The sequence below is a fragment of the Lissotriton helveticus genome, chromosome 2_1, assembly GCF_964261635.1.
Source record: "Lissotriton helveticus chromosome 2_1, aLisHel1.1, whole genome shotgun sequence".
NCBI lineage: Eukaryota > Metazoa > Chordata > Amphibia > Caudata > Salamandridae > Lissotriton > Lissotriton helveticus.
The window spans coordinates 910,397,261-910,469,349 of NC_136059.1; the positions used below are offsets into that span (position 1 = coordinate 910,397,261).

Below are 72,089 nucleotides of genomic sequence, written 5' to 3' on the forward strand. Positions count from 1 at the left end.
AGGAATGGGCGAAATTTCGACTTCCTAGGGGCCTCCACTGGGTTTAATGCGGGCACTGTGCAATGGCCTCGTGTACCAGAAGGCCCAAACAGGCCCAAACAGACGCCCATAATAGTAGCCATCTCAGAATGCTCAAACGATGAAAATTGTTTAAAAGGGTTACCAATTCACTCATTCGCTCTACAATCGGGGGCAAACCCATACACCTATGACTTACTCAATAAAAACGTTCCCTTCACAGACTACTCTTACTTTTTGACCACATCAAAAATCCACTCTGGCGAAGTTCTCTTATATTTTCAAATGCAGAGTAAGACGATCTTCAGTTTTGTGTTATGCGCATACACGTGTTTCCAAGTGTTTAGGCTAATCTAGGCAGATGTACACACCATTTTGCAGTTCACAAAGTGAGGCAAAGTGAGATACCAATTTCCACCCTGTATTGACGTATGGTTAATTGGAAATACTTAACAATGTGGGTTCACAGCATTTGAAGAATCTTCGCTCCTGTAACTCAACATGTTAAAACATACACAGCTTCGTTTTTTTTTATATTTACCTTTAATATTGCAAATCAGTTTAGATAGCAGTATATAAATAGAGGCATGCCCCCTTTCGTAACTTAATATAAGTGAAATAGAAGGCCTGAGAGAGCAGTAATAAAGAGGGGAAACCAAAGGTATAATTCTCACTTGTTCCGTTAGAGGCAACATGAACTTCACATGCAGTAGGACACGCCTACATACAGCATCTGCATATGGATGCAAGGGCACATCTCAACAGTGCGGTAAGGGAGGTTGGGATACCTGCCGAACATAGGGGATTTGGAAGATTCTTTATTGTGATAAAGGATGAAAGGATCTGACCTTACTAGAAAACTACGCAATCATCTTCAAGGTATCCCTCTGTAACAATATCTGGGTCCCAACCCTCCTGTATCACCTGTTCAGATAGGTGATGCGGAGGGTATAGACCCTTGGCAATTGCTTGCCTGCAGGACCAGACCCCACTGCCCCCAATGGGTAAGAATCATCAAATGAGAGGAGAGGGTACAGTTTGGATTAACATGATAACTCTGTGCATAGCATACCCTGACTTAGAATGCATGCCACATATATTCTTCCACGTATAATATATGTCACCGGGAGTACTAGAAAAACGAACCAGCCCTGATGAAACCCCAGGACCTAAGCAAGTCAGTAACGTAGGGCTGAAACATGTTGGTGATTTAAAGGTTCATGGGACCATAGTATCCTAAATCTGCTTAATATTTAGTTTTCATATTTCCCATCCACCCCTCTAATAATGGGAAGCTAGGGAGTGCATGAGACATTTTTATTTATTGTTCTGCCCCAAGATATTAAAATTAAGAGAGCTCCCTGGAACATTATTCAAGTCGATCCTGACTTGTAGGGGCCAGGGTGAATCCAATGATGAAGCATGTCACTATTAGAGTGAGTGAGGATTATTTATAAAAAAATTGTTATTTCCCTTTTTCTCACCTCCTTTTGAAGTGGTGTATAGGTGTGGCAGGTAACAACCCCCTTTCTAAAAAGTGTCTCTTCTTACAGAGGGATACCTTGATGCTGATTGTGCGAGTGAACACAGCCACAGATCTGCCAACAACCGTGTGAAATGCCTGATTCCCATGAACCTGGCATCATACTGCTAATTTTCTTGGGGTTTTAGTTTAGAATGGCTAATCCTCATAGAAAGGTTACAGAAATACATCTGACTACTGGTTATATGCAAACCACAATTATCATCTGAGCATGGCAGATGTGCACAATTGAGCAATGTATGACCATTAAAATAAGGATGTAGCTATCTAAACAATGTAAGTATGTCAGCAACTGTTCCACTCGGGGACAAACATTATACTATCTACTAAAGGCATGCTACAGTGGTACGTGGTACTAGAAAGAGCCTTCCTGAGTTCAGACCTATTTCCACATAAAAATGCAACTAAATAGTTCATGCAATAAATAGAGTTGAATAATTATTGTTTCCCATGTCCATTGTCCCTTCAGTTGCAGTTCTTTTATGATAATATGATTGGAAATTTGCCTCAGTTCATATTGAGTCCACACAGCAGCAGACCAGTCCTACACTCTCACATTTTTCCGTTGTGACATGAAGGTTCACTCTTTTCAAAAGTACATGTAGGAACAGCTCTGGGCGACAACTCTTCTTTTGACCTTGGAAAATTGCAGCTACTGGACTTACTTCGACTGTGTTCTGGGGTGGGTTGTATCTGCAAAGTTCCACTGACAACAGTCTTCATGAAGCAGCCACACATCAGCCGCAAGAAGGCCCGCCTCATTTCTTTGCTGGCCAGCGTGTAGATGACCGGGTTCATGGCTGAGTTAAGAACGGCGACCACGATGAACCATTTTGCAGAAAACAAAATATCACACTCTCGCACTTTACAGGCGACATCTATGAGAAGAAGTATGAACAAGGGCGACCAGCAGGCAATGAACACCCCCACTACAATCACAACGGTCCTCAGGAGAGCCATGGACCGCTCCGAATTGTTATGATTGGTGACTTTACGGCTGCTGGACTTCACTAGTATGTAAATGCGGGTGTATAGCATCACAATGGCCAACAAGATGACCATGAAAATGCTGATACAAAATGCAACATACTTCTTGGAATACAAAGGGAGGATTGTGGAGCAGTCTGGCAGGTTCCCCATACAGTTCCAGCCAAGGATGGGCAAGGCACCCAATGAAAAGGAGATAAGCCAACAGGTTCCAATCAGAAGGAATACCCTGTACTTCTTGTTTGCATCATAAGGTCTCATTTTAATCATGGTCAAGTGTCTCTCGATGGCTATAGCCAACAGGCTGAAGGTCGAAGCACCAAGGGCAACAAACATGCTGCCTTCCCTTACAAACCAGACTGTCACTGAAATGCTTAAAGTCTTTTTGCCTGACATGAGGATGTTCACTTGGTAAACTATTCCAGCTAACAAGTCACAGAGGGCCAGGTTGCCGATGAAAAAGTACATGCGGTTGTGAAATCGGTTATTTTTCCATATGGCTATCAGCACCATTAAGTTCTCTAGCACGATCAGGCTACATATGACCATAAAGGCTATGCTTGAAGCATCCATGTGGCTAGGCTCAGGCCCTCTTTGGGTCAGTTTGCCTGTGTAATTGTAGTGTATTAGGATTAGGGAATCGTGCCTTTCCCTTGGCTGGTCGGCTTGTTTCATTTGAGAAGCGGTCATTAAAGCCATTTTGCACAGGTGGGCGGGCTAATTGCAGTTTTAGTCCTTCAGCAGATGCCCAGGTGTCATTTTTCTCAAACGACTTCCCTCTAAGCTTTCCTCACCAATGTCAGCATTCTTCCATATACAAATACCAAGGACCTGTGGAAAACAGAGGGAAAAAGTCAGAAACTGAAGTGACAAGCCATGGCCATCTGATTATTTCACAATATGTGATAAACATTCTGCAGCACACATAGAAGTAACAAATCACCATTATTGATTGCTTATGTGCAGGGAGGAACACCTTCCTGCACATAAACAATCATTCCTTGCAACGCATAATACCTTGCACTATGGAGCAAGGTTGTCTGTGTTGGTGTTAGGGAGCTATTATTAGCGCCAGCGCTAGGGAAAATACAGGGGTGCACCATATTGTTGTAAAGACGGCGCATCCCTGCATTTTGGAAATGGTGGAGTCGGGCACTGCAAAATGTGCCACAGCTCCGTGCTCCATCATTTCCTCATAAATATGCCCCTTAATGGGTGACAATGAAGATAAATCCCCAAACCTGTGATCAATACATACACAATTTTCAACAATTGTGAGTGGTACAACTCAGACAGAAGCTTTGGTCCCGACTATCAAAGAAGTTGTATTCCTTTACACTTTTGAGACTTGCAACACATAACCAAATTGCCAAAAGTTCCAGGGATAGGTGTAAGTGCCTAAGGGGTTCAGACTGGTAATCACATTCAATCCAGACTTAGGGACTTATTTACAAGCCTCTTGCGCCACTGGTGCGTCTACTTTGATATGGGAATAAATGACGTACTAGTGGCAGAAGGGGCTCGTAAATAAGTCTTTTATTATTTGTTTTTCCTAACATATGTGAGTTCCAGAGATTCAACCTGTGAAATATTAGGTAAAGAGTAAATGTTACCAATATTTTTTCTTTCCTACAACATTCTGTATAAACAGTAAGACTTCCTGAACCACTAAACACCTGGGCCTGGATTTACTAACCTTTTGAGCAATGCAATGCAGCAAGGCAACTGCATTGCGTGAAATGGAGAAAGTAGAAATGTGCCATATGTACTGAGATATGGCACACTTCAGGTCAATCAATCAATCAATCAATCAATCAATCAATCAATCATAGCATTTGTAAAGCGCACTACATACCTGTGAGGGTCTCAAGGTGCTGGGGGGGGGAGCTGCTACTGTTCGAAGAGCTAGGTCTTGAGGAGTCTCCTGAAGGTTAGAAGGTCTTCGGTTTGTGGTAGGCGAATGGGCAGGGTGTTCCACGTCTTGGCGGCGAGGTGGTAGAATGATCTGCCGCCGGTGGTCACTCTTCGGATGCGGGGGACGATGGCGAGGGCGTGGTCTGCGGAGCAGAGCTGGCGGGCGGGGTGTAGAGACCGAGTTATCTGTTGAGGTACGCTGATCCGGTGTCATGGAGTACCTTGTGTGCGTGGGTGAGGAGCTTGAAGGTTATCCTCTTGTTGATGGGGAGCCAGTGCAGGTCTTTCAGGTGGGGTGTGATGTGGCTGCGGCGGGGGATGTCGAGGATCAGGCTTGCGGAGGCGTTCTGGATGCGTTGGAGTCATGTCAGGAGTTTGGCCGGGGCTCCTGCGTAGAGTGCGTTGCCATAGTCCAGTCTACTGCTGACGAGGGCCTGGGTGACCATCCTTCTAGTTTCGGTGGGGATCCACTTGAAGATCCAGTGAAGCATGCGGAGGGTGTTGAAGCAGGAGGAGGAGGAGACGGAGTTGACCTGCTTTGTCATGGAGAGTGTGAGGTCGAGGATGACTCCTAGGTTTCGTGCATGGTTGCAGGTTTAGGGGGTGCTCCTAGTGCCGTTGGCCACCAGGAGTCATCCCAGGCCGAGGGGGTGGAGCCAAAGATAAGGATCTCTGTCTTGTCCGAGTTCAGCTTCAGTCGCCTGTCCCTCATCGAGTCGGCGACAGCCTTCATTCCTTCGTGGAGGTTGGTTTTGGCGGTGTGGGGGTCCTTGGTGAGAGAGAGGATCAGCTGGGTGTCGTCGGCGTAGGAGATGATGTTTAGGTCATGCTGTTGGGCGACGTGGGTGAGTGGTGCCATGTAGATGTTGAACAGCGTTGGGCTGAGAGATGAGTGTTGGGGTACACCATAGATGATCTCAGTGGCTTCGGAGCAGAAGGGGGGAGGCAGACGCTCTGGGTTCTCCCGGAGAGGAAGGAGGTGGTCCAGTCCAGGGCCTTCTATTGGATTCCGGCGTCGTGGAGGCGTGCTCTTAGTGTGCAGTGGCAGACTGTGTTGAAAGCGGCTGACAGGTCCAGGAGGATGGGGGCTGCGTTTTCTCCATTGTCGAGCATGATCCTGATGTCCTCGGTGGCGGCGATGAGGGCAGTTTCGGTGCTGTGGTTGCTGCGGAACCGGGACTGGGATGGGTCCAGGATGTTGTTCTCTTCAAGGAAGCTGGTTAGTTGTTTGTTGACAGCCTTTTTCGATGACCTTCGCCGGGAGCAGGGAGATGGGTCAGAAGTTCTTGAGGTCGTTGGTGTCAGCCTTGGGTTTCTTTAGTAGGGCGTTGAACTCTGCGTGCTTTCAACTCCCCGAGAAGGTCCCCCTCTCGAAGGAGATGTTGATGGTTTTCTGGATGTGGGGTCCGATGGTGCTGCTGGCTTTGTTGAAGATGTGGTGTGGGCAGGGGTCTTCCGGGGATCCGGAGTGGACGGTGTTCATGATCTTGATGGTGTTGTTGTCGTTGATGTTGGTCCAGGCGAGCAGGGGGTTGGTGCGGGTGGTGGTCGTGGGAGCGGGGGTGTCAGATGTTGCCGAGGTGGTGACAGTGTTGAAGCTGTCGTGTATGTCTGCGTTCTTGCGATGGAAGAAGGTGGCCAGCGAGTCGCACAGGACTTGTGATGGTGGGATGTCGTTGGTGTTGGAGTTGGAGAGTTCCTTCACGATGCTGAAGAGCTCTTTGCTGTTGTGTGCGTTGTTGTCTAGGCGGTCTCTGAAGGCAATCCTTTTGCCGGATCTGATGAGTTGGTGGTGTTGGCGGGTGGCGTTCCTGTGGGCTGTGTAGCTTTCCAGTGTTTTTTCGCGGGCCAGTTTTTCTCCAGTTTAAGGCAGGCTCGCTTGGAGGCCTGGAGGTCTTCGGTGAACCAGCTGGCTCTCTTGGCGGTGTGGGTGTTGGCGGGCTTCTTGAGTGGGGGGAGGGTGTTGGTGCAGTCGTTGATTCATTGTCTGGGGCTGCGGGCTGCAGCTTCGGGGTATGTCGGGTCTGCGGGTGGGCTCTGGGTGAGGGCGGCGGTTAGCTGGTCCTGGGTGATCTTGCCACAGCTGTGGCGAGGCATCTGCTGTGTGCGGTGGTGTATGGTGGGTGTCCGGAAGGTGAAGTGGATGCAGCGGTGGTCGGTCCAGTGGAGTTCGGTGGTGCGGTCGAAGACGTGGGTGCTCTCAGAGAAGGAGGGGTCAAGCGTGTGGCCGGCGTACTGTGCTGGAGCTGTGACGAGTTGTCTGAGTCCGAGGATGCCGAGGTTGTCGATCAGGGTGGAGGAGTTGGTGTCGTTGTTGTTCTCGAGGTGGAAGTTCAGGTCCCCGAGGAGAATGTAGTCCGTAGAGGCGAGGGCGTGTGTGCTGACGAGGTCGGTGATGGAGTCGCTGAACTGCGGTTGGGGTCCGGGGGGGTCTGTAGATGAGGGTGCCTCTGAGGGTGGTGTTGGGGTCATTGTGGATCTGGACGTGCAGGTGTTCAGCGGTGCTGAGGGTGTCGTCAGTGTTTGTCGAGACTTTGAGAGTGTTCCTGTGGACAATGGAGATTCCTCCTCCTGTCCTGTTGGTGCGGTCCTTGCGGGTGATCTTGTAGCCTTCCGGGATGGCTATGGTGAAGTCAGGTGCCGAGGAGGGGGTCACCAGGTCTCCGTCAGGAAAGCGACGTCTCGGGCGTTGGTGTCGAGTAGGTCCCAGAGTTCGACGGTGTGTTTGCGGGTGGAGCGGGTGTTGAGCAGGATGCATCTGAGGACGTTGGGTTCTTCTGTGGGTGGGTTGCCGGGCCGGATGCTGGTGAAGTTGCAGTTCCGGCAGGAGAATGTCCTTGGGTGCGTTTCAGGATGGCCAGGCAGCAGGTGCGTGATCGTCCGGTGTTGAGTGCGTGGAGGCTGCTGGAGCCGTAGTGGAGGCGGGCATCGCGGCCTTCGCGGGGGCCAGGGGTCCTGGGGCTGGGCGTGGTCCAGGCGTGGACGGGTGCAGATGGGCTTGCCTTAGGCGCACCAGTGGCGCGCCTGCTGCGCGGCCTCCATATAAGAGGTTAAGGGAGGGAGGAGCAGCTGGGAGGTGGGAGCAGGGCGGCGAATGGGCGATAAGAGGGTGGGGCCGCAGGGGAAGGTAGCGGCGAGAAAAGAAATGGTGGGAGGGGGCACAGCGGATCACAGGACAATGGGGGTAAAAAAACTCCGAATGAAGCTACAACAATGGCACAGGGGGGGAGGTAATAACAGTGGTGGCAAAACAGCAGCGTTGGCGCAGAGGAGCAGCAGTGAGTGTTGTGGGGAGCGGCCTACCCTGAACCAGGGTTAAGGGTCACTCTTCCAGCTACAGTGCGGCCTCCATATAAGGGGTTAAGGGAGGGAGGAGCACCTGGGAGGTGGGAGCGGGGTGGCGAATGGGCGCTAAGGGGGCGGGCCGCAGGGGAAGGCAGCAGCGGGAAAAGAAATGGCGGGAGCGGGCACAGCGGATCACAGGACAATGGGGGTAAAAAAACTCAGAATGAAGCTACAACAATAGCACGGGGGAGGCAATAACACGGTGGCAAAACAGCAGTGGTGGCGCAGAGGAGCAGCAGTGTGCTTGTGCACTTCAGGCAGCCCAGCACCAATGCAGACACCCTTATCAAATGGTGCAAGGGTGCCTACATTAAGGGTAGGATTGTTTTTGTACAGGAATGCTACTCATCTAGGTGGCACTTACAAATGTGGAAGGTACATATACCAGGCCTGAATCTCAAAGCTTCTTCATTGTGTAAGTCTAAATTACATGTACAAAAAGTATTATATTCCTCATGCATCACTGGCAGATGATTTACCATGTCAGCTTTGTAAGCGTAGGTGTCACTAACGCATACAAAGAACCTGCCACGCCTGCGAATGCTTCAGTATTTTTAACTGGCACTGCCATTGCCAGGAATGTCATGGGAGAGTCAGAGAAATACAATACAAACAAGCTAAGCACCTACAGAATCAATAGGTTGTGGCTGGTCCCATACATTTGCATTGTCTTTCTACATTTATTGAGTAATTTTCAGTCTGGTAGATTCCCTGTCAGCCAAACATCTGGTTTGCCCACTCCATTTAATTTTAGTACAGCTCTGCTGGTACACATTTTTCAAGTTGGGAACTGCCTGAAAAGTTTGGTAGTCATGACCAGGAAAACACAAATGACCCCCACATGCTGGGAGAAAAGTCGCAGCAAAACTGCGCAATTTCTTTTTTGTTTTTCAAAAATAAACTCCGGCTTTACGATTTGCATTGCATCAGCCCCTTCTTGGAAAACTCTACAGCCCCCTTGAATGTATATCCACTCATTAGAGGTTAAAACTGTCTAGAGGATTTCAAAATCAATTATATTTATTTTTCATAATCAGACTTTATACCCAAGGTCCCCCTTCCTGCACATAAACAATCTTAAAATGCTGTCTTGTAACTTCTATGTGTGCTGCTTAATGCAGCACACACAGAAGTTGCAAAACGGTATTTAAAAAAAATATATTGTTTATGTGCAGGAAGGGGGACTTTCCTGTACATAAACAATCATTGGCCTTTTGCTGTTTTCATGTGTTTTAATGTGTGCACAACGCAGCACACATTAAAACATCAAAAACAAGGAGAAATTAAACAAATATCCCGCTTTGCCAGGTTAAGACCAGGTTTTCCCTGGTCTTAATTTTGGCACTGCCTCCTATTCATGTCTCCCTCGTAGATAGGACTCAGCGTCAGAATCAATGGGTGTTGCGTTGGAATGCCCACCGCAATACCCATAGCCTTCCCCTTTCACGCTAAGCATAGCATGAAAGGGGGTCAGCCACGGCCCGTGGAGGGAGTTACGGTGGGGCAGGGAGGCGGGGAGGGGGAGGGGCGGGGTGGAGGGTGCTAAAAACCGGCATATGGATAATTGCAGGTAAGTAAACAATTTAATTAATAAAACTAATTTCGTAGCGCACACTGCAGCGCATTTTGCGATGCAAGGCGCGCTACCAAATTCGTTTTATTAATTACATTGTTTACTTACCTTCAATTATCCGTATGCCGGTTTTTAGCACCCTCCACCCTGCCCCTCCCCCTCCCCACCTCCCTGCCCCGCCGTAACTCCCTCCACGGGCCGTTGCTGAAGGGGGTCTTATTTAGAAGGCAGTGTTAAGCCACGTTAAGTAGCTTAACGCTGCCTTGTAAATGAGGCGAAGCCCCTATCGCCGAAGGAACGTAAAAAAAGTGACGTTCCTGTGGCGATTGGGGCTTGTAAATATGCCCCTAGCTGTCCTGAAACAGCACCAGTGGAATACACCTTCATCTATATGTTTATATGCCTTTGATGGAATTGCAGATTTGACCCTTCCTTTCTTATAATTTATTGTCTCTGTGTCTTCCATACCAAGGTATGATGGATTGTTTATTGCTTTTAGGTCGTGTATAAAACTGTATGATTCTCATCGTCTCAACGTTTCCTGTATCGTACACATCTCTAAAGGGCTCTGACGCCCAAGGGAATGGTTCTTGCTATGCAAAACTGCATTACGTATACCATTTATTGTCAGCCGCGGCCCGTGGAGGGAGTTACGGTGGGGCAGGGAGGGAGAGGGGCGGGGTGGAGGGTGCTAAAAACCGGCATATGGATAATTGCAGGTAAGTAAACAATTTAATTAATAAAACGAATTTCGTAGCGCGCACTGCAGCGCATTTGGCGATGCAAGGCGCGCTACCAAATTCGTTTTATTAATTAAATTGTTTACTTACCTTCAATTATCCGTATGCCGGTTTTTAGCACCCTCCACCCTGCCCCTCCCCCTCCCCGCTCCCTACCCCGCCGTAACTCCCTCCACGGGCCGTGGCTGTTTATTGTGTGAAACCGTCGATAATGAGGGTAAAAAAATGTGTTATGTCAGAGTTACTCAAAAATGCGTTTCCTTTGAATGAGCCTCATATGCCATTGGAAGTAGGGGGCCTTAGGAATAGCTCTTAATTTCAAGCAGCCTTCCAGATCACATTAGGAATGCAGTAGTATCAAAAGTAAAATATAAAGTCAAAAGTGGATTGAATTAAAAAAATTCTGTACCTATATTATTGTGCACAGATTTCTGTAGAAAGCAAGATATGTAGACTGGGACTAAGAAGGGTAAATATACATCTGCCTTATGAAGGTATATATGTGGAACAAGGCACAAGCTACAACACTTAGAAATGTGTGCGAGTTTTTCCATTTTCACAGCGATAGACCAGAGAGCAAGAATATTAATGCACTCTGCATTCCCATGCAAGGCCCAGTCCAAGACAGCAGGGCATTCAAATAAAACTGAAACATACCGCTCAGCCTCTTTTCTCACAGCAAAAACACGAACGTGATTCCTCTAAAAAGGGTGATTTTAGGGAATCTATCCCGCTCTAAAATTAATGTGAATTACATTTGTACGGAACACATTCACCAAAAGCTCACCCTGAAAGAAACACAGGCAGAAAGGCCTTTTCGCCCGGCGGGGATCATGGTGAATGTTATCCTTAATGTAAAGTCACAACAGGGAAGGATAAAGGGCCAGATTCTGAGAATCTGGCCCTTTGCGAGCGCTATTTTTGCATTTGGGATTCATCATCCCAAATGCAAAAATCGCAAATCTAGAAATCGCTAAATTGCGAATAATTGCTTTTAAGGAATCTCAATTTGAGATTCCTTAAATGCAATTCATGAACCATTTTAAAATTGCGAATTCGCAATCTGGGGCCGCTATTTACCGCAAAGTCTAACTACGTGGTAAATACCGAAAACTTAGAAAAATGCACTTTAGTGCATTTTTTCAAGTTGTATGTTACACACACACATGTCCTTTGGTAATGTGTGTGCACAACACCAGTGTACATTACCATTTCAGGGGTGCTACAGGGTGTCCTTTGGACACCCTGGCACCCTTGAAATCGCTTCCTTATTTGCGATTCGCTAATTGCAAATCGCAAATAAGGAACGGCTCCCCCTTCATTCCTTTAGGCCCATAGGAATGAATGGGAAAGCCATTCCTTATTTGCTATTAGCAATTAGCGAATCGCAAATAAGGAAGCAGTAGCAATCGCAAAAAATATTGCGATTTCTACATGCATCCTGTTTTTCGAGTCTTTAATAGCGATTCCTTAAAAATCGCTATAAAGGACTCGCAAAACAGGACTTTGATGAATCTGGGGGTAGTTCCCCATTTTGAAATCATCGGCTAAAAGTTGTTACGTTTTAGTCAGTGCTTAATTTGTAAAAAAAAAAAAAAAGTGCCAGGGCCCTCGCGAGGAGTCCAGTGCAGCTTGAAGCATCCATTTCCCCTGTCAGTGCTGCCAATGACGGTACCAGCAAAACTACTACAAATGTGACGATTCAGAATATTTCAGGTCACTCAGCGCTATAACAATAACTTGGTCAAAGGTTTTTTGTCATGTTAATGTACATTGAATCATTAAACAAGTGTTGTTGTGTTCATATATGAATTTGGCAAACTAAGCCGCCATGTGGCAAACTGTTATAAGTGCGGGTGTTGACAATAAGGTGCTGGTACCGAGCACCGGAAACCAATGGCTCAAATTAAGCACTACTTTTAGCAAGGTTGATGCTACATTAAGAACACATAGGTCACTTACTTTGAGTGTTCACCCTTACTACGAGCCACAAAGAAGGCACCAGATTCCTACTGATCATTTTAAGAATGTATTTGTTGCTAGGGCGGGGTATAAATGCAAATAACAAATGTACACTTGGTACCGGAGCTTGCATTACCATGTCTCAGCATCAGTAGAGTGAAAAGCTTCCCACTGCACGATGCAGCAACATCTTAAATGAGAAATATCTTAAATTAGAAAGAGGGGGCAAGGGATTTTTAACCAGTTCTGGCATGTGTTTTTCTGTGGATAAATACTCATAACAGTGTTGGGACCTTTCACAGTACAATAGAGTTCCAAAAGCTAATGTTCACAGAATAACTACTGAAATGCAAATACGTCCCTACAAGTATGATTGTGTGTAGATCTATGGAATGATTAACCTATACATCTGTCATGCATAAAGATGACACAATGGATGGTATCTAAACAGTAACAATATTCGATCTGGGGTATAATCTTACAGGTGCTCGTATATACATCGTCCCCATAACACGAATGTGAATGGGGCATGTAAGAACTGGTCTATAACCTAATGAAAATTGTAAGAAATTACTTATGAGAAACATATATTTAGTTTATGATATGAATACAAATAAAAATGATTTTACTACAAACTAGGGAGCATATTTACACCACCCCGACATCACTCTTTAGGTCGAACTTCCAAGACCTCGTGTATATACTTTAGTATATACTTATATACTTCTTTGTGGGCTTACTGTTTTTCATTGGTTTGTTTCAGTTTCCTTTAAAAGTCTGTGCTGGCTAGTGGTCAATCTCTGCTATTTGTCCCTCCTTTTCAAACCACGGAGTAGTGCCCTAGTACCTGTACCCTTCCCCTTAACTCATTGTAGCATCTGTTTAGGGTCTACTTTTCCCTTTCTCTAAGAGCATTTGACCAGAGCCTTGGATATTTTCTGTCACTCCAGGTCCTTTCTGTAAACAGGGCTGTAAATCATGTTCATGTAGTGTTACATTTGCTGTGCATTCAAAGAGTGCGGTCTAATGTTAGAGGATGTTTTCCGAGGGTGCCTGTTTCCAGCCCAGCTAAGCAAAGAAAATCATGCCCTCACCTATTTGCATTGATTTCCAGTTACGCGCTGCCAAGGCGCAGAGAAAATCAGCTACTGTTACAATTTTAAATGAATATTGCCCCAATTTAAGATGACGGCTGCACGTTGTGCACAATTATATCATTATTGTCAGGCGTCATGACGAGGCTCTCTTGGTATAACTTTGTTGCACAAAGTGTCCAGTCACTGTGTTATGGTAGCTGAGCATTATTCGAGTTGGCTATGGGAAGAGCACACGTTTCTACGTTTACTGCAGAGCTGAGTGCAGCAGCTTGCCTGTTGTGCAGTTGAGCCGAGAACGTGCCGTTTTTGAAGTAGGGCACAAGTTGTTTACCGTAACTGTGGGTGCATCCCGTAGTTATACTGCAGCGCATGGCGTATCCACATGTGTTAGCAGGCCACAATGTGCATGTGTGCGATCTGCCCACAGTGCACTGGTTATGCACTTTTACAGTATGGCTCACAGTGTTCACTCTCACAGTAGTGCGCAGGTTTTGTGCGGTGGCATCCGAGCATGGCATTGCTTGCACATTAGTGTTTCTAGAAGAGAATGTTACCGGGGGCACATACTGAGCCACATAAAAGACAGGATATATATGTATGTTTGTGCAAGTATTTATACATGTGTGTAAAGAGATATACACAAATACGTACAAAGTCAGGTTTCAACCAGCAATGTTTAAATGTGACTTTGTATATATGTGTGTATATATCTGTACACACCTGCATACAATGTCAGAGCTACACATTGTAACCAAACAGCATTGCTGCGCAGTGAAAGGTAGTCGGGTAAGTTAATGTTTGTGGTAAGGTACTGCATCTGTTTAATTTTGCGTTGCCCTCTGACACATTCAGCAGCTGTGATGGTGGGGCCAGGGTAAACAGAATTGGGGCAGGGCCCCCATCTGCCCCATCCCCCAAGGGACACCAGTACCCAGCCAGTGTACTGCAGTGCAGAGGTTGTGTTACGGTAGTACACGATTGTGCAGTGCGACAGTACAGTATTTTCACACTGGAGATAGGCAGATGCTGTGCTTGCCCACTTCTGCCCGGTTTTTGTGAGCATCTGTGAAGTAGAGCACTTCTGAAAGTGAACTCCTGCTTGAGAAGGATAACATACAGTGCATTGTGGACAAAGCATCCATCTCGAGCAGAGCTGGATGGCCCATTACAGTGAACTCATGTGTGCTTCTCTGTGACCGTTTGAAGGAACATGCGTGCATAGACGCAAAGTTTGTGCATCGCTGATGATGAACTCGTGTGTCTACGAAGGTGAATATATGAGAGCAAAACTGTATGTCTGTAGCGGCAAACATGTGTGCATGTGATGATTATGTTCTAGGACAAGAGGGAAGAATGTGTGCACTTGTATTGATTACTTACTGTGTTTGTGAGGATGCACGTCTGTAACTATGGATCCACATGCATGTCTGTGAGGATGAACTTGTGTGGCTGTGAAGATGAACGTGCGTGTCTGAGGATGAATGTGCGTGTCTGTGAGGAAGCACTTGTGTGTCCATGTGTGTGAGTATGCACTTGTATGTATGTGATGATGAACTGATTGGCCTGTGATGAAGAATGTGCCTGTGATGACTGCATACAGCGTCTCTGCTGATTAACTCGTGTGCCAGTGATGAATAATCTACAGCGTCTGTGTTGTGTCAGTAAGGACGTGCTTACTTGTTCGCAAAGATTAACTCACCCATCTGTGAGCCAAACGTGTGTGTTTGTCAATTAAATTTTCTGTCGATGAGAAGAACCAGTGTGTAACTGAGCGAACATGTGTGATCACGAGCATCCTTTTTAGGTCGAGCCTAGCAGCAGTGCGCATGTGCTGGTCGCTCTGCAAGGCATGCTGTATTAGGGTAGGCACTAAAAGCCCCGCCCACTCTCCACCCATATTTTTAATTGCCTTGTTCCATTGTCCTTTGTAAACGCTGGCTTCCGATTTATTATGAGGCTTGTTAGTCCATCCTTGGTACCGCCTTGTCTCCTTTTGTTACCGCCCATAAGGACTGGACCTTTTACTGGGGTTGTTGCATGCTCTGCTTTATAAGTTGGTGGGCACTATTTCCCTTAATGCTCGTCCCCTTTTCCACCCATGACATCACAGCAGGCCACACACTTACTACTTTAATTATGTAAATTACAATGTGGTCCGCTTTAACAATAGCGTGCGCACTTTTTCACTTATTTAATTTATGGCATGGTCCGCTTTCAGTGTAATGCTTATTTAATTATTCATTTTACAGGCGGCTGCTTTCACATTAGCGGCCATGCTCATTTATTTTATTAATTAATTTTGCAGGCTACTTTCGCTTCAGCGGCCACGCAGAACATTTCTTAATTATTTTTACTTTGTGTGAAAGCACACCACAAGCGCTTACACTTTAACCCCTTCCCTGTTAATGACGAGCTCAGCTCATCATGAGTTGTGCCGCTCGCACGCTCATGACGAGCTGAGCTCGTCATGTAACGCGGCTTTTAAAAAAAAGCCGCGCAGCGAGAAAAAAACCGCCGCACGCATGCGGTTAATACTATCTGCGCCCCTTTGTTTAGATGCTGCTTACTATAACCTGAATACTGTGAGCAGCGTCTAAATAAATGGGCATGGACAACATTAAAGTGCTCTCGCATTTGCAAGAGTTTGAGCTATTGGCATTAAAATAACAATGCCTTTTAAATATGTGTTGGGTTTAAAACACATAAATAAAATGCATTGTCATTTACAATGCCAATCGCTTAAAAGCTCGCAAAAGCGAGAACTATTGCATTGAAAATGCTTGTTTTTCATTACTGACAGTCACGTTTTATGTCTGTGGGAACGAATCTCTCTGTATGAAAAGAGGTCTTTGAAGTGCACCATGTGTCCTCCTCTTCCCTCATTTGACTATTCCCTGCCCTGCAGTGGGTGGCGCCCTAAAGTCAGACAGATAGTGCACTTCTTGGCACATCAGTGAATGGTGGCCCTCGTATCTAACTGATTTATAGTGCACACGCCACTCGTGTAGTGAGTGTCCTGTCACAAAGTGCACACATTACCCCAAGTTACAATGCACATCACCCACTTTTGAAGTAAACTATTTTCCTGCCCTAACCTTTCAGTCCACCCCAATTTCTTATCATATTTTTCCTTTTGCGTCTTGTTACCTCTGCACATTTTAAGTTCTTTTTATTTTTCAAGATTTCTTGTCATTCCTGCCTTTCTATTCCCCATGTTCTTTTCTTTTTTTCCTTTTTTTCTTTTCCTATTTTACTGCCTCTTGTGCCTTAGTTGCACAGGGTGTCCAGACACTGCGCAATGGCAGCTAGGCACTATTTGTGTTGGCTATGGAAAGGGTACAGATTTCCAGCTTTATGGAGAGTCAAGGGCAGCAGCTTGTGTGTTGTGCAGTGAAGCTTAGAATATGCAGTTTTACAGTAGGGCACAGCTTGTCGAATATCACAATGGGCCAGTGCCTAATTAGTGTCAGGGCCTTCCTCAGAAGCCCACTGCAGATTGCACCACCCACTGCACCTGCCAATGAAAGTACCGGCACAACTACTAACCATCACACTCCCACAAGTGTAACAATTTAGACTATTCCAGGCCCCCAAAGCTATAAGAATGGCTTAGGACAGATATTAGTCATTTTGAATGTATATTGAATTAATAAACAACTGCTATGCTTATCTCTAAATTAGTCAAACAGCGTCACCAAGTGGCAGACTGTCATAAGTGTTGGAGTTGACTATTAATTGCTGGTGCCGAGCACCGGAAACCACTGGCTCAAATTAAGCATTGCAGTGGATGCATCCTGCAGTTGTACTGCAGGGCATGGTGTATGCACAGTATGGCAAGGTGTTAGCAGGCCACAATGTGCATGTGTGTGATCTGCCCATAGTGCACTGTTTATGCACTTTTACGGATTGGCTCACAGTGTACACTCTCACATAAAGGCCCATGTTGCCACCTGTTGTGAGTGACACCCCCAGCTCATGTGGTAAACAAAGACAACCTTTCTCTTTAAACTCCCCCATCTCGCATGGAGCATGTATTGCTCTTCCATGACTTTCAGGGCACCTTCTGCGCCCCATTTTTGCACCATGTTGTGTTATGCACATTGTTCTGTAGTGTAGTTCCTATATTCTCAATAGGCTCTGCACATTGGAATAAAATACACTATAGATTTGACATAGGACTGAGGTCAGTATGTCTCTAACGAGTATACTAAACTTAATTGTGAGTGCCAGCTAGCTCAGAGGTCACTAGAAACTTTCTCGAATAAACAAGTAGGGATTTGTTTTTGACAACCGCATACACATGGCAACTTTGTTTCCCCGAGAATCGAAACATATCTTCAGAGTCGTGGAAACAATAGATAACTAGTTCACTCAGTCAATTGTGCATGCTTTGTTTCTACAGAGTTGCACAGAAATAGAGAGACGGGCGTTTCAATAAAAGGCATTTATTGAACAGTCTTCTTTCTCATGCAAGAGAGGTGAACTGCTACAATCGTTAGAGAGAATGCAAAGTATAATGCGTACAGCGAGAACAGTAATATAAAATAATACTGTAATAGCACTGTCTGTTGCTATGACGTAAAAATACATACATAAATAACACAGGCTAAAATACTCAACTGGTGCTTCTAAAATACGCCTACCCCAATGTACCTAACCTAGGTCTAGTACCAGGGAAAAAGTAGGTGCTGCTTAGCATAAGTTTTAGTTCTGCCAAGAATTGCCAAAGGTTTATCTAGGTACTAATCAGCTCCATACCTTAGAATGAAAGAGGTTGGTATCTCTGTCTCGAGACTCGATTTCCCAACAGCCCGCAAGGGGAGTCAGCAACACTGGAGCTGGATTCTTGGCAGGAGGATGTCAGCTTCTTTGTCAGTGCGTCAGCTGGAGAATCAGCTTCCTTTGGCACTTGCTGTAGTGAGCTGCGTCGGGCAAGTAGGTAGTCGAACTGCACCGAACCACACCGTGCTTTGCTATAGCAATGAAGGTATATTTATACCTTGAAGGTGTTTAGGAATGCCTGTATTGACATAAAAGTCAGGCATATGAACATCATAGATGAACCCCTAAGGAATAGTTGTTCATGCATATTAATGAGTTTCTTGGAGAAATCAATATCCAGGCCAGGGAAGTCCCTTCTGCTTAAGAGTCTGGTTTTCCAAAAAATCGTTGTGACGTAGATGAACGGATGGAAGTAACCATGCCTGTATTTGGGTAGCATAAATAAGTACTGGATTTCTATGCCTATATAAGGGCAATGCGAATTTTACCTATATAAGGGCATGAATCGAGAAATTCATTTGGAATCTAAATCGATAAACAACACCCACTCCACTTTCTTATGTCCGACCTTACTAAATTCTAAACATGTTTAGAGATATCTAAAACATATCTACACATGAAGTGTGAAAACCTCTCCAAAATACATAAAAATGCATTAGAACTGGCTGTACCCATAAAAGATGCATTGGTGCTGTACACATTAAAGCAATGTTTCATTCGAAGCATATATTCACATTTGGAATGCTAAATTAATGAATCATGAAAATATACATGTATGAAATGGCTTGTGAATACAGAAGAAAAAAGTCCAAAACCATTTCACGTCAGATTACATAAAACTGTTTGTATGTGGACATGGTTAAATATTGTCTCTTGGAAGTATTCAAATAATTCTTGTTCTCTATGAATAGTTCTACTTTAAGCAGATTACTTTGTGCAAAAAAAGAAAAATACAAATTTGAAAAAAGTTAATCATAGGAAAAGTTCTTTGTTTTCAAAAAATGAAGGTCAAATTCAAAGTCTCTCAGAAAACTTTGAGACAAATTGAACAGTCAGTGTTAGCGCTTGGAGAAAACATGAAATCTTCTTAGTCTGTAAAAAAATCATCTATCAATGTAGGTGACAGTTGGATTACCTTGTTTAGAAGATTAACCACACATAGATGTAAAGCATCGTCTTCAGCATTGGTCACATTAGCAATGTTCAAATTGGATGGTACCTGTGTGCCTGAAGTTTCCTCTTGTACCTCAGCATTAGCATTTTGCGTCTGTGAGATCTCAATGAATGCCGTCATCAGAATTGGTAGCTGCTGGGGACAACACTGCGCATGGGCCGTTACCGGGTCCAGCAAAGTATCAGCATCCGTTGGCATGACTGATGGGAGTGTTAGACAGATGTCTAGCACGCATTCTTCTCCGCATAGCAGTCAGCGTAGAACAGGTAAGATGCAATCTTGCCAGATTGGTCTGAATGACAGAAACCATGTGGTATTTAATTCTCGTAAACGAGTTAATCCCAAAATTTGGACTATGGGCTCACGACACTTCATCGCCAATAGAGCTCTCTCTATGGTGCTTGGAGTGGCGCTGGTGATTTGGTTTGCCATATTGTAGCAGTAGGAGCAAAAATAATATCCCCGCAAAGAGTCCCAAAAGGAGAGGCAGTCCGCCAAACACAGAGTGCACGAAGTTTGGAAATATTCTTAGGACTGCTTGAAAAGGTGCTAACAGTCCAGAACATACATTCTTGAATAGATGTACAATACCGCTCGTATCAGACATGTTTAGGATATGACTTAACATTTCTGAGAAATGTATAGGGCAGTTTGTAGTTAAGAGGGCATGTATCTCGGAAGAAGTCCTTGCAACTTGCAGATTAAAGGTCTCTTTGGCCGAGGTCAGTGGCATAGTTTTTTGCAAGAGAATGGCTTTCATTCTGCTTAAAGTGTCAATTCGTATAGAAGAGATGTTCAGTGAAGGCCATAAAGGCGACTACCTGTCTGTCTTAGTTTTAGGAAACAATACTTGCATACAGCAAGTGACCCTGGCTGACACAGTTACTAGATATGGTATACCTGGCAACATGCGACAGCAGCTGTGATCGTTCAACATGAGGTAACTTCCACTTGAAAGTTGTCCAAAAATTGGATCAATCACTGCAGCTGGCGAACCTTGTAGGTGGCAGGATAAGTTGTTAGAGGAACCATCGCAGGTCCATGTAAGTTTATACCCAGTCAAAGGAGAGAACCACTTAGTGCGTTTTTACCACTAAGAAACACTTCCCTTCCCCCATTCTAACATCTGTGTGTGTATGGTAATTCCCAGGATGTCTTGATGTATTCTTTACCCAACCTTTCATATGTGCCTGCTGGTATGTGTTTTAGGCAATACTGAAAATGGAAAATTGTAACAGGTAAAGTGATTGTTCCATGTATAATCCATTCAGTAGCTGGCATTTCTGCGACTGTAAATGGCAATCTTTCCAGTTTTTCAATGCTCAGCACCGAATAGTCTGCTCTTCTCTGTGCCAGTTTGATCTGTTTATCAGTGAGATTGAATTCTGAAAACAGTGACGTAGTATTGATTAAACGCCAAGGCACATAGCCTGAACAAAGGTTTTGCAACGTCCAGCCTAATAGCATGATAGAACATAATTGCGACTGACCATGTTGCAACATGACCAAGTCCTGTTCCATGATGTCTATGGCAGAAGACACTATGCTGTCCAATGAATATATCTTGGACGACAGAGTTGTTAATCCATTGTCAACTACAGAGAGAGTTTTCTCTAAATAATACGATCAATTTCTCGTATTTGTTCTGCAGTCTCTGCTTGCGTAATCTTCCATGCTTCATTATAAGCAGCATTGATACCGGCATATAAAAAATATTTATGATGCGGTTTTCTTGGCCCTAGCAAGAATTCCCTATGGTCTGTGCCATCTTTAAGTAAAGATAAGTGTTGTTTTATATCCTTAAGTGTAGATCTATGTAGCCAATCAAGGCAGAGCTTCTCTACACTGTACGTTGTTACTATTCCAGGATGCTGTCTTTGACCATATCTTAGGTCTGGCCTACTGATTGTGAAACCCTGTGTTTTGTTCAGTAATCTATCTTGACAGTTGTTTGTGTCTGCTGGCCAGATCAACCATTTTTCCCAATCTGGATCTGTTCCATTGTGATGCAAAAATAGTATGTACGTCGACCTCCCCCTCTGAAGTGTTATTTCTATCAGGTGTAGGTGTAGGTATGGACGGATTGTTCAGGTCTTTTATCTTGGCTAACCCAAGGCAAGATGTCTGTTGGATAGTGTCATTCAAAAACATAATTTGCTCAGGGATGATGCAGGCTCTAAACATTGCTTCTACCCCCTGAACCTGCCAATCTTTTGTACCCCAGACAGTTTTTGTCTCAATGTTGTCTTTCCAAAAGTCGAAACCTAGTTTAGACAGTTGGGCATAAAAGGCTGCAGAATAGATCTGTTTTGTATTGGTCAACATACTTTTCATTCCTGTTTTGTTTACATTTTTATAGTAAAATGATTTAGCATTTGATACATTGAACCCTGAAAAGTATGGAAACTTATTGGCAAAAGTTTTTGAGCTACCCTTTGGTGGCGTAGGACAATGTTCCCATTAGTTATACATTAATACATTTCTAGGATTTACAGATTTGTGAAAGAAATGATGACCATAATGATTATAACAATACATTTGTTCATAGTCTGATGATCCTTCTAAACATTCATGCTTTGTGAATACTGCAGACATTTCTAAGTCTGACATTATATTATTAACAGTCTCGAAGTCCCAATCCTCAGAAAAGGTACTAGATGAAACAAAGTCACTTAATGAAATCTTGAATTGGTGTGGAATCCTCAGCAGCTTCGAAGGGCCAAAATTGTCATAATCAGTTTTGTCCCAAGTTATACCCCCAGGTATAGGAACGGCTGTGATGTTCACTGATGACAAGTCTCTTTGTTCACGATGGATGATTTGTGTGCCTTGAGTAGTAAGTTGATGTTCTTACTTTTGACATATCTTCCATTTATCAGCATTCCCAGTGTTATTACAAGAGTCAACCAAAGTAGAAGAAAAAGCACACCCAACACAATCCAAAGTTCAATCCATGGTGAAACCAGGTAAGTTTTTTCCAGGTGATGAAAAAGCTTTGTTGCTTGTTCTTTGAAAGTTCGGTTAGCTGGCGTCGTTTCCGGTTCGGTGGGATCCTCAGAAAACGTATCAAAGTTAATGAAATAGCCGGAGGCAGTTCTGTCAATTTTTGGGATTGCATCAGGATTCGTTGAAATTGCTGGAACCACTGGATCACTTGTTACTTTGTTGTAGAATGGTGTTTCTTGACGAACTGTTATTTGGGTTTCAAGAGGTACAAGTTCCATAGCTTTGTTGCTAAGTCCTTCATTTCGCACCGCAGATTCTTCAAAGGCGATGAGTCTCTCAGTTTGAACCTCTTGGATAGTAGCTACATTAGGGCGTCTGTTACATTGGCGGAGTCCACTTGGCCACATAGTGCTGTTTGATCAGGTCAATGGACACAAACCTGTTCTCCTTTTTACCAGCAAGGGGCGGCAGTAAAACTGTTCTTGATCCATGGATTGCTAGGACAGGTACTGGTTGTCTGTAAGAAGGCCAAAATTCCTTTCGTCCGTGATCTTTTCTCTGACTAGATCACCAAGCTTTGGGATCTAGATAAGCCGTGCTGGGACGGTTGGTTTTTCTTCAGTGGTGGTGGGCTTCAGGGACACCTTGCTTTGTTTTGTTCTTATTTCATTTAAGTCCTGTAAAACAGCCAAACGGTCTTTGATATCAAATGTTTTTTTGTCTACCACTGACGTCTGATAATCGAGGTCCGCAACTAACATTCTGGTCCCAGAAAGGACTTCATATGGAGTGATACCCCCTTGAGAACTTCTTGGCAAATTGTTAAGACTTCATTGGACACTTATTAGATGTTTGACCCACCCGTCACCCAAGCCTAATACCCTAGTTGTTATAGATTGCTTTATGTCCCGGTTTTTTCTCTCCACAATCAAATTTCTCTCAGGATGGAAAGGACTAGAGTACCGCAATGCAAAGCCCAAACTGGCCATGGCCTCCTTGTAAGCTTGAGAGCTAAATGCAGGACCCTGGTCAGAATGTAGCGTGCCGACTGTGTATGTGCCGATAAAGACTCGCAAATCTTTTATAACAGTTCGAGCATCAGCCGAGCACTGAGGCAACATCCAAATGAACCTTGAGCATGAATCCACTGTGACCATGATATATTTATAATTACTATCCCTCTGTAAGGGACCGCAGTGGTCCAGGTAAATGCAAGCTAATTGGTTTATCTGAAATTAACAGCGGCGTCTGGGCAAGACATTTCACAGGAGAGACTTTTATCTTTTGGCATATTTCACATTCCAAAACATAGTTTCTGGTTTGTTTCCTCATGCGCGGGCACCAGTATATTTTTTTTAATAATGACACTGTGGTGGAACCACCTGCATGTGCAGAGGCAAACCCTTCATGTGCTGCTAAAATTAGTCCTAATCTATGTTCCATGTTTGGAATTACCCTATCCCCATCCCAGGGATTCGAGCAAACAGAACATTATTCGCATCAGTTATATATGAGTATTTGAGTGGAAACCCTTTAGGTAACGTTTTTCCGCTGTCTTTGCTAGAAGCATTGGTAGCCAGCATTACTACACTGTCTATTTTCATTTTTGAATGAGTGATTGCAGCTACGGAAGCCGTTTGCACAGCTGCCTTCGCGGCTTCATCAGCCAATGAATTCCCTTCAACGTGAACACCATCACGTTGATGTCTCAGTGTATGTATCACATGAGTCTTTTGTAGTCCTTGTTGTAACTGAACTACTTGTCTCCAAAGCAGTTTATGCTTGATTGTGCCACCTTTTGCATCTTTGTAACCATTTTGAATCCAGTTTTGCAAGTATTCATTGTAAGATTGAACACAATAATACCAATCGCACACTATGAATGTGGGGAATTCGCGATCTGCGTTTGCAAGTGCCATCTTGAATGCTTGTAGTTCAGCTCACTGAGCTGTACAATCTCCTGGAGATTGAGTTTTTGTGACCATTGGTCGGAATTTGCCATTGCGCCAGCTACCTTTAATGATCGCGCACGCCGCACTATAGGCTTGTTTACCCCCGTAGCGGATTGAGCTGATCCATCAGTATAAATTATACATTTATACTGGTCAGGAGGCAGATTTTCAGTAGGTAGAGGACATTCATGTTCATATTGTAGAAATGCTTGTGTTTTTAAATATGGATCAAAAACGTATTCAACATCTGTTGCAGTAAGAGAATTAACCCATTGTATCCATCTCGGATGTAAAGCTTTAGCATTTGGAATGCTCGCTTTTGTCACTGCCTCTCAGGCAGGTACAGGAGTTACGGCCATAATGTGTTTCCCCTGTGCGAGGGCTCTTTCTTTTGCTACAGCGGGCTGAACAGCTGTCCGAATTTTTTCTGTAGAAGTGAATTTTTTTTCTGCTTGTGTGTACAAGTGTGATTTGTAAGCTATTGGTACTTTTTCACCTTCGTTAAAAGTTAAGTATGTGAATCCGCATTGTCCTGGAATGATTCGGATCACTAAGTTGCGTACGTTTACGAGTGTTTGCAAATTTTTTGTTACTAACATGTCTGTTTGGAGTGAATGCAAAATTTCTGTGTGTTTTTTTGTCCAATTTACTGTTTTAAAATCAGGTTTGATTAAATCGTAGAGAGGTTTAACCCTTTCTGCGTAGTTTAGAATGTAAGTTCTTCCGAAATGTAAGAATCCTAGAATTGACTGTAGGTTTTTGGAGGTTGGAGCAGCGCACATTTCTCTAGAAAGTTTGCTGCCAGGCTTTTGCCTTCACTTGAAAGTTCATATCCTAAAAATAGGATGTTTAAATGGGAAATTCTAGATTTTTGGAAATTGAATTTATAACCCTAAGAGGCGAATCCAAGTATAATGGTATTCACCCTAATCAAGTGCCTACCCAAGTCATCATCTGTCAGATAGATGTCATCCACATATGATAATGCTTCATCATCATAAGTCTGTTTTGTTTGTAGTAACTCTATTACCCTTGGTGAAAATACCTAGGACTATTCTTGAATCCCTGGGGGAGACGACAGAAGTGACTATGTGTCCCCATAATTGAGAAAGCGGTCAAATACCTGCTTTCAGGTGCAATATTTTGACAAAAGAAGCCGTTGGAGATATCTAATGTGGTTTCATATTTTATACGCGCAATGTTATTCATTAATGCTGTACTGTGTGCATTTTGCACTGCAAATGTTTTGCAACAAGAATTTAGATGTCTGTAATCCAATACTAGACGATATGTATTGTCTGGTTTGGAGACAGGAAACAAAGGATTGTTCATTGACGAGGTGCATGTTTCAATCACCCCTTGGTATTCAAGTTGATCTAAGATCTCCCTGACCTGTTTTTTAGCTTCTTGCTTAACTGGGTACTGCCTTTATGCAGTTGGTTGATTTTTTAGTTAGATTTTATGGTGAGGCGAGTCCTCATCCCATCCTACATGATTTTGTATAATGCAGGAGCTTGGGCGACTGCCCATTTCCTGGCATATGTATATTTTAAATGAATTGGAATATGGTTATAGAAGGCTGGCATAATGATGTCCTCGCCATGTGGGCACTCCCTGACAAATTGTGGTGGCCAGTCTTGTACAGCTAGAAGAATGTCATAACCCTTAGAAAGTCGCTCCCAAAGAGTGCTCTCACTTTTCTATGTATGTCTCCCTCCATCCGGAGTGTTATTTCATATAACCTATGTGGAGAACTAACCCTGGTATCTGCAGTTTCAACCTGAATGAATTCATTCAAGTCCACTGTCTCCAGATGATCCTTCAGGTTCTGGCGAGCTATTGTGACTTCTGATGTGCTGTCCAACATTGTCTGAGCCCATTCTCCGTTCTTGAGTTCAAGATCCTCGGCATGTCTGATTTTTAGACCTGCTACTTTCTTTTTGGTAAATTGAGGTTTCTTGTTTTTCTGAACGTGTTGATCATCTTTGGACTTGACCCGTTCTTCTTTGTTTTCTGACCGTCCTCTTCTTTCGAATTTCTGTGACGTAGTCTGAAAGGTATGAGCGGAGCGTGATAATCAGTGTCTGGATATCTATCAGGTTTTCTTAAATTATCCCTGTTCCTGAGGTTATACCTCTTTTATGAGGGCTCCTTTTGAGGAGACCTACCTCTGGATTGAGAACGCTTCTCTTTAGAAGTTTGTTTGCTATTTTCACACTTCCCACAGTGTTTTTAGTAAAGACCTTTTCAGGGCTTTCAGACAGTTGGGGTTTCACTGGTTTCCCACCCAGACTGTCTGGGCCTAATTCTTTATAGGATTTTTCAATTATTCTGGCCAGTTCTTGTGGTTGCTCAGTTACATCAAATTCCCTTAATTTTTGGCGGATCGCCACTGATGCTGCTTCGCCTTTAATATTAGATAATATTATTGCTGAGACCTGTTTGGAATCTTTCAGTAGTTTCATGCCCTAATTTAAAGCAGGCTCTGCCCCGTATTCGTTTTGAATCATCTGTTTCAGGACATCAGGTATTACCGCCCTAGATGGCACACCATGTGTTTTAGTATTGATAGCAGCGAAGACTGTACCCCAAGTGGTGCAGCCCTCCAGATGTGGTGTGATCCCCATTGGTAAACAGATCGTGATGATCCTGTGTTTTCCATGAAGGCCAGTATTAGAAAATACTGCTTCGATTTGAGTCGTTTTTTGAGCTATCCAGAATGGAATTTGTTTCCTTTTTGCAGGTAACTTATCAATGACTGAGTGTAAAGTCTGTGGTGTAATTTTTAGTTTATTCCCCTGGTGAGATGTATGTTGTGGAATCACTATTGCAGGTTGGAACTGTGAGAGTCCACTTGACATATTGAACCAACCGTCTATAGATTTTGATTAACTCTTTAAGTTAAGTTAGTAACTCCGCATCTGACATTTCTTCAATGTCGGGATGTGGTGTATAGCCGGCTAAAATTGGCCATGTTGCTCCTGGTCTACCCAGTGGACCGAGTCTGGTAATGTAATTTAAATGTTTTAGGGCGCCTTTAAACCAGAGCTCATGCTCCTGGTATGTGAGTGGAATTTCAATGTCCTCGAAAGGAATATATTCTTCTGGTGGTTGATCTTCTTTGTAGAAGTGAAACACATGTGTTACTGGATTTGCTTCAGGGAAGACTATCCAAGAATAGAATACCTCTGTCTGGTGATATTCATGAGCCTCTATCACCAAAAATTGCCCTACCACCTCTCGATGTTAAGCCATGTTTTATAAGTTTTATAGTGATGGCTTTCCTTAAATTTAGAGGAATGCATAGAGCATCCTCGTCGGTTTCTTGGAAACCTGTGAAGTTAAAAGCTGCATCGGCTGGATCAGCCACAGCACCACCGGTTTCGGTGTTGTTGCCGTTATTCAACATTGTTTAATGACAAATTGCAGAGCAAGTTTCAAGGAAACAAAGATAAGGTGCCCAATATTTTCCAACACTATATTCTTCAACGGTGAACAAACCAAAAACTAATACTTCGGATTTTCGTCCTACTCAGCTATGGTGGATATTATCCTTTTACCCACTCCAGACGTCTATTGGAGTATTTACTGGAAAAGGGGTCTCTAAGAAAAGCACAACTGTGTTTCTTTCCTATCTAGCATTAAATGGGTGCCTTACCACACATTGGGCGCCATGTAGTGTAGTTCCTATATTCCCAATAGGCTCTGCGCATTGGAATAATATACACTATAGATTTGACATAGGACTGAGGTCAGTATGTCTCTATCGAGTATACTAAACTTAATTGTGAGTGCCAGCTAGCTCAGAGGTCACTAGAAACTTTCTAGAATAAACAAGAAGGGATTAGTTTCTGACAACCACATAAACATGATAACTTTGTTTCCCCAAGAATCGAAACATATCTTCAGAGGCGTGGAAACAATAGATAACTAGTTCACTCAGTCAATCGTGCATGCATTGTTTCTACAGAGTTGCACAGAAATAGAGAGACAGGCATTTAAATAAAAGAGATTTATTAAACAGTTTTCTTTCTCATGCAAGAGAGATGAACTGCTACAATTGTTAGATAGAATGCAAAGTATAATGCGTATAGCGAGAACAGTAATATATAATAATACTGTAATAGCATTTTCTGTTGCTATGACATGTAAAAACACATACATAAATAACACAGGCTAAAATGCTCAACTGGTGCTTCTAAAATATGCCAACCCCAATGTACCTAACCTAGGTCTAGTATCAGGGAAGAAGTAGGTGCTGCTTAGCATAAGATTTAGTTCTGCCAAGAATTGCCAAAGGTTTCTCTAGGTTCTGATCAGCTCCATACCTTAGAATGAAAAAGGTTGGTATCTCTGTCTCGGGAATCGATTTCCCAATACCCCGCAAGGGGAGTCAGATACACTGGAGCTGGATTCTCGGCAGGAGGATGTCAGCTTCTTTGTCAGTGTGTCAGCTGGAGAGTCGGCTTCCTTCGGCACTTGCTGTAGCGAGCTGCGTCGGGCAAGTAGGTAGTCAAACTGCTCCGAACCACACCGTGCTTTGCTATAGCAAGTGAAGGTATATTTATATTTTGAAGGTGTTTAGGAATGCCTCTATTATGTTAAAGTCGGGCATATGAACATCAAGGATGAACCCCTAAGGAATAGTTGTTCATGCATAATAATGAGTTTCTTGGAGAAATCAATACCCAAGCTAGGGGATGTCCCTTCTGCTTAAAAGTCTGGTTTTCCAAGAAATTGTTGTGACGTAGATGAACGGCTGGAAGTAGCCATGCCTGTATTTGGGTAGCATGGGCTATGCCTAAATAAGGACTGGATTTCTATGCCGATATAAGGGCAACGCAAATTGTACCTATATAAGGGCCTGTATCTGGAAATTCATTCAGAATCTAAATTGACATACAACAGTTCCACACAGTTCACACATTGTTCATAGGGTCTTATAGTTGCTGTCCACTGCCTTACAAATTACCCTCTCCTTCCTCTTTTCTACAACACAGCTTAGAGACATTGGCAAAGCCAATAGACCTATTGGCTATGTCAATGCTTGTTTGGATGTTGAGGTAGCGATAGGGGCTTTGATTTATTTACAAGGCAGTAAGCCACTTAACTTGGTTTATGCTGCCTTGTGAAAAAGGCCCCTTTTCACACTATGAAAGGCAATGGGTGTTGCGTGGGTGTTCCACTGCAACACCCATTTATTTTGATGCTGCCCCATATTTACAAGGTTGCCGTAAATATGGGGCAGTGCCAAAATTAAGACCAGGGAAAACCTGGTCTTACCCATGCGCAAAGAGGAGAAATGTTTAATTTCTCGTTGTTTTTGCTGTTTCCATGTGTGCAGCGTTGTGCAACACACAACGAAACAGCAAAATGCCATTGATTTGTTATGTGCAGGAAGGTGATGCAGCACACATAGAAGTTACAAAATGCCATTTAAAGATTGTTTATGTGCAGGAAGAGACACTTTCCTACACATAAATAATCTTCCCCTGCAATGCAGACACACTTGCACTATAGTGCAAGGGTGCCTGCGCTGGGGCTAGGCATCTAAATGTAGTGCCAGCACAGGAGTAAACACAGGGCTGCACCATATTGTGAATATGGTGCAGTCCTGCATTTCAGAAGTGGCGGAGCTCAGCGTTAAGCTAAGAATGCTTACGCCACGCTCTGTCACTTCCATTGTAAATATGCCCCTAAGTTGGAAAAGGGTTCCCTCATTTCAATCACTGGCTAGAACTTTTTTTCTGTCATTTTGAAATGGTCCTTACTGGAAATTCATGGAAGCCCGTCTACTGTTCGTCATAAGAAAAGATTGTTTAGAATCCTTATTTGTGTCTCCCCCATAGAACGGTAGGTCAATATAAAGAGTGCGCACCACCTGCAGACACCTGCACAAATTAAGCACTGACTGACTAAAAGTGCGTTCTGTGTCTTGGTTAGCCTAATGAACATTCGACCGACTTGCATTTTTTGAATCTTACCAAAATACCACTAGATGGTGCTATATGCTCCTATGTTTTGTAGGCTTCATCTCCTCATTTAGTGTTGGAAGTTCATGTCTGATCATCCTGCTTTCCCTTCCATAACAGAGGCACATTTCAGGTGGAATGAAGCTGTAACACGGTTGTGGAAGACACGCATGAAACACCGAGCCATTCCCCATTTGTGCTGCAAGAAGGCTGTACTGGGCAAGAGGGGGTGAGCGGAGGCGGCATTTTAAGCTTGCGAAATCTTCGGGTGAAAGTTAAAACATCTGAGGTGTTCCCACAGATCTCATAATTCCAGTGGGGGTGGGAGCTGCTGGTACCTGCACCAACGGGATTGAGAGGCCACTCGTAAGGAGCGCTGGTTGCTATGTGCCTCTAGCCAGCAGCAGACTGGAAATTCTGTCACTCTTGCATTTGTCTAGTAGGCTGCAGGCTGGGGGGCAGCTTGCAGAGCAGGGCGGGCTATCTTGGCTCAACCATCGTCTTATGTTGCCGCTACAGTTGCGGCTTCCTGCAGTGTGGCACTGGTTTGAACATTTTTACCGGGCTGATTTTGGTTTCTAATCCAAACGTGTCTCCAGCACACAGGGCAAAATTCAGAAGGACCTGTGTGTGAAATGAAATTTATGGCAGCGCATAAAGAAAGTGCCTGGTATGATGCACAGAGAGAAAAAGTATTGGACATATTCGCAAAGCAATGGCGCAGCGTGGCGCTGCAGCAACTTTTTCTGTGCTGCGCTGTGCCATTTAAAAAACGCAGGGATGCATCTCCTTATTACACCTGTTTTTTCCCTGGTGCTCCAAATAGCTGCCTAGCGCCAACACAGGCAGCCTTGAGCCATAGTGCAAGGGTGCCTGCAGTGCGCGGAATCATCCTAGTAACCCAGAAATCCTTACATTATGGTGCAAGGGAGCCTACGTTGCAGGAATCATTGTTTATGAGCAGGAATGGGCACCTTCCTGTACATAAACAATCTCTAAAGGTGATTTGCTGTTTGTATGTGTGCTGCAGAATGCAGCACACATAGAAAGTACAAAAGCGAGGAAAAATAAAAGTATTTCTCTTTGTTGCGCTAATATAACTCCTGTTTTGGCATGGCGTTAGTTTTTTGTCGCTGCCTCAGATTTACACATACTTGTAGATCTGGGACATCGTCAAAAAGCAATGGGTGTTGCGGTGGACCACCCACAGCAACACCCATTGCATGCCACTTCCACACATATTTCTGCGTGAAAGGGTCCCATATTTACAAAGCAGCATTAAGCCATGCTTTGTAAATATGGTTCAGGGTATTGTGCCACCTGAACATCGAAAAAAGTGACGTTACGGTGGCGCAATCCCCTCGTAAATATGCTCTGTGTGTTTTCCTACTTGCACAATGAGTCTATTAAATTCTTTTTTGTGTGTAATACAAATAGAATGTATAAATAAATGCATAAACAAACACATACATAAACTATATAACTAAATAACTACTATAACTCTGATTAATGTGGGATAGCAGGCCACTCAATTTTACTCTATCCTAATCACCTGAGGTGGCGATACGTTTGGAACTCTGTAATTGTTACTAGAATCATAAAATGACTATTTGTACAGGACACATCACAAACCGAATTGTCCTAATGCACGCAAATACGTTTGTGTTAAGTAATTTTTATTATATAGTTGAACAGCAGTCATTTTTACAGACAATCAGGGCCATAGCTTTCCAATTCCAAAACCAATCGTCACTACTAAGTACGCTTGTAGAATGAATTCCTAGCCTCGGTGCTATAGGTTTGAGATGAGACCCACATACATCCCACTGTGGCTGTAACAGAAATACCCCTGTTTCTAAAAAATAGACTGACCCTGCACCCGAGAAAAAACTATATTGTTAATTGTATAACCAGTGTAGTACACTTTGTATTGATTCATAAGAAGAATTGCCACAAACAGAATTTAACTTCCCAAAACAGAAAATATATTAAGCAGTCTTGATTGTAGTTGAATCTAATTCTTTATTGTAATTCTTCAAATCTCCTTGTTCTTGACTTTAAAAACAACAACCAATTGCTTTGCCACCAATGCGTTTCATCCCCCTTGGGACTTTTTCAGGGCTTATTATAGTCTTGTTCCTTGAGTTGTTGGTAGGTATGGCTTCAAGCCAACCTTAGCAGCAACCATGATAGAAAAGGTATTACACGAGACAATCCCCCTCGTTCCTGAGGATTCCTATATTCTGGGCGGATTTGTTCCAATTTGATAATGTCGCTTGAATAGGCCGATGCTCAATGCTTATAATTTTTCATCTTTCATCACAGTAGATGGATTATGCCTTCTAATAGATTCGGTCAATGTGAGCCGATGTTCAAATTTCTCTCTCCAGTAAATTTCTCAATTTCGTAGTAAAGTTGTCAAAGATTTTTTCCCATTAGTCATATAGACGGTTGTTGGTTGACGTGAAACACTCAGCTCTTTGAGCGCACCTTGGGATGCTCGGTCTTTCCACCCAGGGAGTTTAATTGAGTGCTTCCTCACAAATGCATTAGGCCGGGGAGTCAGCATCAGTGAGATGACAGCAAGGGAGCGATGGCGGGCAATCCGTAGATTACAGGCTAAAATCTCACTGTCCTGGAACAGGAAGTACTTCATAATAATGCATTTGTGAGGAAGACCTCCATTAAACTATGTGATGAACTGTTTCATGGGGCACCCAGGACCCCAGGGGTCCACAACTGGTGTTCTGAGGCCACAGTACTACTGGACCCCAAACTGGATTACCACATCCTGTTCCACAGCAATTGATTCTCCCAGGGTGGAAAGACCGAGCAGCCCAAGGTGCGCTCAAAGAGCTGAGTGCTATTGTATTTATACTGGGGCTGTACAATGTTGCAATCCTTTGAGAAAGTTGCAAAGCCTCATGGATAGCAACTTTGTGCATGTCTTGAAAAGATTCTATATCCATGAAGTACACAGCTAATTATGGGGTGGATTCAGAGTTTGGTGGATGCTTGGCAACTGCCAACAAGTGGCAGATGTATCCCCTACATAGGGTGGACGAGACATCTGTCTCACTTTGGAGGATGTGCTGACTCCGCCAAAGCCTAAGTCAGGTTTTGGCGGATTCAGCACATATTATTTTATAACAGTTGCAAAGATGGTGGGGTTAGGCGGGGGGGGGTATTCTTGACAGCTGGATCATCTGCCCTTCTAAGGCTTCTAATCCAGGCCTGTCTCCAGCCCTTAGAAGGACAGCTGGAAAGCCCACCCCCGCCTCGAGTCAGGTAGTGGTTGCCACTTTTATGTTATCTTTTCTCTGCAGCATCATTCCCTGTCACTTGTCTCTACTTCAGAAACACCCAAGGCAGGACTTCTTGGAGAGGCTGAAAATGATAGCGCGACTGAGTGGCTGCCATTGCATTTCTCTGCTGCACCCTACGTCACAGCTGGGAAACACAAATCCCTACAGCCTGGGACCCCGATTGTGTGGGGCGAGACATCCACCCACAGGGGTAGGAGATGTTTGACTATACCTTCCAAAGGCAAATTCAGAGAACGTTGTACTTCTTCGCTAACAATGAAATTCCTCCAATTTTCTGGCAGAATAAAAAATATCTCTCTTACATATTGTACACCATGCTCCTTGCCAAAACCATTGGTGAGCTACTAAGCTGCTTGGGTAGTGGAAGTCATGTAGGGCCAACTAGGGTAGTAAAAGTCATGTAGGATCAAGTGACTGTCTTTTGAACTCAGAAAGCAGGATTCTCCCTCCTCTTCAGCACTTGACCAAACTATGCCATTCTGAGGAAACCACTTTATCTACTTATTGCTAACACCATAAGTATATGGTATATGTGTAATGCCCCACAGCAAGCGGCTGGATACCCTTGCAGGTGACAAGGAGCGCTAAACAAATACCTCTTGATTGATTGATGTCAATCCTTGTGATAATTGAACTCGAGCATTCTGGTCTTATTTCCAAGTAACATTTTACTGTCCCCTCGTCATCATATAACTCTTTCTAGAGTCCAGTTCTTCCCCCTTCCCCCTGCATCCCCCAGACACATGCCATAGTGACATAGGCACAGTTCCTTACATTTCAGAGTTGGCTGACACAGTAATGTTCTCGTTAAACTCTATCAGCATACAAAGCGGCCAAATAAAAATGTTTCACTTTAAAAGCGAAATATCCTAATTTTTTTACATTTCTTTTAAAGATGCGGCAAAAAAATTAAGTGAATAGAAACTTGAAATTAGATGACCAAAATAAATCTATGTCTAATAGAAATGAATTGATATTTGACAAAAAAGCTATTTGTGATTTACAAATCAAATTTTTAAAAATTGCTCCAGATTCTTAGTGTGGTGAATTGGTTGGTTAGTCGTGAAATGTATTGTATTCACAATTCATTTTGTCGAGAAGTGACATTCCAGCCTTCTGTTACAATATTTGTCTGATCCATTAAACAATCGCCCAGTGTTCTATGGAACTTCATAACTTCTCGCTGGGCAAACAGAATGTGTTTATTTTGCCCTCTCTAATCTTTGGCATTTTAAACAAAAGCACATGTTTTTCCAAGCAGGCCGGCCACCCTGGGATGTCTGTGTTCAGCTGAATGGAAAGCGGAGGGCAATATCGTCAAGATCTTTTTTGTCATACAGACTAGCACATCAAGTTCTGCACAATGTTGGTGCCAAACATGTGGTGGAAATGTTCAGCACAGAGGGTACCAATTAATAATTGATTGATGGTTGTTAGAAATATTTAGTATATCATTTCTATCTGAATGCATAGATCTGGAAATATATGCAACTTAAATCGTTATCAAACTACATGAGTGACACAAAAGTGTAACAAACACCAAATCCCACAGGGACATTATTTCCAGGAAAAGCAGCCTGTAATGGCTGGCTCCGTCCTACAGGAAACTATTACCATTTTGAAAATTGCCTCAAGGTCAATTGCTCTTGTGAATGTGGAGCAAATAGAGAAGTTATATATCTAGGGACATGTATGTTGTTACACAGTATAGTGCTGTTATATAATATGCATTAATAACTTGTATTTGTCATTTTAAATTAGATCTTGGGCCCTCATTTTGACTGGGGATGTATTTTTTTCAATAATACCATTTGAGAAAATACTGACACAGGGGCTTTTGCTTTTCCCAGGGCACCATTCTGAAGGAAATATTGTGTTTCTCCCCGTGCAGATGTTGCCTGGCTTTACTGGTAGAATCTGAGTGGGGAAACATGCTGGGTCTTAATTGTCAAGTTATGACCTATATTTGGGTGAAAAACTGTAGTTCCATCTGAATCTGGATTAGTAGCTGGATGAGAATTAATATTTAGATTTTTTTATGTAATGTTTTTTAAACAATGCCTGCTATTTTTTCACAGACATCCTCATATATAAATATTCAACCGTTTGCAATTTAAAAGAAATTCAAGACTTTGTTTCCTGTGACACCATGCAGAAGCTCTTGAAACTTGTCACTTTCTTCCTTCTCCCTCCTGGCTGAGGTATGTGCCGTCCTAACTATGAAGAATGGAGCGTGGGCCAATTCTCACTACATCTGTAGACACTGGTATTCTGTAAACTGCACTACTGCAACAGACTTTAAGTGAGTCTTCCTTAAAACTATCTTGCCCCACTGGATTAGGCATTACATTGCACCACAGACACTTTGCGTGGTTTCTAGGGACATACCCCTACCGCATGTTATAACCATGAAGTTGGCTGGCAGACAAAAACAGGGCACCGCAGAAGATATCGATAAGCTGTATTCCATTCCACCAAGTCAGTAGTTGGCTGTACTGTGCTAACCTGGTGGACTACAGCCCCCCCTATCTAAAGCTCTCTGCCAGGCAGGCGGAGATCTCCATGCCTTTAGCCGAGCAGTGAAGATGAAGCCAAAGTTTTTTCCCCCTAAATCAAACCCAAAAAACTGTAGTTTTTGACAAACAAAAAAATCATGGACCTGATGCGCTGAGAATTTTTTCCCAACCTGTGGTGGGGCATTAATCTGACGACCTGTTTGGGAAACTTTTCTAAGCAGTCTGAACATTAAAAAAAGGATCTGCAACATCCGCTTTCTATAGGGCAGATGGTCTTACATCCACAGAACAAAGGTCCAATGTCGTTGGGCAGTTGGTCAAAGGGTTGTGTCGACAGGTACAGTACAAGTTCCTCTATCGGAAGCATGATAGCTAAATAAGCCAGCCACTCACGTGTTGGTGCACAGGGTATCCACCGCATATTTGGCAGATGACCCTGTCCATCAAACTATAAATGAGTTTCTTAGTCTCTAAAACAATGAACAAGTCCTCATCGGACTCCTTCTCTGAACCTTCAGCATTTGACTCCTACTCAAAACCTACAACTTGTCAGTCAGAAACTCTCAGTCACACCAATACTCCATGCATTGCAATTAGATTCAGTTTTTTCTGATTTCCACCGCCCCTCGGGGCAACTCTACTTGTGCATAACTTCATACATTTAAATTCTCTCTTAAAGAACTGCCTTTCACAAGAACTGACACATTGGCTGGTCTCAGTCTGATCCTCCAAGAATGCATCCTCGTGATACTTTCCATTTCAGCATCAAGTTGCCTATGTACCTTTGCTATATGTATGTTCTGCATTGTTATTGGCACCACTGACCAGCCATCAAACCCATCAGTGTCTCTGTATATTACCACCAAAAGGAATACACACTTCAGGTACCAGCACAGCATGGCTTATTGAAATACTTCTGCTTTTCAATAAATAGATGGCGTTAAGGGGTGAGTGAGAAGGTGACAATGTTTGTAGATGAGAGGGGGAGACACGTTTTTAAATGTATACCAATTTGCAGGCTCTTGGCTGTGGACCACCGGGCGATCACTAACGTTACTATATTATAAGTAAGGCTATACACAATACAGCTTCTGTTTTACACTGTTACTTTATCACAACCAAAAAAGTGCATTTAATTTTTAAATAATACTTATTGACAACCCTCCGCCACCCCCCTCCAACCCATTGATGTGAGAAGGGAAATGCCTCTGGCGAAGCCCACGGAGAGAGCAACGGCTTTTCCCACCACTTCAGGACCGTCCCTTCCCGCGTGTGCTCTAATTCTGAGGTAACACTATTGTTAACGGGCTTCGGAGGCGGGGAGGACGCGCTGTGCGTGTCTTGACTGAAAGGAATGGAAACCCTGTGCAGGCTCGTGCCCTTGACACCGGCCCCTGCTCGGGCTCGGCTCGGTGCTCTGGACTTGGGACACGCGTTGTTTCCGCGGAACTCACTGGACGCGGAAACTCCAACTCCAACGGAGCCAGACTCCAACAGCGAGGGGCAGGGGTCCCTCTCCTGCCCATCACGGACAGACAGACCCCTCGGTCTCACTTCAGCTGAACGTGCCGAATATAAGTTGGAAATAAATGCACAACCGCACGGATGAAACAAACTCTGAAACTTTTCGGGGGAAAACGATGAAAATGTAGTTTGGGATAAAAATGACATAACAATTAATACGAAATAGAAAAAAAAAAAAAAAAAAGCAACTAACGTGAAAGACCGCCAGTAACCGAAAGTTAAGCTACGTCAAAACCTAAACCTCAGCGTTTTGATGCATACTTGTTCCTGTTGGCAATGTTTGCTGGATGAATTTGGAGATAAACTTTAAATTAAAAACATTGTGACTAGAACTAGAATTAAACTATGATGGGAAAGTTACTCAGCCCCCACCAGAAAAGGCAGACCCCGTGTTATGTGGGCTAGGGTTTCAAATGTGCCCCCACCGGCCCCCCTGGAGAGTCAGATACTCACCCATCTGTGTCTGTTCCATCCTGGCTGCTGACCCGTGCCGGTGCGAGTTCATGTGACCCTTGATGTCGCCAAGCCCCCTTTGTTTCAGATGTCTCTGCGGTCCGCACAACCCAGGCAACTGGGGTCGAAAAGGTGGCTCCTGTGACCTCTGGCATCCGGCGACACCCCGGGCTCTGCCATAGCCCGTGCTGGCGGACCTTGTTACCGAACCCACCGCTCTTTGCCCTGGGGAGGTGGCGGAACGCTTGAGGAGTGTGCGTCCTGCTGCTGGGGACGTGGGACTTCTGAGGTGATTTGAATCTTTCTACGGCTAGGGTGGCCGGTGCTCTCCTGAGGTGAGGGTGCCCTCCTGATGTGAGGTGGCCCTGCTGAAGTACGAGGGTCCTGCTGAAGTCCGGGGCTCTGCTGAGTGGAGGGAGTTCTATTGAGGTGAAGTAGTTCTCTTCAAGTGTTGAAGGTTCTGCTGAGGTCAGGTAGCCCTGCTGATTTGAGGGGGTCCCGCAGAGATGAGGTAGTGCTGCTAAGGTGAGAAACCCCCCTCCCCTCACTTTGAAGTGAGTGAAGTAGTCCTTTCCCTTCCGGCTGCTCCACTGCACAGTTCGGGGGGAGACTCTTTGTAAAGTTTGCGCCTGGACCACGCTGGCCGAGCCGTGCCTCCCACTCACACTGGAGACACCCAGCCCAGTCCCCACCTCTCCCCCCTCCCTCTCTGCACTACTTTCTCAACCCTGCAAAGAGGACATGCAGTTCGTTTCCCCCCCTGCTCCCTGTCTGCAGTCTAGATTATTGGTGCACGTGTTAGTACCTTGCTTTTAAACAGCGCATCGCTGATTAGGTTCGTAAAACATTTATTTCACCTGACCCTAGGTCTTTTAGAGCATGTATAATGATGCTTTATTTAATTTCAGAAAGCGTGTAATGAAGGCTAGTGACCGCAAGAGGGCTCTCTTTCACTGTACAATACACTTATGAGGCAAGACGTACTGAGCAGAAAACACGTGGAACGTGTACTGTCATTTGTGAATAGGCTATTGACAGACACGATGGATGTGACATACCTGCCAACTCACATGGTCACACAGCGTGACAAACGATATCCCTTCACACGTTCTCCCGGCGAGGAGCCGATGTCACAAGGTGGGAGGGAAAACGAGCTGGAAATCACTGTAAATGGTGGATTTCCTACTCGTTTACGGAGGCTTTTAACTCCCGACGTCCGTTTAGGGGTGTGAAAACACCCCAGGACACCGGCTCTAGCCTCAGGAATCTTTACCTCTGTTTTTGGAGGAGAGTCATTGGGGGCGGGAAGGGGGACAATAGTGCCTCTCAGGTGCTTCAGTGTCACGTGGCCCCGCCCCCTCCTCACACCATGAGATTTCGGTGTTAGTTGGCAGGTAGGATTTGATGTCCTTTTATGTAAACACATCACAATACACAGGGGTGTGTGGTCTTAGGGGCCCACTGCACCCCATTTGTACCAGTTTGTATCACTACCAGATGAGGCGATGGGGCCCCTTCTCCTTGCTTGCATTAGGGCCCTTTGCAACCAGGTCACGCCCCTCACAATACATACAGGTCTCCCTTCAAGGCTGTTCAGCTTCCAACGTGGGACTTAATCCAGGTAGAAGTGGAAGAATTTTGAAGGGTATTGCTAAGACAGATTGCATGAAAGTGTATTTAAATATAGGGTGAACAGGTATTAAAAATCAAACCGAGGACCTTTCACGAACATAGTAATAGGACTATAATTCTGCACTGATTGAGGTGCAGAGAAGGACATAATTGACAGCTCATCTCTGAAAACTTTAACGTGCTAAATTTATTACAATTTTTCATGACAGGTGGTGAGAATATTTACACATTAAGGCTCTTTTGAGGTGCCAGAACGTCATTTTTTTGACATTCCAATGGCGCAATGTGCCACGGCATATTTATAATGCCATGTTAAGTGGCTTTTCGTGGCCTTACAAATATGTGCCCCTTTCAAGCAGAAAACTGCATGAAAGGGGAGGTCCATGGGTGTTGCTGGGGGGCGTTCCCAGCAACATCCATGACCTTTTGACAATGCCCTCGATTTACTAGAAATCGTAAGTCTGAGGTTGCGCCAAAAACGTACACCTCCCCAGGGGAGGCGTGTGGGAGGCACAACGAGGAGAAAACTCTTTATTTCTCCTTGTTTTTCCTCTTTCTATGTGTGCTGCATTCTGCAGCACAAAGAGAAAGAGGAAAAAGCCTCTTATTGTTTTTATGCAGGAAGGTTTTTCTTCCTGTATAAAAATAATCATCCTCGCAGCTTAGGGGCCCTGGTACCATGGTGCAAAGGTGCCTGCATTGGCGCACTGTAGCCCATTGTGCGCCCGTGCAGGGGAAAATGACAGGAATGTGCCATATCTAATAGATATGGCACATTTTTGCCCTTTTCTTTTGACGTGCGGCAGCGCAGCAGCAAGGCCTGCTGCGCTGCCCTACGGCAAAAAACACATAAATGAGGACCTAAACATTTTCAATGTTGCCAAAACCACAATGCCTAGCCTTAAGCTTGTGTGTTTTTAGGGCTGCTTTGGCAAAGGCCTTTTGATTTTCACAAAAATTATATGAATGATATCCATACTTTTTTTGGTGGGAAGACGTTCCCCAGCCTTTTTTTCCATTGGTCAGGTTTGTTATTCACATTTTTCTTTTACCCAAAGAAGCATACAGTATGGGGCAGTGGGCCAGAGGACTTCAGTCATTCGTTAACTTTACTGTGAATAATGGAATTCTGGACTTTCACAAGAAAATCGCCAGCACAGAAAACAGCTCTATTCATGGCCATGGACTACTCTGGGAATGTATGCTTTTTGAGACCAAAAAGGACTTTTGCTTTCAGCCAATAATTTTTTAATAGTTTCAAGGGCCCAGCAGTTACCCCAACACAAAACCCATGGCAAAACAAAAGAAGCATTGCCAAAACCAAAAGGCTGCCTGTCAATGCCAGTCTTGTTGGGTTTGAAAATGCTTGTTTGAACTGTATTTATATCGCTTGTTAGCAATCCGTGAAGAAGTGCTGTACATTGGTTATAGAAAACAGCACATTAGAACTCGGGGTGTGGGAAATTCACTGCATTTGTTTACGCATAATGACACGTAATGTGGGCATAATTATGCATAATTGAATGAATGTTTACTCCCAGGGGAAGTGAAGGTCGCAGACCAGTCCTCTCCCGGGGTGCTTCGTGCTGGCCTCAGGACATGGTGGGGATAGGGTAGTTAGTGGGAAGGAGCAGGTTAATTGTAGGGCCAGATAGGCACCAGGAGTGGCATATCCGGCTGGTAGGGAAGTAGTTTAGCAAGGTTTTTATCTGGGTTAAAGTGAGTTATTGTTAGGTTAGGCATACCTGGTCTCTGCCTTGATGGAGAGTGTGGTACGGCAGAGCAACCATGGCAACGCCGGACAATGAGGCGGTATGAGCGGCGCTCCTGACACTGGGAGCTGCATGTAGGGCCGACTTACTCAGGCCTGGCGTACTCAACCAGGATTTGTTCGGCATGAGGTGCCCGACATGTTCCGCGTCGGGCAGTGTGGCAGTGGCAGTAGTGGCTTGCTTGAGTGAGCTGCTACCAGCCAGGAAATGGGTTGCAGGCCATGGCAGCTGCGTGAAGCGCACTGCGACCTGCAGTAAGCACAGGGGTGAGCGGAAGAGCCTCCAAGTGCATCTGTCCTTGGCCAAGGAGAGGGTTGAGACAAGTCAGGGTGTGGGGGGGGGACAATCAGATTTGAAGGGCGTGCAGTCATGTGCTTCAGCAGGGGAAATGTTGTGTCTCCAACAGAGAGCAGGCCACATGTTGTGGAACTGCCGGGGGGGGGGCTGGGCCGTTAGACCTCTCTGCAAGCCCCCCCCCCCCAAGGAATGTTGAAGGGCAAGTGGCTGTCCCTCAGGGCCCAGCCATTAAAAGAACCATGTTGGTTGGGCCCGGGTCCCAGGTGGAGGGACCTGGTGGGGAGGGGGACACCACTTCAAGTAAAAGGGCAATACATGGGGTCCATATGGAGGGCAAAGGGCCCTTAGGCCCTAGGATCCCACCCATGTAAGTGGGAAGGTGTGGCTTTAGAGGTGCGCATGCGGGAGCAAAGCCCACTCATTCAGGATTCAGGAGACTGAGGAGCACTGGGCCAGGATGTGTGAAGCTAGGGAACATGCAGCTGCTCTTGCCTCTGCGGACAATGAGTCTCAGGGAGCGGAGGCACAGGGTCGGGCACACAGGTTTGGGAGCCCCAGACCAGGGGGACACTGGATGTGGGTACCTAAGGAGCACAAGCTGGATGTAGGTAGGATGGAAGTCAGTGCGGCTTGGGGGCCCGGTGGTGGGAGGCACCCCCCAGGTAGGAGCAGCCTGTTGGGGAAAGGAGGCGCAAGACTGGCGCTTGAGGCCGGTAGACAGATGGAGATGCCAGCGGGCGTAAAATGGCCCTTGGACTTTGGAGCAAAGCAGCAAGGGGTTCCACGTCAAGGGCTCGCGCACATGGAGTTCGGCAAGAATCCTGTTTGTCTCAGTAAAGTGTGTCTGTGCAACCCCAGAAGGGAGCGGTGTAGATGCCTGAGTGTGCGGCTGCAGTGGGTGATGAAGAGCTGATCTTTAACTATGGTGACGAAAGTGATGAAGGGGAAGAAGGAGAGTTGTGTGATGATGAGGATGCAAAAGCGCATACAATGGCAATGCCTGATTGCAAATGCACATCTACCTATAAGGTCACCTGAATCGTAGTATGACAAATTCCACAATGTAGTCTGATGCTCTCCAGGCAATAATCCTCCTGCCACCTTGGAGGAGGCACACTCTAAAGAGAAGGTTCTCTGTAGAGATACATATAGATACACACATGCCAAGGCACACAAAGATCAGTCCATACTATTTCCAAGGCAGTGACCATATTAGTAATCACAGAAAGTCCATTCAAAGTTTTCTTTTCTTTTTCTTTTCTGTTTTAATTTTTCTTGGTGTAGTACAAAAAACACTGGCAGCCGACATGTGTTTCGTGCTATGCACTTTTTCAAGGCCAAACAAGATATATGGAAAACAGACCAGCATGTCTGGACATAATAGGCCGAGATTTTAACGAGTGATGGGCTACAAATGTGAAGTGCTCGCAAAGAATCCTTGTACCCCCTACCTGAGGCAGGACTAAATACCATCTGTCCTGCAGAAGCATCCATGTGACTTTGTGGACTTGAAAACGTGCATAGTACGAAACATGTGTCAGCTGTTAGTGTTTTTTGTACTACACCAAGAAGAAGGAAAGCAGAAAATAAAAAGAAAAGAAAACTTTAAATGGACTTTCTGTGATTGTTAATATGGTCACTGCCTTATAATCAGTATGGACTGATCTTTATGTGCCTTGGCATTTGTGTATTCTGATGACAAGGATTTGCATGTGGCAAAGACGGAGTGCTACATAGACCACTGTCACTCACTACCAAGGGTGACTCTTGCCAATCAAAAGGATGGCAAATATATAAATGCAAAAGAAAGGGTCAAGAAGAGCACAATCCTAAGAACAAATAAAGTTGAGTGACTTGTTAATCACTGCCATTTTAAAAATAAATTAATGGCAAAAGTCCGGTTTCAAATATTATGAAGTCTTCATGCAAGGACAGGATAGCAGGACAAAACCAGGTTTGTGTTGTATTTTCATTTATTCAGAATTCCATCGAGAAAAAAGTTAGAACATCAGACAGAAACAGTGTGTCGTCGGTACCGCCAATCAGTACCATGACTTTCTCAAGGCTATACAGATGATGGTGACCATTATAAGTCAAGGCCTTCTTTTGTAATAAGGAGCTGATGTCGGAGTGGTCAACAATTAAAAGGTTCTTGCGGTCACGCTACCATGCGGACGTCTATGCTCATATTGAGCTTTTGAATACTGTGTGGCTTTGCTTCAGCCCTCCGATAATTTGCGGCTTGTTCTCCTTTAATTGTTGACCACTCCGACATCAGCTCCTTATTAGTAGCTGTTACTTTTTCAATCCCTGATTAGGGCTCTTGTTTTATCACTTCTCTGATGTTCAATACCTTAATTTTGCCACTTCATTTGTGTTTTGAGTGGTCTATGATACTGGAGCTACAATTATTCCTCTTCTCTACAAAGAAGGCCTTGACTTATAATAGTCACCATCATCTGTTTAGCCTTTAGAAAGTCATGGTACTGATTGGCGGTACCAACGACACACGTGTTGGCTGTTTCTGTCTGACGTTCTAACTTTTTTCTCGATGGAATCCTGAATAAATCAAAATACAACACAAACCTGGTTTTGTCCTGCTATCCTGTCCTTGCATGAAGACTTCATAATATTTGGAATCAGACTTTTGCCATTAATTCTTTTTAAAATGGCAGTGATTAACAAGTCACTCAACTTTATTTGTTCTTAGGATTGTGCTCTTCTTGACCCTTTCTTTTGTATGAAGAGGTGTGTTTGGAGCAGGGGAGGTTGGGTATTTGGCTGCAGTAGATACCCAACCAGCTGTTGCAGATCAGGTAGGGAGGGGTAAATGGGTGTGGCTGTGTGAGGGCAGCAACAGGGAGGTCTGCCTGGTGCTGGAATGGCGTGGTTTCCAATATTAGGCTGGCAGGTGTTTATTGGTGATATTTTGTCACGCTGATGGCAGCAGGGTTATGGCCTTTCAGTTGTTGGCAGTAGTGCACATGGGGTTGTGCAGACTTGATAGAGATACAACTAGCTTCCGTACGCATTCCTTTTGAATTGGGGCAGCAATGGCTTGGGGTGGTCTTGGGGTCAGATTTAGCAGATTGTCAGTTGGAGATTGAGGTGCTGCGAGTGCTATGTGCAAAATTAGTGTGGATTTTTCCCAGTGGGAGGAGGACAGGGATGAGGTGCCTGAGCTAATTGTTTCTTTTTTTCTTGCCCAGAGTGCATGAGAGTCCAGGGACTATGACAGATACCTGGATTGTTGAACATTTCTTTGTGCGCTGGGCATTGAAGTATATTGACCAACAAGTCTTTGGATGCAACCTGGGCTGGCGTGGCAGCCTGCACAAGGTGATTTGATGGGCTAAAGGGGGAATGTGTTGTGGTGAGTTGTTGCCCTGGCTGACGAAGTTGGTTCCGTAGAGGGGCCGCCCGAACATGCTCTTGATTTACCTGGGGGAAAATTACTTGGTTTGTTTGTCAGACCTGACTTTGCTCCAACATATGCAGAGGGATTTGGAGGCAATCAAGATACATTTTTCAGGAACATGTGCGGTCTGGACTGAGTTTGTACTGAGCAAGGTTTGGAGGGGTGCTTTGAAACATGCTGGGATTGATAAGGCATAGAGGAAGCTGAACAGGGCGATGAGGGTGATATGTCTGGCTCATGACATCAAGGTGGTTGCACATGGGGGGGCTTAAGGAAGAGGTGTAATTTCAGGAAATTCATGTTGTGAAAATGTAAACACCTGTGATTATGCATTTACACTGTCTCATGTAAATGAGATGTATGTTCGGAGAAAAAACTATGGCGGGAGAACAGGAACTACTTAATCCGCGTGTTGCAACACTGTAATTGACCCGAATGCATACAGCATTTCTTTTACCAATGTTACAAGTGAAACACCTCAAAAAGTAATTTTGTGTTAACTTTTTCATCTGAGTGGACCATTCAGGTACATTTTTAACATAAAATGCATCTTTTTCTGGTTTTACACAGAGGAAGTGCCATAAAGTATAAGGCTACATTACATTCAGTGCCATCTTCCTCTCCCTGTCCTGAAGACTCCTCCCTGTACTTTGTCCATCCAGCCCTTACTCATATTTACATTTTTGAAGGGAAAACATCAATCTTCCTTTGTCTGCAATCTCTGGAGTTTGAACCACCCTTGGAAGTTGGAATCTTTACTTTTTTATAAAAATAAAAAGTAAGTTGAGTGCAGTTCTTTGCAAAAGGTTTGTGTGGCAGGCATCACTATTTTCGTTCTATTTTTAATGTTGTTTGTTTGTTACTGATGGCCTTGAGTTTAAGTTGAGAGGTAGCAGGTAGCACAAAACGAGAGATGAAGGGACAAATGACATATTTGGATGGTAGGGGCCTGGCGTTAGTAACATGTCCTCATTTTCGTTGTGTTTTTGTGAATTTTGTTTAGATATGGCTTCATACTGTGGTTAGTTTTATTTTTTCGGGTCTAGTCTGCTGTATACCTTGTATGCACTCTTTAATGTATTTTTCACATTCTCACTGCTTGTGTGCTAGAGGTATGTTTTAATTATTTTAGGAGTTTGTGGGTAGTCTTGTATTAATTACAAATGTAGGTACATTTTTGTTTGCATTTGCCTGGTGATGGCTAGTTTGAGGTGGATCCTGGAGTCCAGGCCGGTGAGGACAAGCATTTTCCTTTGTTTTTCCCCTTGCCCTGGCCTACTATTTGTATTTGTTTCAGTTTGTGTGAGATGGTTGATTAATTGTTTTTCTTCAACTTTTAAACGCATTTTTAAGAGGTATTTGTTACATTATGGTATTTGGAGCATTTTAATCATTTTTTCACTGTTTCCATTTTGTTGTACTGTTGAATTTATTGTTGTTTCTTTACTAGTGGTGTACTAGGCCAACAGATAGGCCCAGTGACATTTTGGCTATATATTTGTGTGTTCCTTTTCCTGCAATGCTGAAAGTTGTTGCTGGTGTAGGGGGAGGAAGGCCCCCCCTAGGTTAGGACAGCCATGCTCTTTTTGTTTTCGATGTCTCCTTCTTTGCTGCCTATGTGGTGACAGCCTCATTGTGGAGTTAGAGTGTGTGTGTGTGTGTATATGTGTGTGTGTGTGTGTGTGTGTGTGTGCTATAGGCTGCAATTTAGTCTTTCATCTATTGCCACCATTCTTACTGGCCAATGCTATGTGGTAAGCGAATCAGTGTGTGTTTCTAATTATTATTCATTTTATTCCACTTTCAAAAGCCAATGTCTAGGAACATCGGTATTAGAAGAAGTCCATGTCATAATTGTTCATTTTTTGTATTTCCTAATATGTTTTCCTGATATATGTGTTTATACGTATGGCTCATTGTAGTAATCTATAGTGCACAGTTGTTGTTTTTAGTTAATTTATTAAATTATTACCTGCCTCCCATATTCACTGCATGGGTACCAGGTATTATTATTAATTATATTTATTCGATGTTTGTTTCCCTCCTTTAGGGACCCCTTGGGTCCTGGAGGAACACCAGTAATTCTTATATTCATTTATTTGATTTTTACAGCCCACTCCCTACTTCCCATTGGGCTCCATGCTCCCCGGAGGGATGCCAAGTATTTAAATATTAATTTATTTAATTCTTGCCCATCTGCCTCCCATATTGGCCCCACGGGCCCTGATGGAACGCAGGGCATTTTTATGTTAATTTGTATTTTTTTGGACCCTGGAGAGACACTAACTATTTATTAATTGTTTTATCTGATTGATTTCTGCCTGCCTCCCATAGGGGCCACATGTGTCATGGAGGGACACATAGAATTAATATATTAATGGATTCCATTTTTGCCTGCCATCCTATCCCTTTCATAATTGTTATTGAGGTACCAGCAGCCTTGGAGGGACACACAGTATTGTTTTATTAAATTATTTTTGCTTTTTTTGCCTGCTTCCCCCTTCCTCGCATAGGAGCTCCAATGGTCCCCGAGGTACACCAGGTATTTCATATAAATTTCATTGATTTTCGAAATATTGTTATGATGATAGTGATGAATACATATATTGTATTGACAATAATTGCCAATTCCGTCTTAATTGCCTGCAGGTGCATAAGAGGATATTACTGACTTAGATAGAGAGAAGTCAGTGAATTAGCTGACACTGTAGCCCAGAGTCCTCTTGGCAAAGTGCATCTGCTTGTGCTGTTGACCCATGTAATAAGTAACGAAGATGGCCCCATGGAAGGAGGTTTCTGCCTAGAAACTGGCCAGTGAGAAGAATAAAAATAGTTTTGTTACCACTGGCATCAATTCCTCATCTTTTTCCTGGCAACGTGGTGTACCTGCTACCTACTGCACTACTCCTCTAGGCCAGAAGCGCCTGTGAGGAGGATCCCCCCTGGACCAACAATAACACCACTACCAAAACTGAAGCCTATGTCTTTCAGTGCTGTGGTAACTGCAGTCATAGCAGTGAGCAATGAGTTTGAAATTGATTTGTCCCAGCAGTAGACAGAATCTTCTTCACTGGAAACTCAACAACAACAACATTCTGCTATACTCTATGTTTCAGAGGCTGGGGCAGAGCAGGAAGATGAGCTTGCTGCCAAGCAAGATGTTGTGGCTGCTATTCCATTGGACACCTCGTCTTCATGATAAAATAAAGAAAACTCCTCCATCGTCTTCAAAACCCCTTACAATGATCCTGACATGGATTGCACCCTGACTAAGACACTGGAAAAAGGAAGGTTTCTGAAAGCCTCACAAACGAGGAAGATGATAAACCACTGATTGTTCAGTTGAAGAGAGCAACAGAAGAAGTGCAAATCCCTTCTATTGAGTATGCTTTCAGTCATGTAGTATCACCAGCATTACCTGCTTCCATGCCTTCAAGAAGAGAAAAGTCTGCAGCAACCACCACTCTACAACTCAGTATGCTGTATCATCCAAAGAACAGCTTAAATATGTGAGGAGTTTCAATCATTTCGTTTTCAAACTTTAACATGTGACTGTCTCAAAATACATGGTCTACTATCAAAATGGTATTTTCTATTTTGGGTAAACACACTCAAAACTATCTTATCCTTTTCTGAAAAAAACAATGTTTTTGTCTCAAACATGAGATTTCGTGCTTGATCTCTAAGTGCCTGCATGTGATTTACTTAGTACACATGAATTACATAGCTTCTGCCCAACTTGCTTAGGTTTTACCATCAAATGCCAGGGATGCCCAAAATAACGCCAAAGATGCCTTCAGTAAGCCAAGGATACCCACCATCATGCTAGGGCCGTAATTGAGCAATTACTGCCTAGCAGACTGCTAAGAACACCCACATCATTTCAGCCATTGGCATTAGTATACCACCATTGTGATAGATGAACTGAACTAGGTCAAACATAGTCACAATATGTCAAGACCAGCTGCCTTTATGCCTCAATGAGTTCAAGGATGTCCAGCATATGTCAATATTTACCATGATTATACTAGTGGCAATATTATTTCAGAAACAGACATAATTGTGTCAGGCATTAACCCCTTATTTTGTCGGTATCTGACCCATTTGGTGTTCCTTCAGATAAGGAATGACTTTCAGGAGGAGACTATTGGTCTGATTTAGATCTTGGTAGATCTGGCCCCTCCATGACTTTTTAATGGTTTCACCATCTGCCTACTTGGCGGTCCACCCACTCTATTTAGATGTTAGTGGGTCCATAGACAAATGACCATCTGAATGCGGCCGACTCTTCCAGAATATTTCACTAGAGTTGATTTCATAGGCAGAAGTGGCTATTCACTCAAATTAAATTAGTATTTCTCCACATTTAGTGTTAAACCACTTCCCCATATCTTTGTATTACTTCACTTACTCTCTTCCCACCCTCCTTTTGATAACAACCATTAACCACAACACCATCTTGATAAATTGCAACATCAGAAGTACCTCTTAAAACCCTTTCCATTCCTCTTTGATATACAAGTTCTGTGTTTATCAATTCAAAGGGCATCATTAAAAATCAAGAATGGAACAAAAGAAGGAACAAAAAACATTACAAGGTGGCAACTACTGTTGAGCAGTATTTTGTGCTCATGTCAAAGTTGCACCTTTAAGCATTGGCACACTTTCTGTGATGTTAGGGAGAGGATGATTGTTAGACGGAGACCTGGAGGGTCGGCCGAGCACAGTGATCGCACAGACAGGTAACTTCCCCCCCACAGATGGACACCACACAAAGATCAGGGTAACACCTTTTATAGGCACTTCTGGTAGTAGAGTGGTACGATACAAGGCGATCAGGACACGATGATCCTCTCAATTCTAGTCTCTAGTAAGGGAAGGGGGTAGCGGGACAGTCTTGGTACCCACGGGTACTGAGGTGTAACGGTGATAGCTCACAATCCTCGAGCTCGGTGTTCGGATGGGTCAGACCGCGGCAGCGCCGGCAGGTCCCGAAGAGGTCGTAGGTGGCAACGGGCCGCGGCAGCGCCAGCAGGTCCCAACGAGGATGAAGGTTACAACGGGCCGCGGCAGCGCCAGCAGGTCCCACGAGAATGCAGGTTGCAACGGGCCGCGGCAGCGCCAGCAGGTCCCACGAGGATGAAGGTTACAACGGGCCGCGGCAGCGCCAGCAGGTCCCACGAGGATGAAGGTTGCAGAGGGCCGCGGCAGCGCCAGCAGGTCCCACGAGGATGAAGGTTGCAGAGGGCCGCGGCAGCGCCAGCAGGTCCCACGAGGATGAAGGTTGCAGAGGGCCGCGGCAGTGCCAGCAGGTCCCACGAGGATGAAGGTTGCAGAGGGCCGCGGCAGCGCCAGCAGGCAGGACAATAGTTCACAAGGCAGGGCTGTGGCAGCGCCAGCAGTCCGTCAAGGATGAGTTCGTCGCGGTGTCTCTCGACTCCAGGATACAACTGCCTTCCTGTCCTGGGGCGGCCTCAGTTATAGGTCTGGCGCCCTTTGATGTCCGGACCCTCGCTCTTGGAGGTCGGGAGGTCTGGGATGAGGGAGTCCAGACACCCAGCAGGGGGGTGGAGCCAGCGCCCGAGGAGGCTGGGGGTGCTCGGCACCTGGCGGGGGAGAGCCATCGACACTTCTTACTCCCATTGACCTGCCAAGTGGTCCGTTCACCTCCTGGGTGGAGGGTGGTGCCGGGATGTCGGGGCCTGGCCAGGCCCAGGGTTGGGGTCGGGCTGAGGCCGCGCGGCCGCGTGGTGCCGTGTCCAAGATGGCGGCTGGGCCGGGCAATGGTGCTGACGGCGGCCCGGGCCCTGTCCTGCGGGGAGGGAGCGAGCCCTTCATGTGGCCTGTCCAACATGCGTCCCCCCCAGCTGAAGGCGGGGAGAGTCACCCATCTTCTTGGGGACTTTCCTCGTCGAGGCGGAAAAAGCGGGACAGGCCATCCGCGTTGGCGTGGTCTTGGCCAGGGCGATGCTCCACAGTGAAGTCCATCCCCTGCAGGGAGATGGACCATCGCAATAGTTTGGGGTTCTCCCCCCGCATCTGCATGAGCCATTGCAGGGGCCGATGATCTGTCTGTACCCGGAAATGGGTTCCGAAGAGGTACGGCCGGAGCTTCTTGAGGGCCAATACCACTGCGAAGGCCTCTCGCTCAATGGTGCTCCAGCGCTGTTCTCGGGGCAGTAGGCGTCTGCTGATGAAGGCCACGGGTTGGTCCACTCCTTCGGGGTTCAGTTGGGAGAGGACGGCCCCAATACCATGGTCGGAGGCATCGGTCTGCACGATGAACTCGCGGCTGTAGTCGGGGGCCTGGAGCACCGGAGCGGTGCACATGGCGGCCTTCAGCGTCTCGAAGGCCGCGTGACAGTCGGGAGTCCAGTTGACTCGTTTTGGGTTGTTCTTAGACGTGAGTTCCGTGAGGGGCTCCACAATGCTGCCATAGTCCCTCACAAACCGCCGGTAGTATCCGGTGAGCCCCAGGAAGGCTCGGACCTCTGTTTGTGTTTCGGGGGGTTGCCAGGACTGGATGGCAGCTACCTTGAGTTGGAGGGGGGCCACCAGACCGCTCCCCACTTGGTGTCCGAGGTAGGTCACGGACCCCTGGCCGATTTGCCACTTGCTGGCCTTTATGGTGAGGCCGGCCTGTTGGAGGGCCTGCAGGACCGCTCTGAGGTGGTGGAGGTGGTCTGCCCAGTGGCGGCTGTATACCGCGATGTCGTCCAGGTAGGCGGCGCTGAATTCTTCGAGGCCCGCCAATACCTGGTTCACCAGTCTTTGAAAGGTGGCTGGAGCGTTCTTCATGCCGAAGGGCATCACTCTGAAATGGTAGTGCCCATCCGGGGTGGAGAAAGCGGAACGTTCTTGGGCCCTGGGGGTGAGGCCGATCTGCCAGTAGCCCGCTGTCAGGTCAAAGATGCTTAGGTAGCGGGCTGCCCCCATGCGGTCGACTAGTTCATCTGCTCGGGGGATAGGGTGAGCGTCGGTTCGGGTGACCGCGTTCAGCCCCCGATAGTCGATGCAGAATCGGAGCTCCGGCGTGGTGCCCGGTGCCGCGGCCTTGGGGACCAGGACGACCGGGCTGGCCCAGGGACTGTCCGAAGGCTCGATGACCCCGAGGGCGAGCATCTTGGAGACTTCTTCTTGGATGCATGTACGTACCCGATCCGGTACTCGGTACGCCCGGTGTCGGACAGGAGGACTGTCCCCCGTGTCCACGTCGTGCAGGCACCAGGAGGTGACTCCGGGTGCGAGGGAGAACAGGTTTGCGAACGGCAGCAGGAGGGCCCGGCAATCTTGACGCTGCTCTGGGGTCAGGGCCTTGGAGAGTCGGACCCCGTCCACCGAGCCATCTCTTTCCCGAGTCCTCAGTAGGTCAGGGAGGGGCTCGGAGTCTCCTTCTGTGCCACTGTCGGTCGCCATCAGCAGGCTGAGCTCTGAGCGCATGAAGTGGGGTTTGAGCCTGTTGGCGTGGAGGACCCGGAGGGGGTTCCGGGGGGACTCCAGGTCGATGAGATAGGTGACGGGACTCCTGCGCTCGATCACCTTGAAGGGCCCCGTCCATTTGTCTTGCAAGGCACACGGTTCGATGGGGGACATCACCCATACCTGCTGACCCGGTTCAAACTCGATGGAGGAGGCATGTTGGTCGTACCACTTCTTCATGTCCTCTTGACTGGCCTCCAGATTGGCTTTAGCGATCTCCCTGAATTTCCGGGTCTGATTTCGGAGGGTCAGGAGGTATTTGTAGACGTCCGGAGGGGTCTTTAGGGGGGCCATTTCCCATTCCTCCTTCACTAGGCTGAGAGGCCCGCGAACGGGGTGTCCGTACAGGAGTTCGAAGGGGCTGAAGCCGAGGGACTTCTGGGGGACTTCTCGGTAGGCGAAGAGGAGGCACGGTAGTAGCACGTCCCACTGGCGGCGTAGGGGTTCTTCCAGCCCCATGATCATTCCCTTGAGGGTGCGGTTGAACCGCTCGACCAGTCCGTTCCCCTGGGGGTGATAGGGGGTGGTGAAGCGGTAAGTGACTCCGCACTGCTGCCAGAGGGATTTCATATACTTTGAAATAAAGTTCGTACCCCTGTCGCTGACGACTTCCCGGGGGAAGCCCACTCGAGAGAAGATCCCCATCAAGGCTCGACCCACTACTGGGGCTGTTATAGTACGAAGGGGGACCGCCTCAGGATAGCGGGTGGCGTGGTCCACCAGGACCAGGATGAAGCGATGCCCCTGTGCTGTTCGGGGGTCCAGGGGCCCCACAATGTCTATTCCCACCTTTTCGAACGGGGTGGTCACCACGGGGAATGGTTGTAGGGGTGCCTTGAGTTTGCGGCCGCTCTTCCCGCTGGCCTGGCAGGTCGGGCAGGACCGGCAATGGTTGGAGACGTCATTTCTCATTTTGGGCCAAAAAAAGTGAGTCACCAGGCGGTGGTAGGTCTTGTCTTGGCCCAGGTGCCCGGCCAGGGGGACATCATGGGCTAGGTTCAACAGGAAGTCTCTGAAGTGGAGGGGCACCACCAGCACTCGTCCGGCCCCCAGTTCTGCGATTTTCTGCTCGCTGTACAAGAGATCATTGTCCCAATAAACCCAGTGGGCCCCGGTGGTGTCTCCTTGGCTCTGGGCGAGCGCTTGCTGTCGCAATCCCTCGAGGGAGGGGCAGGTCTTTTGCTCCTGCCGGAATTGTTCCTGGGTGGGCCCCCCTTCTTGACGCCACTGAGCCAGGTCGGGAAGCTCGGGGGGCTGTGTGGACCCCTCTGTGGTGGGGTCCGGGTGGTCGGTCTGGAGGAAGTCTTCTTCTGGAGTGATCGAGGGCGGAGGTGCTGCCCATTCTGGTTCTTCTGGTCTAGGGATGGTGCGGGTGGCCATGGACCGGGTGGTTACGCACGCCCAGTCCGGGAGACCCAACATCCCCAGATGCTCTCTTCTTTCCACAGCGGCCCACGGGGAGCTCTCGAGATCGTTCCCCAGGAGGCAGTCCACGGGGGCATCGTCGCGGACAGTTACTTTCAGCATGCCGGACACTCCTCCCCACTCGAAGGGGACGCAGGCCATCCGACACAGGCTCTCCGAGTTATCTGCCGATCGGACGGGGCAAAGTACGTTTGGTAGGATTTGTTCTGGGGTCACCAGGTGACAACGGACGGCCGTCACACTGGCCCGGTGTCACGCAGGGCCTCGGCCTTGCGCCCATTGATGCTCACCCATTGGCTGTACTTCCGAGTGTTGGCGGGCAGGGGAGTCCGCGGGACCATGTCTCTTCCTCCCAGGCATGCCAGGGTCATGGCGGCGGGTTCCCACTCAAACTGCTCCGACTCATAGGTCTCCGTGTCTTCGGAGACTTGTTCTTCTCCCAGGGCGGCGGCCGCCATCTGGCGGGGCCCGGAGACCTGGTTCTTCGGGCAGGTCGGGTCACTGGCATAGTGGCCGACTCGCTGGCATCGATGACACGTCACGTTAGCTCGGAACCCCGGGCGCATCGGGGGGTTTCCCCGGCCTGCTGGGGCCGGGGTGGCGTTAGTGGGCGCGGCCGGGACGGCGTCTCGGCCCCGGCCCGGGCCTCCTCCTCCTCCTCCTCGGGGACGATGATGACCTTGGTTGGTTCTGTTCTGCTCATTCGGCCCACTCCGGGCCACTCGGGTGCTCTCCCACCGGTCAGCCTCGGTGGCGAGCTGCCGGGGTTCAGTCAATTTACTGTCGAGGAGGTGCTGCCTGAGCTCGACGAAGCAGTTGTTGGAGAGGTGCTCCCACACAATGAGATTGAAGAGTTGTTCGTAAGTGGTTACGTTGTTACCCTTGATCCACCCCTCGAAGGCTCGGCTGAAATAGTTCACGTATTCCAACCACGTCGTACCTGGGATCCGGGTGCAGTTGCGGAACCTCTGGCGATACATTTCGGGTGTAAGCCCATATCGACTGAGCAGGGCGGCCTTCATGTGGTCATAGGACGTCATTTGATGGTCCGGAAGCTGCAGCAGGGCATCACGACCCTCGTTGACGAATCTCCCCCATAGACCGGCTCCCCAGTCACTTCGAGCGACCCGGTGGGCGGTCATGGCAATCTCATAGGCCTTGAACCACTGCTGTATGTCGTCATTCCGGTGATATTCTCGGACCACATCCTTGGGGATGTGGACCTTCTGCTCGGTAGGACCCGGGGAGTGCGGTTGCTCGGGCACCCCTAGGTTTTTGTTCAGTTTGCGTATTTCTATCTCCGCTAGTTTGCACTCGTGCTCGTATGCCAGTCTTTTTTCTTCGAGGTCTCTCTGTCTCTGTTTTTCCTCTCGCTCTTCTCTGAGCCGTAAGTGTTCTAAGTTTATTTTTTGTTCCGCCAGTTTCAATTCTCCGTCTAATCTGAGTCGTGCCAAGTCTAACTCATGTAATCTATTTTTTTCCCGCTCTTGGATCTCTTCACGGGAAGGGCCTGTTCTCCGTTCTTCCGTCCGGGTGGTGTTGACTTCCGGGGCTGCGGGGTCCCGGGGGGTTGCGGTATTTGTCTCTGTCCAGGCCTCTAGGGCGTTTTTGAAGTCTTCTTTTGTGCTTAGCCCGGTGGTAGCAATGCCTAAGTCCATGCAAAATTGTTTGAGCTCTCGGTGGTTGTATTCTTCCAGCTTTTCCATCTGGAACTTCTCCGCCGATCCGCTCTCTTTGGTCGTCATTGTGGTTTTAGTCGTAGGGTGAGTTACTGTCTGTACGGTACGCGTTGGTTCGGATCGCGCCGCTAGCCACCAATGTTAGACGGAGACCTGGAGGGTCGGCCGAGCACAGTGATCGCACAGACAGGTAACTTCCCCCCCACAGATGGACACCACACAAAGATCAGGGTAACACCTTTTATAGGCACTTCTGGTAGTAGAGTGGTACGATACAAGGCGATCAGGACACGATGATCCTCTCAATTCTAGTCTCTAGTAAGGGAAGGGGGTAGCGGGACAGTCTTGGTACCCACGGGTACTGAGGTGTAACGGTGATAGCTCACAATCCTCGAGCTCGGTGTTCGGATGGGTCAGACCGCGGCAGCGCCGGCAGGTCCCGAAGAGGTCGTAGGTGGCAACGGGCCGCGGCAGCGCCAGCAGGTCCCAACGAGGATGAAGGTTACAACGGGCCGCGGCAGCGCCAGCAGGTCCCACGAGAATGCAGGTTGCAACGGGCCGCGGCAGCGCCAGCAGGTCCCACGAGGATGAAGGTTACAACGGGCCGCGGCAGCGCCAGCAGGTCCCACGAGGATGAAGGTTGCAGAGGGCCGCGGCAGCGCCAGCAGGTCCCACGAGGATGAAGGTTGCAGAGGGCCGCGGCAGCGCCAGCAGGTCCCACGAGGATGAAGGTTGCAGAGGGCCGCGGCAGCGCCAGCAGGCAGGACAATATTTCACAAGGCAGGGCTGTGGCAGCGCCAGGAGTCCGTCAAGGATGAGTTCGTCGCGGTGTCTCTCGACTCCAGGATACAACTGCCTTCCTGTCCTGGGGCGGCCTCAGTTATAGGTCTGGTGCCCTTTGATGTCCGGACCCTCGCTCTTGGAGGTCGGGAGGTCTGGGATGAGGGAGTCCAGACACCCAGCAGGGGGGTGGAGCCAGCGCCCGAGGAGGCTGGGGGTGCTCGGCACCTGGCGGGGGAGAGCCATCGACACTTCTTACTCCCATTGACCTGCCAAGTGGTCCGTTCACCTCCTGGGTGGAGGGTGGTGCCGGGATGTTGGGGCCTGGCCAGGCCCAGGGTTGGGGTCGGGCTGAGGCCGCGCGGCCGCGTGGTGCCGTGTCCAAGATGGCGGCTGGGCCGGGCAATGGTGCTGACGGCGGCCCGGGCCCTGTCCTGCGGGGAGGGAGCGAGCCCTTCATGTGGCCTGTCCAACAATGATGATCTCCAACAATATATTTGATCAACTCTTTTAACCCTTAAGTGGGTTTAGCGGTCATTTGGCTAACACTGGGAGGGGTATAAAGGACCCTCTGGTGCTCTGCACCATGGGGATTACTTTATTAATTTTTAGCTCTGACTGCTAGAAAAGAGCTTCTCAAGTAGCCAGCGGCATTTTTTCAGTAATGACAATCATCTAGCAGGGCGTGATAACGTCACTACATCTGCATCAGTGCTCGCCTGGCATATCTCAGCCCCCTGAGCACTGATGGAGGTGGGAAAAGTATCATTGGAAAGGGCAGAGTTTCCCCTTTCAAATGGTATCTCTATCCCCTGGATTCTTGCTTAGGAATCTCCACAAGAAAGCGATCCCTAAGCAGGGATCCACACACTAGACAGCAGAGATATGGGGGAGCAGCCTCTTAGGCAAAGGTTTGTGATCCCCCATCCCCCAAAAATGACGTATTTCTGCCCCCGGGTGGTGGATGAGGGTAATTACCCCCCATTTGGGTGGGAGGGTGTAAAGCCCACTGACACAAGGGACATTTTGTAAAAAAAAATTACATAAGGGGTGGGGGCTGCCCACCACAGGCATGGCCATGCCAGCACCCTAGTTAGGGGCAAACAGTCTGGGCAGATTGGAGGTTTAAATCAGTTTGCCTCTCCCAAGGGAGGGCAGAAAGTCCACTAGACAAAAGGGAAATAAAGGGGAAAAACAGAGGAGTAGATGCTGCCCACCGGGGGCATGACCATGCACCAAGCCCAAAAAAGGGTGCAACATAATTTCTGCCCCCGGGAAAATATGAGGGTGTTTACAGCCCATCAGCCCAGCCCCCACACCGGGGTCAGAAAGGTCATTAGACCCCAAGGATTAAATAAAAACATTGGGGTGGAGGCTGGCCATGCCTCATCTCAGAAAGGGGTGAAACAGTCTTGCAGCCATCTGTTCCCTCTGGGGGGATTGAGTTAGGATTGCTCCCAATCTGGCTCCCGGGGGGGGGAAGGGAAGAAAGTCCAGTAGGGCGCCAGGGAATTAAAAAAGGTGTCAAAATGAGCAAAAGAAGGGGGCAGTCTACCATGGCATCGAGCCATGATCCCGTCCCGGAAGGGGCATTGGTGTTTTTCTGCCTCTCAGGGGGCAAATGGGAAGTTTGTCCCGATTGGGGAAGTTGCCCCAAATCTGCCCCATTGAGGGGGCGAAAGCTCACTAAGCAAAAGGGATTTTGCATTTGGGGCGAAAGAAAAGGGTGTGGGTGTTGTAGTCTGGCATTGGACACACCCCAAATGAGAAACCCAACTAGTCTTCCTGCCCCCCCCGATGCAGGCAAGGGGTATGTCCCCAATTTACCAATGGGGTAGCTGAAAACCCAGTAGACACTAGTGAATTTAAAATGAAGCCAAAACAAAGAAAAAGAGGGGGCGACCTACCCTGCCACTGAGCCATACCCATGGCACAGTAGGGGAAATAGTGTATTTCTGCTCCCCTGGGGCAGATAGGAGGTCTGTCCCAATTGAGGAAGTTGACCCTGGAGGTTAGAAAGCCCAATAAAAACCTGGAATTTTGCATTTGGGGATGAAGAAAGGGGTGCAGATGTTGCACTCTGGTATTGGCTGCCCCACCCCCACCCCCACCCCAAAAGCGACACCCAACCAGTTTTTCTGCCCCACCTAGGGGCAGGCAGGGGGTTTGCCTCCAATTTGCTCCAGAGGGCAGAAAGCCCGCTAGACATCAGGGAATTCAAAAGGATGCCAAAACAAATAAAAGGAGATGGTAGTCTACCCACGCATCGAGCTATAGCCCTACCCCAAAAGAGCAATAGTGTCTTTCTTACCCCCTCGAGGCACTTAGGAGATTTGTCCCAATTGGGGAAGTTGCCCCAAATCTGCCCCATAGTGGGGTAGAAAGCCCACTAGACACCAGGGAATTTGCATTTGGCTCAAAAGAAAGGATTGAAGGTGTTGCACTCTGACATTGGCCACACCCCCACCCCACAAGGGACACCCAACCAGCCTTTCTGCCTGTTATGATACATAGGAGGTCCACACATCAAGTAGTCTTCATAGGATAGATTTATTGTAGGTAGGGAACAGCTTAGACAACCACCAAATCCCATCCTCGTCGCCAGTATGTTATGATACATAGGAGGTCCACACATCAAGTAGTCTTCATAGGATAGATTTATTGTAGGTAGGGAACAGCTTAGACAACCACCAACTGCCCACCAGGACAGTCCAGCACCAACTGACCCAGAACAGCGTAGGAGCATTCCACATTCCAGAAGCTCGCGTGCTGGGACACGCGCAGGCAGCATACAACACTGCCCCCTTCCAGGTGCAGACAGTGGGTTTGCCCCCAATTTGTCTCTGAGGTAGGCAGAAAGCCCACTAAGTACCAGGCAATTCAGGGACCCAAGTTGAATTCTAAGAGCAAGATATTAACGATATTCAGAGGATACATAGAGATCCCTATAGGCTGAACCCCAACAGAACCAAGCCTAGGTAAGGTAAGGCAGACAGTGGCAGTGTCTCCCGACTCCGCTTGGCGCCAGGTAATAACACGCAGAGCTGAATACTCTGCTGGTTCCGTTGGATGTTTACTGATAATCCTATGTCACATTTCTTTTAAAATTGAATACAAATTTTAAATCACCACGCTGTGTTAATTTTGATTACTAATTTTAATACACCTACCTCCTGTACTCCACGCTCATTCACGGAGCTACCAGGGGTTTTCAGGACCTTTTTCACACTTTGTGCTCAGTGTTGCAGCCTGCCCGCCCTGGTCCGACTCGGTATCCAATACCGTTGAGCGGAGGGCGGGACAGGTACGAGCCAGAGTGACACGCCCAGAACACTTCCTGATTGTCCAGTCGAGCGGTTAGCGCTCTAGCCTTCCAACACTAAGGGCTATTTAGGCTGGGAGGAGGCAAAGCGGATCGCGGTAAGGCAGACAGTGGCAGTGTCTCCCGACCCCGCTTGGCGCCAGGTAATAACACGCAGAGCTGAATACTCTGCTGGCCTGTTGGATGTTTACTGATAATCCTATGTCACATTTCTTTTAAAATTGAATAGAAATTTTAAATCACCACGCTGTGTTAATTTTGATTACTAATTTTAATACACCTACCTCCTGTACTCCACGCTCATTCACGGAGCTACCAGGGGTTTTCAGGACCTTTTTCACACTTTGTGCTCAGTGTTGCAGCCTGCCCGCCCTGGTCCGACTCGGTATCCAATACCGTTGAGCGGAGGGCGGGACAGGTACGAGCCAGAGTGACACGCCCAGAACACTTCCTGATTGTCCAGTCGAGCGGTTAGCGCTCTAGCCTTCCAACACTAAGGGCTATTTAGCCACTCGTCGGCCCGAGCGCGCAGCGGTTGCGCGCAGGGGGGCGCCTTCATACGCGCCAAAGACAAGCCTAAGACCTGCCCGTCCGCGACGAGACGGGGCACAGGGGCAATGGGCTCTATCCCTTCAGGCCCGGCTATTACAGGTAGCAACAAAATTAAATACCCTGCTCAATTTTTACTTGATTTAAAACCACCTGTACTATGCTGCACTAAAATTCCCTGGAAAAATCTTGAGGGCTGTTTTTCATGCATGAAATGTCGGTTTCGATCATCCTCAGTTAGGATGATTACGAAGGAAAAAACATCAAAAATTTTACCTCCGGAGGGACTGAAGAGTTTTCTCTTAAATGTCCGCTCCTTCCCAAAACATCAACATCAGGTATGGGATTTAGTTCACACCATACAGCCGGACATCTGCTTCCTAACAGAGACTTGGATGAAACCTCACACGGTTACAGCCATAACATTAGGGGTTCCATCAGGATACAAGATTTTACATTTTGATCGAGCCAATAAAACAGGAGGTGGCTTAGCCATCATATACAAAAATGCACTTAAGGTCACTATCTTAGAACAAAGGTATAGTCCAAAGTTTAAAATGATGATTTTTAAAATTGCCTCGGCAGGACACACCTCCTGGAAAGGCTCCTTAGTCTATCGCCCGCCAGGATCTGATCCTGATTTTGCACTCTCCCTTCTGGAGCTACTAGCCCCCCATTTCAAATCTAAGGAGAACTTTATTCTCCTAGGAGACTTTAACGTTCACATGGACAACCCGGTACACCCTGAAACAACTTCATTAATCGCAGACCTTTCCACTTTGGGATTAAAGGCACAGAATAGCGGTGCTACCCACAAAGGTGGTCACACTTTGGATTCACTTTTCTCCAATTGCACTAACGTAAGATGCTCACCTGCTAAAGAAATTTAATGGTCAGATCACTTCCTGATTGAGTTCATATTAACGGGCCCGACCAAGTTACTAAACAAAGCGCCACTTCCGCCAATTTTGCGTAGACAGTGGCATAAAGTATCAGTGGAGAAGCTGCTGGAAAGTTGGAAGCAACCAACTTTTTCAGATGAGGACTCTGCCGATACTGCACTGGACAGACTCAATGACCCACTTAAACAAGCCATTGACACTCTGGCCCCATTAAAGCTACACAAGCAATATCCACCCACCAAACAAGAAATTTGGTATACACAGGAACTTAGAACAGAGAAGCAGAAATGCAGACGAGCGGAAAAAGCATGGAGGAAAGTTAGAACCGAGGAGAAGAAGAAAATATATCAAGAGGCCCAGTCAACCTACTACAAAAACATAAAACAAGCCAGGAAAAACAGCCTCACCCAACAACTCACAGAGGCGGATAATTGTCCAAGAGAGTTGTCTAAAATACTACAGAGCTTTGTTAAACCCACAGCCAGTGAGAGCCCCGATGAATTTTCCCAGATCCTCTGTGATGAGATCTCGGTGTTTTTTTAAAATAAAATTAACCTCATCTATGATAAGATAATGGCCTCCAATGGCACTGGGAATAAGAACTCTCTCCTTAAATACTCTCCCAAACAAAATAAAAGTCAATTACTATCTTTCCCGCAAATCTGCGACACAGACCTTCCCCCTCTTATCAGCCACATAAAATCTGGGTCCCCCAATGACTTCCTCCCTGCCAAAATGGTCGCCCCTCTGATCTCCCTCTTGGGACCTTCCATTCAGTCTGTGATGAACATCTCACTGGCAGGAGGACAAGTCCCAATGGAATGGAAGAAAGCGGTGGTGAACCCAATAAGGAAAAAAGCGGCATCCCCATGGACAGATCTTTCAAACCTCCGACCCATCTCCCTCCTGCCGTTTATCAGCAAGATGACCGAGAAGCACGTGAACACCTATCTATCTAAATATATCGAAGCAACGGAGGGCCTGGACCACTCTCAATCTGGGTTCAGGCCCAACCACAGCACCGAATCAGCCCTCCTAGCAGTGACCAATAACATTAGGATGACGCTTGATGGAGGAGGGTCTATGATTCTGGTGCTGTTGGATCTATCCGCCGCCTTCGATACGGTGTCACATGAGGTGCTTCTCGGTCGTCTGAGGGATGTGGGATTAGGGGGTGTGGCTCTGTCCTGGATGGAGAGTTTTCTCTCGGGCCGCTCTCAAGAAGTCAGATTGGGCTCCCATAAATCCATCTCTAGGGAGCTCACCAAGGGAGTGCCACAGGGCTCATGCCTAAGCCCCACATTATTCAATGTGTATGTGGCTCCCTTGGCTGACTTAGTAAGATCCTTTGGGTTCACCCCGGGATCATACGCCGACGACACCCAACTTCTGTTCCCTTTTAAAACCTTCACGCCTGCACTAATAAAATCATTTGCAGATGGAATGAGGGCAGTATCTGAGTTGATGGCTAAGAACTGCTTACAGTGTAACGTTGGAAAAACGGAAGTAATGCTGTTTGGGGAGGCAGTGACATTATGGTCCCCCGAATGGTGGCCCTTGGAATTGGGACCCCTTCCCAATCCTAAACAGACTGTCAAAAACTTGGGGGTGCTATTCGATCAAGCCCTAACATTGAAAGAACATGTCAACCAAGTGGCTGGTACCTGTTTTCGTGCCATTGGATTGCTGAGAAGGGTCTTTCCATACCTACCGGACAGTCACAGGAAGACGCTGGTCCAGGCGCTAGTCAACAGTAGATTGGACTACTGCAATGGTCTTCTCTTATCAGCTAATGAAGAACAGATTAACAAATTGCAAATAGTCCAAAACACCGCGGCGAGGTTTGTCCTTAACGTACCACCTAGGTCTCCCTCCCGCCCTCTGCTGACTAAACTCCACTGGCTCCCAATGCGGCAACGCATTAAGTTTAAAATCCTATGTACCATCCACAAATGTCTTTCAGGTACTGGTCCCAAAGTATCTGAGGAAAGCCTTCTCACCTTATGTCCCCGGGCGCTCTCTACGCTCCAGCAATCAAGAGGTAATACAGGTACCCAGAATAAAAAAATCGAGACAGGGAGGCCGTGCCCTGGCCCACACTGGACCTGTCCTCTGGAACTCACTGCCCCACACTTTGAGACAAATCACTAACCACCTAGCCTTCCGAAAATCTCTTAAAACTCACTTATTTATGAACATCTAAACCTTTGATCATAGCCCTACTGCTTCATCTGACCACGGTCAGCATGAGTTAAACTCCTCCCTGGCAAGAGCACGGAGATACCCCTTCGGGGGTCTATTCAGGCGCTATATAAGAATATAAAATAAAATAAAATAGGAAGATTTGGGGTAATTTTTGTACCTATAATATAAATGAGGGTATTCGCTTAAAAGCTCTGAAAATGACGTCCCCCAGGATCGATGAGATATGTTTTGAAATCAGATATCTCCCAGATTACTTCAAATAAGCAGTGGGAAATAGAAATTCCCTGCTTCCCTGAGAGTGATGTACAATAATAAGATGCATAACTTCAGATGACATGAAAAAGTGAATGAATTTATAATGGAGCAACAGGCACTCCACTTAGAGAAAAACCTCCTGGTGTTCCATCTTATCTTCCATGATTTGTTCCCCTTCCCTTCAGGTCACTACTTTATATCCCGATTGTCACCAGCTTTTATGGATAGTTTTAAGACCACTGCTGCTCAAGCGATAAGGGGTTATATCTCGACAGGAACGACTCCATAGGCCATAGGCCATGAGAAGCAGAGGTGGGTTCTCCTAGGGGTGGAGAGGGGGGTTAGATTTGGAATTAGGGGTAGGGGCACTGGGTGGGGAGCATTAGGGGAAAAAAATGTCCTCATTAGTTAAAAATGCATCTGGAATCTTGGTAGAAGATGCTATACTATCATCACGTTTAACTTTTATGGCCAGTAGAGAATGGTTGAGGATCCAACATCCCACATAAAAATACTGTCTTGGAACGTTAATGGCCTGAGGGTGAAAGGGAGAAGAGAGAGGCTCCTGAAGTATTTAAAAGATGTCAAAGCACATATTATTATCTTACAGGAAATCCATTTAACCATAAGGGAATGTCTAGAACTGTTTGGTTCTGGGAGATGGGAACACAGAGTAGTCTGCACTTGTCATCACGTTAATGTAAAGGGGTGGCCAATCTGATAAAAAAAAAACATATATCACCCTGGAAGAAAACATAGGGGATAAAGCTGATAGATGGGTCTTTGAGACCCATCTATCCCCTTGGTGGGTTACTATGAACCGAACATTGATAATGCGGGACATCCAGAGAAATGTTGACCAACCTTTTGAATTTCTCGGATCATGTCATCCTGGCTGGTGATTTTAATGTGATCCTGGATAATACACTGGACTAGTAAGTGAAAATCAGGTTGATTATGAATAATAAGATGCTATCTCAAAACAAGATTTCTATGAAGCAGCTGAGGCTATGCGATATATGGATGTAGAGGATTGGATCCAAAAATAGTTTCACATACAACAACAAAAAATATGGTCACCAATCTAGAATATATTTATTTCTTGTTGACCAGAGAATAAAAGAACAAATACAATAAATTATACACACAGGTGCCCATTTGTCGGATCATTCCGCAGTTGTACTAGCTATGGCCCTTTCTAAAAGACCAAGCCATAGAAGGTGGACTGTGGATCGTACCCTGTTACAGGATTAGGCAGCTATAATGTCACTCAGATTAGTCACGGAGGAATTCTTCACCATTAATTTAGATAGTGCTCCTATTGGGGTGGTTTGGGATTCCCACAAGGCATTTTTAAGATGGAATTATCAGTATGCTGTTGTTTAAAAGGAAGAAATACATCGCAGAGGTGGGAACGCTAGACACTCAAATTCAGGCCCTAGAACGAAAATTGGTTAGTGTACTGGATGATAATGAGAAAGAACAGTTACAAACCACTCTCAAAAATCTAAAAGCTGAATTTTAGGTAGTAGTAGAAGATAGATTAAGAAAAAGGGTGAGACTGGCAAAACCTCTCACTTTGAATATGGAGAAAATTGTTGGAAATTCCTCACAGGAAAACTAAGACAGATCAAGAGAGAAACATTATAAAAGTAAAATGCAATAATACAGGGACATTGTTTACAAAGAAGGAGGACGTCGAGAAAGCTTTTCAGAATTATTTTAAGGAGTTCTATCAGGAAGGGTTAGTGACCACTGAGAAAGAGGTTAAGGCCTGGCTGAACCAGGATAACCTACCTAGAATCAGTGAGACTATAAGCACAGTTATCCACAGTAGCATAACTCCTTTAGAAATTAAGAGTGCAATCAGGCTGGGGAATACAGGTAAAGCAGTAGGCCCCGAAGGCTTACCAATAGAAATATACAAACTATTAGAAAATGTCTTACTACCGATCTTGATCAAGTTGTTTGCAGAGATATTTGAGAATGGTGCATAAATACCTGCATCATGGAAGGAGGACATTGTGACTCTAATTTTAAAACCAGGGAAACCTCCGAAAATGGGTGGGTCATCTAGAACTATTTCTCTTCTAAATAGTGATTATAAATTCTTTGATAACATTTTAGCAGATAGATTGAATGGAAAAGTTGGGGACCTTCTCCATGAAGAACAGAAGCTCTTGATAAAAGGGAGCTGACATTTAATTTGATAGGAGGAATCGATCTTGCCACTACACATAAAGTTCCCCTGGGAATAATAACTTTAGACGTCACAAAAACGTTTGATCGGGTGAATTGGGTCTATTTACAAGCAATCTTAAAGCTATGTAATTTAGACCATAATTTTTGTAGGGTGTTAGCCTAGGATATATCAAACACCGTGTGCCAGAGTTTTGGTAAATGGGAATCGTACCCCACCTTTTAAAATCTCGAGGGGGACAAGGCTAGGCTGCCCACTATCTCCATTATTATTCAACTTATATATTGAACAATTGGCAACTAAAATCAGAACTGAGGGTTCTATACACCCCTTGAAGTACAAGCGGTGGGAGAAGAAGGAGGCCTTATATGCAGACAACCTTGTGGTGTAGAACTCAGATCTACACGTAGAAGTCCAATTAATTAACAGCTTAACCCTGAAATTTGGCCCGGTTGCAGGATAGTCTGTTAATAACTCTAAAACAGAGGTCATGGCCTGGAAACTGAAAGAGGAATCTAATTTATTCAAGACAAAAATTAGATATCTAGGGTTTAAAATCACAGAAGATATTAAGAATCGCCCGGAGACAAATTTCTGTAAAGTAGTAAAAGAGGCTTGTAATCTGATGTCAAGCTGGTCCCACCAACCTCTATCCATATTGGGGTGAATAAACTTGGTTAAAATGTCCATCTTCCCAGAATTTTCTTTTTTATTCTATGCAAAACCTCTAACTTTTAAGGGTGAGTGGTTATCAAAAATGCAGGGCAGGATCAGCAGTTTTATTTGGGCCTCAAAAGATCCTCGGACAGCATTGAAGAAACTACGGTGGAAGGATAAAGTGGCCTTATTCCTGCCAGACTTACACAATTATTCCTGAGCTTTTCTTTTAAAGAATGGAAGGAGGCTGTTCAGATATTGCCAGACTGTTTAGTGCCATGCCGGTTGACATAAGAGGTGGATACCAAGGATATATGTATAAGTCTGGTTATCCCAAATACTACAAATAAGTGCACCATAAGGTCTTACAATGCATAGAATTATGGTTTTGGATCAGGAAGGAGACTACATTTACAGATTACAGTAAGTTAGCACCCGTTCGGGATGCAGCAGGCTCCCCTGAATGGACCAAGGACAATTTGGCATCCCCTATAAAAGAGGCTGGCCTTGTGAGATGGGAACAGCTGTTGGAAGAGGGTGAGTTGATTCTGTGGGCCAGATTTGCGGAGTTAACTGACAATAAAGTCTCCAAGTTCATATACCTCCAAGTTAAAAGTTGTCTCAAAACAGCAAGAGTGGATATAGGAGCATCCAACGATCTGGAGAATAACTTAAACCAGGGGACACTAAGAGCTAATGAAGTCTCCAGATGGGACTGGTTTCTGGTGGACTTGTCGGATGTTGTTTTTGGACTGCCAGATGAGCTGGGGAAAAGCTGCTTGCCGGAGATGCAGAAGGATAATTTATGGCAAGTATCTTTTAACATTCTTTATTCATTCTTTTATAGCTGCCAAAATTGGGAAATGGAAGAGGGGCAAGATCTGCAAAATGTGGATCAGAAAAAGCTGATGATGTTTACATGTATATGGAATGTCCAGGGATCCAAAAGGTTTGGGCTGATATCAGTAGGTGCATGACAAGCATTCTTGAAATGGCAGCCCAAGTACGCCTATCTCTTATCATTTTTGGACTGGTAGTACAACAGGAAAGATTGAGTAAGGATAATACAAAATTATTTTCTATTTAATCCTCCTTGCACGGAGAGAGATTTGCAGGTAATGGGTCAGTAATTTCCCTCCTGTGGCCAGTGTCTGGGTACATTCTGTCAAATATTTTCTGAAGCTAGATAGGGCAGTAGTTAGAAAGAGAAAAGAGTTTTGGACTCCAGTATTGAGATGGTTAGAGCTAGAGGGGTAGGTGTACAGTGGAACAAAACTTATTAGCCGATGGTCCAATGATTACTCCTCTTCTTGGTCTCTACTTCTCTCTTCATGCTTTGTATTTGGTCTTGATGGCCATGGCTTAGGATTAAGAAGAAGAAAATGGAATTTGGTGACCTACGGCTAATGAGGACCAAATAAAAAAATAAAAACAACCCATTGAGGCTTTTTCTGATTTCTATGTCTACTGCAGAGTGCAGCACAAATAGAAGGCGAAAAAAACGAGGTGAAATAAAGAGGTTTTTCCTCATTACTCCTCCCCTGGGAAGGCGTAGCATTTTGAAGCATTCCCAGGTCTACCACTCATAGTAAATCTGGGAATGTGGCAAAATCCATTGGTGGATATGTGGGAACACCCTTCGTCCACCCATTGGAGTGGCTCTATGGGGCAGAGTAATGCAAGGCCACGACTTGCGTTGCCTTGAGTTACTCAAGATTTACCAAGCACCGCTGGGCCACGCAAGGTGGCCTTAAGTGGCTTGGATGTGCATCACCCTTGCGTTCCCTTGTGTGGCACAAGGACGATGCAAAACTTTGATAAATATAGCCCTAAACTACCATTACTTTGCGGTGATTTCTACGAACTACCGTTTCTACGCATTTTTTTCTTCGTAGTAACCTTTACTTAGCATGCTTTTAGAACGCATGCTATTACTACGCTGTACTGTTACTATGTATTTTTTAAAACGTAGAAACCATTAAAAAGCATGCCTTAACAATCCATTTATGTGAAAAAGTTAGGGTTACTCACTTTGTTTAAACATATGGTCCTATTTGAAGAAGGCATTCATGTTCAACCACATAGCACCACGAAATTAACCAACACCATAGCTTGTAAGACGCATATGCTTTTATTATAAGCATGCATGGTTACAATGCAAAAAAAAAGAAAAGGGGGTTTGGGGGGTCTCCCGCCAAAGGAAAAAAAAGTGTGGGATTAAAAAGGGGGTTGGGGGGGTCTCCCCCCCAAATAAAAAAAAATAAAAAACACTCCTGATGTTCAGGAACTAGAGGCAATCAGATTTGTTTAAGTGGAAAGGGAAAGAAACTTCAGCTTCCTGTTTATGTAAGTTATTGCGAAGTAATTTCATTATTACGAATATACTACCAAGATGCTAATTGAAAGAATACGAAGTAGAAAAATGCGTAGTAACGTCATCTGTGATGTAAAAATCGCACACTAATGGTATTCGCACTAATGGAATGCGAAGTAACATCTCATATTCTATTTTTACATATAGGCCAGGAGAGTAGGGCTAAATACCAATCTCATCCCACTTGCCATGGTGAATGGTTGGACTTTTTGGACTTGTGTAGGCATCCACCTGGGAAAACATACCAAACCCAGACATTTCTGAAAACTAGGCACCACGTGTATTCCACAAGATGTGCTTACCCGCAATGCCCTGCAAACCTCAAATGTTGCCTATAATCACACATTTTGCTTCCAGATTTGGCAGAATTCCAGAAAATTCATACCACTCAGAGTTCTCCTGTCCCAATAAAAATCTTACCCCTCTTGTGAGGCTGGGCCCAGTGCATGCAATAAGAACAGGTCAAACCAGTGCCAATGGGGATCCTCGCAGGGGACTCCCATTGACCTTGGCTTGATCCTTTCCTGTCATAGGCAATAGCTGGGTGGCAGGAATGTTGTGGATTTCTGTGGATTCCAGAAGTTTCTATCATAGAATGGCAAGGGAAAGGTTTGATTTTTCTCAACGTTTGAGGTTCGCAAGTGCTTCTGGGTTGGAAACCCTGGTGGGAGCCACACAAGTAACCAGACATTTGGATTTCCTCCTGGTGTCCAGTTTTGAAAAATGTGCATGTTTGCTATGTTTCCTTAGGTGCTGGCTGAGCTAGGGCCCAAAATCTACAGCTGCCCACTTTGTAAAAAAAGGGTAAGTGTTCAGTGGAAAAATGTGATGTGTCCAGGTTGCATTTTGGACCCTTTTCCTGCTGTGGATACTAGGCCGATCTACACCAGTGAGGTACCATTTTTAATGTGAGACTTATTTGAATGCTGAGTGCTAGGAAAGTTGTGGCTCCCCACACATTCCTGACATTTTCCTCACAGAAATTAGTGTTTTTTGTCCCAGTTTGAGGTTTACAAGGGCTTTCTTTTAAGTAGGAAGCCCGGTAAGAGCCACACAAGTCACCCCAACCTGGGTTCCTCCAAGTTTATAGTTTGCAAAAATGTGCAGGTTTGCTATATTTCCCAATGTGCCGGCTGATCTAGTGCCCAAAATCCACAACTACCCACTTTGCATATAAAGGGTCAGTTGTCAGTGGAAAAATATGATGTATCTGTGTTGCGTTTTAGGCCCTTTCTTGTTGCAGGCCCTAGGCCGATGCACACAAGTGAGGTACCAATTTTATTAGGAGACTAAAGGAAAGGCTGGGTGGTAGAAAATATGTGGCTTCCCACAGAATCCAGAAGTTTTTCATCACAGAATTATGAGGAAAATGTGTGCTTTTGTCAATGTTTTTGGTTTGTTAAAGGTAACCAGGGCAGGTTTGCTGTGTTTCCATAGGTGCTGATTGAGCAAGGGCTCAAAATCCACAGCTACCCACTTGGCGAAAAAGGGTCAGTTGTTGTGGAAAAATGTGACATGTCCATGTTGCATCTTGGGCCCATTCCAACAGTGATCACTAGGTCTACCTTCACAAGTGAAGTGCCATCTGTGCAACCGTGGTGCGTGTAGGTAATAGCGGTGGGGCCGCGTGGGGGTGATTTCAAGGGACGATGCTGAGTGAAAATTGATTATTTATTTAATTTTCCCTATGCATTGTCCCTCGAAATCTCCCCTCCACGCGGCCCCACCGCCCCACCGCTGTTACCTGCATGGACTGTGGCTGCATCTGTACTAGGAGACATGTGAGAACACAGTATAGTAGAACAGTTGTTATTACCACTTGGATTTCGCTGCATTAGTGTCAGTGTGTAAGATAGAATACATTTTGCAAAATGTTCTCTGAATCACATGCACGTATAAGTACCCAGAAATTCACAGATGTACAAAAATAACACTGTTCCTAGACTCAGTGTATGGTGTACATTTCTGAAATGTATAGGTTTCCTTCAAACCCATTTTCATTCTTTATATTTTACCATATAAATCACTCTGGTCCCGATACACAACGAAAAATCAATGTAAGGTGCAGCTCAGTTGTTGGCTCTGGGTACCTCAGGTTCCTGAACAACCTACAAAGCCCATATATCCTCACAAAACCAGAAGAGTATGCCAAACGTAATGGTATATTGGTTTTGTAAGTTAGCCATTGTGACAAGACGTTACAGATGAAAATGTTGTGACAAATGGCCGATTTTTCCTACACATTTTCTATATTATTTTATTTCAACAGTTTCTTTAGGAAAACCGTGATGACATGTTCGCTTCCATGATCAAATTTCTAACCTTACGAACCTTGAGTTGTGCTCCATGTCTCACTTTAGTCAGATACACATAACCTTTCAAGCATCAAAGTTTTTTTTAACTCACTGGGAAATTCCAACTAATACTGTGTCTTTTCTACATTCAGTACACCTACATATGCCATCTCCCTCAACTTAACTACAGGTTCTTTGTTAGGGGCAAAGTACATCCCTTGATCTTTTTAGTGGTGCTAAATAATCCTTCTACTGAAACATAAATTGTCTCTGAGGCACACCTCCCTACCCCGCAAATACAACCCAAAAACTATATTTACCAGCTGTACATGCTGAGCCCCATAGCCTTTGGGATTAATACCTAGGCTTAACTAATTCGGCCTTCCCTCTCAATTCCCTTTAAAAAACGATGGTAATCAACTTTATTTTTGCTCGAGAATCAACCAAACAAAATGTTAATGTCCACAGTTTCAATACACACAATGCCAAACTGTTAATTTTCACACTCCCTGTGTTGGAAATGGCCCTTTTTGCAGGGTTATCCCCAAACTTTTTGCTTCTTCCTCCCTTGTTTTACCTGACCTGTGGTTGTTGGCAATAGGACTCTGGGCACTTTATCACTGCTGATCAGTGCTCTCTGTGTACATTTTTATTGTGATTGGTTATCCATGATTGGCATATTTGTTGTACCAGGAAGTCCCCAGTAAAGTGCACTGAGTGTGCCAGGGCTAGTGATTCAAATGCTACTAGTGGGCCTGCTGCACTGATTGTGCCACCCACATGAGTAGCCCTAAAATGGTGTCTCAGGCCTGCCACCGCAGTGCCTGTGTGCAGTTTGTGAACTGCCATGTCAGCCTGGTCAGTGTCCCCACTGACCAGGCCCAACCCTTCCCTTTCGGTACACATTGGTCACCCCTATGGAAGGCCCAATGTACCCCCTTGGGCAGTGTGCAGTGTATGTGAAAGGTAGAGCATGTACTAGTGCAGGTGACATGCTCTGGTAGTGAATGACAGCCATTTTCGTT

General features: G+C 45.8%; 1 protein-coding gene across 2 annotated transcripts; it reads right to left on the reverse strand.

Moving 5' to 3' along the window:
- Window positions 1-542: 542 nt before the first annotated feature.
- On the reverse strand, window positions 543-38,428 carry S1PR3 (sphingosine-1-phosphate receptor 3). 2 transcript variants are annotated; one of them, XM_078675646.1, is made up of 3 exons: window positions 37,825-38,422; window positions 17,938-18,199; window positions 543-3,379 (listed from the first exon to the last, which is right to left on the reverse strand). In XM_078675646.1, exon 3 carries the CDS (start codon window positions 3,245-3,247, stop codon window positions 2,114-2,116), a length of 1,134 nt encoding a protein of 377 aa, XP_078531772.1. In that variant the 5' UTR covers window positions 3,248-3,379; window positions 17,938-18,199; window positions 37,825-38,422; the 3' UTR covers window positions 543-2,113. The 2 variants fall into 2 exon arrangements, with proteins under 2 accessions (XP_078531772.1, XP_078531771.1); XM_078675645.1 differs by lacking the exon at window positions 17,938-18,199 and having other exon boundaries at window positions 37,825-38,428.
- Between the last annotated feature and the right edge of the window lie 33,661 nt (window positions 38,429-72,089).

Excerpts from the sequence above, each read along its gene's own strand:
- S1PR3 (XM_078675645.1), bottom strand. The coding sequence starts at position 3,247 with ATGGCTTTAATGACCGCTTCTCAAATGAAACAAGCCGACCAGCCAAGG.